Source organism: Alligator mississippiensis, chromosome 4, assembly GCF_030867095.1.
Source record: "Alligator mississippiensis isolate rAllMis1 chromosome 4, rAllMis1, whole genome shotgun sequence".
In the NCBI taxonomy this organism is placed as follows: Eukaryota; Metazoa; Chordata; order Crocodylia; family Alligatoridae; genus Alligator; species Alligator mississippiensis.
In genome coordinates this window covers 254,152,810-254,209,233 of record NC_081827.1, presented here as the reverse complement: position 1 = coordinate 254,209,233, position 56,424 = coordinate 254,152,810, and the positions used below count along the sequence as shown (strand labels likewise).

At 58.4% G+C, this 56,424-nt stretch overlaps 3 protein-coding genes across 8 annotated transcripts; all 3 read left to right on the top strand.

Moving 5' to 3' along the window:
- The first annotated feature begins 2,762 nt into the window (after positions 1 to 2,762).
- Positions 2,763 to 7,532, top strand: CNPPD1 (cyclin Pas1/PHO80 domain containing 1). Its single transcript, XM_019491423.2, has 8 exons — positions 2,763 to 2,925; positions 3,007 to 3,109; positions 4,757 to 4,838; positions 5,174 to 5,294; positions 5,380 to 5,508; positions 5,718 to 5,779; positions 6,112 to 6,229; positions 6,660 to 7,532. Exons 1-8 carry the CDS (start codon positions 2,857 to 2,859, stop codon positions 7,185 to 7,187), a joined length of 1,212 nt encoding a protein of 403 aa, XP_019346968.1. The 5' UTR covers positions 2,763 to 2,856; the 3' UTR covers positions 7,188 to 7,532.
- Positions 7,533 to 7,736: 204 nt separating this feature from the next.
- On the top strand, positions 7,737 to 11,885 carry SLC23A3 (solute carrier family 23 member 3). 4 transcript variants are annotated; one of them, XM_019491425.2, is made up of 12 exons: positions 7,737 to 7,950; positions 8,311 to 8,471; positions 8,566 to 8,651; positions 8,752 to 8,822; positions 9,056 to 9,237; positions 9,334 to 9,457; positions 9,602 to 9,734; positions 9,826 to 10,079; positions 10,397 to 10,502; positions 11,059 to 11,226; positions 11,306 to 11,401; positions 11,476 to 11,885. In XM_019491425.2, the coding sequence occupies exons 1-12, from the start codon at positions 7,852 to 7,854 to the stop codon at positions 11,772 to 11,774; spliced, it is 1,779 nt and encodes a 592-aa protein (XP_019346970.1). In that variant the 5' UTR covers positions 7,737 to 7,851; the 3' UTR covers positions 11,775 to 11,885. The 4 variants fall into 4 exon arrangements, with proteins under 4 accessions (XP_019346970.1, XP_019346969.1, XP_019346971.1 ...); XM_019491424.2 differs by having other exon boundaries at positions 7,738 to 7,950; positions 8,296 to 8,471; XM_019491426.2 differs by lacking the exon at positions 9,826 to 10,079 and having other exon boundaries at positions 7,738 to 7,950; positions 8,296 to 8,471.
- A 17,455-nt stretch (positions 11,886 to 29,340) lies between these two features.
- On the top strand, positions 29,341 to 51,613 carry LOC109282267 (uncharacterized). Of its 3 annotated transcripts, none has more exons than XR_009462156.1 (4): positions 29,341 to 29,636; positions 41,448 to 42,245; positions 43,011 to 45,401; positions 51,397 to 51,613. XR_009462156.1 is itself a non-coding variant. In XM_059727552.1 (4 exons), exons 3-4 carry the CDS (start codon positions 41,503 to 41,505, stop codon positions 43,753 to 43,755), a joined length of 1,488 nt encoding a protein of 495 aa, XP_059583535.1. In that variant the 5' UTR covers positions 29,552 to 29,636; positions 38,923 to 39,131; positions 41,448 to 41,502; the 3' UTR covers positions 43,756 to 45,710. The 3 variants fall into 3 exon arrangements, 2 of the variants coding, with proteins under 2 accessions (XP_059583534.1, XP_059583535.1); XM_059727552.1 differs by lacking the exon at positions 51,397 to 51,613 and adding an exon at positions 38,923 to 39,131 and having other exon boundaries at positions 29,552 to 29,636; positions 43,011 to 45,710; XM_059727551.1 differs by lacking the exon at positions 51,397 to 51,613 and having other exon boundaries at positions 43,011 to 45,710.
- The last annotated feature ends 4,811 nt before the right edge of the window (positions 51,614 to 56,424 follow it).

The window sequence follows — 56,424 nt, the reverse complement described above, 5'->3', positions numbered from 1 at the left end:
AGGTCCCGGGACTTGGTGGGGCTGCCATGGATGGGCAACAAAAGCCTCGTGACGGGAGAATGGGCTGGACAGACGTGCGGTCTGACCTAATAACTGCCAGTTCTTATGGTCTTAATTACCCATCAATCAGCCAATTCGGGTCCTAGGGGTAGGGTCTCTGCTAGCAAAGCCCCATGCACGGGCTCCTCAGAGCCCCTTTCCATCCCTCCGCCTTCCAGACCGGTTTGTCCTTGGCAAGACTTGGGCGTTTCCCTGCCATGTGTTGAGGTGCAACGTGGCGTTAGCGTGTGGAGTCCATTGCCGTGGTGGGGGGAGGCAGAGAGCAGAGCCGGGTTGAACACAGATGTGTCCTCACCGCTCCAGCCTGATGCGGGAGGCCACGGGGGGTGTTGGACGGGGCGGATCGCTCGAGCACGGCTATCTCGCTCTCCAGCCAGGTGGCCGAATCCGGCCGGCGGAGCCAGCCTGCGGGGTGGGAACTTTGTCAGCGGGCGGTAATTAATACTGACCGCCGCCCTCGCCTGCTGCAACTCCCAACCCCGCACAGCGGGTCGGAGCTGGGCCGAGCCAGGCCCCTTCCCCTCCACACGGCTGGATCGGGGCCTCCCCGCGGCCAGTGTGGGGCTGGGTCTTGCCCCCTTCCCACTAGACGGCTGGATCAGGGCTGGGGTCTGCCCCCTCCCGCATGGGACCAAGCCATTCCCACCCCTGCTCTCCCTCGACAGCTGCCAGTTCTGTGGCTGCTGGGCTGGACGGGCCACGGGCCTGACCCGACCCGACCCGACCCGACCCGGCCTGGCCCACCAAAGTGTCGACTTGATGCGGCCTCGAGCAGGGAGCAGAATCCGGCCGAAAGGAGAATTTGGGCGACACGGGACTACGGAGCGGCTGCTTTCCCCTCTCCCCCGTCCCTTCACGGGGCTCGGCCCAGGTCCGGGGCTGCAGGAAGAGGAGGGGCAGCGAGAGCGCTGGGTTTGTCTTGGCCACAATTCCCTTTGTTTACGGAGCGCCACGTCCCCGAGCGCGGCGGGAATCGGACAACGGGCGCCTTTGTTCCTGCTCCAGGCCCTTGGGTCCGCGCCTCTGCAGGCTTTTCTGGGGCCGCGCTGGCAGCACCTGCCTCCCCCAGCCTGCTTTGTACTGGTCCTGCCCCGGCACGGCCCTGCTCGCACAGCACGCTGCTGGCACCTCTGCCCGCGTGGCCTTGGGCTTGGGAGGCCGGATACAACAGCATCCGAGCTGCCACATCCTGGCTCAGCCCCAGGCCCGTCCTGCCCCATGCGCCTGGGGCCAAGCAGGGCTTTCCCCTGTTCCTCCAGCACGGAGGGTCCCGCAGGGCTGGTGCAGAGGCCGTGCCCCTCGCTCCCTGCCCCAGCGCTCCCCGTGCCCCTTTCCTCCCCGCACGTGTCCGGTCCCCGGTGGATCCGGCTGCGCTCTTGGCTCCGCCACGTCTGGGGCCACGAGTCCCCCTTGAACGCCCCGCGGGGGGACAGGACGGCATGGGCCTGGTTGGCAGCTGCCCGTGCTGGGATCCCCGCTCTGTCTGGGCAGAGACGGGCAGGAATAAACCCCGGGGACTTTCTCCTCCCTGTTCAGTGCGGTGCAAACCCTGCTCCTGTCCCCTCTGGCATCTCTCCTAGGTCTGGCCTCGGTCTCTGCTCCTAGCAAACCCCTCCGCAGCCCCCGGCCTCCTTGCTGCCCTGCTCCGCACCTTCTCCAGCTCTCCTCTCTCCTCCCGGGGCTGCGGGCACCCGAGCCGGGCACCGGGTTCAAGGTGTGGATGCTCCGAGGGTTTATAAAGGGGCCTCGTGATGCTTCCTGTTGTGTTCGCAGTTCCCTTCTTCACCGTCCCTAACGTGATGTTTGCTGGCTGCTGTTTTTAACAAGTGACACCCAGGTCAAACAGCTGACATAGAGCCCAGCACGGTGTAGGTCTAGCTCAGGTTATTTTTGGCCCCGTGCATCACTCAACCGTTGTCTCTGCGGAAGTGACACCCGCCTTCTGCCTCGGGGGGTCATGGCAGAGCCGAGGCCGTCCCGTTACCTGCACCGAGGCTTTCCCCGGCGCGCAGCGCTCCTGCAACGAGGGCAGCTGCTGCCACGCGTGTTTGCACTGCCGCCCGCTGCGCTGGCCTCGCTCCTCCCGGGGCGCTTGTGCACCTTACGAGTCGTCCATGTGCACCGTACGAAAAATCACCATCTCCGGCCTCCCCGTGCTGCAGCGTCCCCCGGCCCTGGCGTCTCCCTCGGCCACTTGCAAAACGACCCTGCGGCCACTGCTTTGCGAAGCGCCCAGGGAGTGCCAGGAGAGAGCGGCCCGCCGCGCGGCCAAGTGCGCGGCAACAACCACCCTCGTGCAACAATTACAGCCCTTGCACAAGCGCCACGGATCGGAGCACGCTGCTCGCCGGGCGCTGGAGGCGGGTGGGTCTGCACAGCCCACGTGCCCCGGGCCCCGGGGGGGCGGCCGCGCGCGTGCTGCGGTCACACCCGCCAGACAGCGCGGGCGCAGCACGCCTGTTTGCACACTCGGGTGTGCAGAGACTCTCCTTTCCCGGCGAATGCCGTCACGCTGAGCTTCCCACGCGATCATTTCTTATTTAACACGGGGGGGGGGCGGTGTCCCGCCGCGGGGGGGTGCCCGCTCGCGCGCCCGTGGGACGGGCCAGCCCGGTAAGGGCGGCGGCACCAGGCGTCCGGGGCGGAGCCGACCCGCCCCGCCCCGCCGGAAGAGGAGCGCCCGCGCCGGCCCGGCCTTCCCATCGCCGCCGCCCGCCCGCCCGCCCGCCCGCCGACCCCCCCCGCGCGACCGCGGGACTCCCGCACGTCCCGGCCCGCGTGGCGCCCCGCGCCGGCATGGAGCTGTCAGCGCTGCTGCGGGACGAGGAGGGCAGCTTCCCGCTCGGCGGCTTCCAGGAGTTCACGGTCAGTGCCGGGCTGGGGGGGGCACGATCCCGGGGGGGGGGGCACGATCCCGGGGCGCCCTGACCCGCCCTGCGCCCCCAGCTCCTGCCCGGGCACCAGCAGCTCAGCGCCCGCGTGCGCCGGCGCCTCTACTACGGCTGGGACGCGGACCGCGGCCTGGACACGCTCTCCAGCCCCGTGGCAGGTGCGTGGGACCCCCCCGGGACCCCCCCACAGCCTGGCGCTGCTGCAGGGCCCTGGTCCTGGCCCTGCCCTGGCGGCTCTTGCCCCCCACTCACGCTGCCTCGGGGGGCAGGCAGGGATTTGCCCCCTGCTCAGCCTGGCCCAGCTGGGGGGTTTCCCCTCCCTCTGCCAGGGGGGCCTGGGCTCTCCCCATCGCCCGCCACCCCCTTGGCAGCAGCAGGACGTTGTGTCACAGCCCCCTGCGTCCCGGGGCAGGTGTGGGGGTGATGCCGCGTCGGGGGCGGCCCCGAGGGCACCCGTGGATGGGGATCCTGCCACAGGCTGGATGCGACCCCCGCGGCGCCGGGCTCCTGCGAGTCGGTCCCAGCCCCCTTTGCCCGTGTGCCGTGCCAGGCCTGGTTCGGAGCCTGCACGACACCGCTCAGGACAAACAAGGGCACACCCTGCCCCGGGGCAGCGCACGGGGCTGCACGCGGCATCCGGGGCGGGTCGGGTCATGGGTCTCGCGCTCGGGCACATTCAGGCCGGGGCCAATGTAGGGGGGCCGGCCCGGCTCGGGCGCTGCGGGGCAGGGGCAGCGATTTGCAGCCGGGCACCCCTCACCTGGGAGGCCTGGAGGTGCCTCCCAGGCACCGTGCCGGGGTGGCCCCCCTGGGGTGCGCAGCCAGGCCACGGCACCCCGCACAGCTCCCGGCACCCGGCTTGAGACTCGCCAGGGTTTTTCTGGAGTCCAGATGCAATGGGAAGTCCAGGTCTGGCCTCTGCCGGGGGTCGATCCTGGGATGTAGAAAGGCCCCTGGGCTGGACGCGCGGGAGAGACCGGCAGGGCCCAAGGGGTTTGGGAGCTGCCGTGCTGCAGGGAGGGGGAGCAAGGCAGGGGCCCGGGCCCAGCTGGTCGTGGCCAGACCCGCGGCGGTCGGTGCCTTCCCGGCAGCGTGCGAGGAGCCCCCGGCGCCGGAGCTGCAGCGAGCTTGGTCCTGCCGGGGCTTGGCTAGATTCGTGTTCGTTGCTGCCCACGAGGAATACGCGCGGCTTCCCGAACTCGGAGCAGGGACGGCCAGGGAGGGGGCGCTGGGCAGGGGCCGGGGTGCAGCGGTGTCCCCGGGGTCTCCAGCCGCTCACCCAGGCGGGTGGTCCCTGCCCATTGGCCCTGGGGCTTGGCCTTGCTGTTCTCTTGGCTGGATTCTGGCTGGCCGTGGCCCCGATCCTGCTGGCTGCCCCGTGTGGGCATCCCCCCTGCCTGGAGACACTCCCCCGATCAGGGCCAGGTCAGGAAACGCCATGGGGGAGCAGCAGCTCCAGGGCCCCCCTCGCGCCCCTGGCCTGGCTCTCGGCAGGGAACACGCTTGGGCCTGGGTGGTCCCAGGCTCTGAGCCCGGCCCAGTGCGGGGATCGGGGCCCGGCGCGTCTCCTGCATCCCGGTCCCGGGCGAGCCTGAGGACACGCAGGGCAGGATTGGGGCCCCTTGTCACAGCCCTGTGACCCGGCCACACGTGGGGTCCTGCCTCGAGATGCCACCGGGGTGTCTGGCCCTGCCCAGTGTTATCCCCTGCTCCCCACGGGCTGGGGCTGGGGGGGTTGTGCTCTGAGCTCCTGCTCCGGGCGGGCGGGCTGAGCCCCGAGTGCCCAGTTTCCACCCCATGTGCAGATATCGCCGTGGAGCTGCTCCAGAAAGTGGCCCCCAGCCCCATCCGCCGGCTCCAGAAGAAATACGTCTCTCACGTGTCCCGGTGAGAGGGGCTGGGCAGCGGGAGGCTGGGACTGGGGGTGCTCTGGGGGGTGCCAGGGGCCGGCTGTGGGCACGGATGGAGATTCCCACCCACCGTGACCAGATGGACCTGCGGGTCGGGAGTGGGGGGGGCAGGGGGCTGCGGGTCGGGAGTGAGGGGCACTGGCGTGGCAGGGGGGGCAGGGGGCTGCGGGTCGGGAGTGAGGGGCACTGGCGTGGCAGGGGGGGCAGGGGGCTGCGGGTCGGGAGTGAGGGGCACTGGTGGGCTGGGATACAGCTGGGCTGTGTCACTGACCGGTCTGCGCCCCCCCCGCGGGACCGGCTGCCCCCTCCCAGGGAGGCCTGCATCTCGCCCTGCTCCATGATGCTGGCCCTGGTTTACATCGAGCGCCTGCGGCACCGCAACCCCGAGTACCTGCAGCAGATCTCATCCTCCGATCTCTTTCTCATCTCCATGGTGAGTCCTGGGCTGGGGCTGGGGTGGGGGGCTGCAGTTTGGGGCTGGGGGGCCCCCGAGAGCTGCTGATGTGTGCCCCCCCCAGATGGTGGCCAGCAAGTACCTGTACGACGAGGGCGAGGAGGAGGAGGTTTTCAACGACGAGTGGGGCGCGGCTGGGCACGTGGACGTGCGCACCATGAACACACTGGAGATGAACTTCCTGCGCGCCATCGTGAGTGGCCCCCGCCCCGGCCCAGCTCCTCGTCCCCCCAGCAGTCAGGGACGGGCTGGTGTCTGCCCCCCCAGAAGGACAAGGGGCTGGGTGCAAACGGGGCGCCCCTGCATGAGCCTCCCGCTGCCCTGGGTGCCCCAAGACCCTGCTGGGGGGGCAGGGGTTGGGTGTGACCTGCCCCCCAGGCCTGACACTGTCCCCCCCTCCAGGACTGGAGCCTTTACACAAACCCCAAGGAGCTGTTTGAGGTGCTGAGCTGGCTGGAAGGGCGGTAAGTCCCTCGCATGCAGATGGGGGGAGGTCTGCCAGGCCCAGCCCCCACGTCCTGGTCTTGCCCCCCTCTCCCCCCCGCCTTACAGCCAAGGCAGGGCTGATTCCAGGCACCTGCACGAGCCCCCAGCCAGGACCGTGCGGGGCTGCGTCCCGGGGGCGGGGGCAGGAGCACTGGCGCAGCCCCAGCCTGGGCTGCAGCAGCACCCAGTGCCTCTGCGGGGGCTTCAACACCCTGACCCTGGGGGGAGTGGGGGGGCAGCCCGCACAGCCCGTCAGACTGGGATGCCCCCCAACAGCGCAGCCTTGTGTGACCCCTCCTGTGCCCCCCAGGGTGGCGGAGAAGCAGGGCACGCAGCGCGGCTGGTTCACCTACACGGACCTGTGCGTGCTGCTGGAGCAGGACCTGTGGCAGCAGGCGCTGGGCCACGTCTCCCAGCACCTGGTGAAGGTATGGGGGGGCACAACTCTGCCAGGGGGGATCGGGGAGGATCCCAGGCCCTGACCCAGTGGGCTCTTGGGGGGGGGGGGCCCTGCTCTCAACCCCCCTCCCCCACCCCCCCAGATTTCCCACCCCAGGACGGGCGGGGGAGCACCCTCAGCCCCTGGGTTGTCCTTGGAAAAGGCTGCTCTTGTCAGCCTAGCTTCACTCAGTCCCCGGTGCCCCTCACTCCCGGCCCGCAGCCCCCTGCCCCCCCAGCCCAGTCCAGCCCAGCCCAGCTGGTGCTTGAGGCGCACACATCCTGCCCTCGAGGGCCGTTTCCAGCACCCATAGCCCCAGGGCTCGAGCAGCTGCCTCGTGCCCCCGGGATGCAAGCACCAGCCCCTAAGTGGGGTTGGCTGGGTCGAGGCCCCAGGTCACCTTGCCCTTGTCCCCGCAGGTGGCCTGCATGCTGGCTGTCGTCTATTTGACCGGCGTGGCCGCCGTCTTCGCTTCGGTGGCCGCCGTGCACCAGGCCGTGGCCCTGCGAGGCACCAGCCCTGCCGCCTTCCCTGTTCCTGGGCCCAGCCTTGCCTCCGCGCCCCGCGACCCCCTCCCGGCTTGCGCAGGGGAGAACGGGACGGCGGAGGAGGACCCGTGCCCGCCCGGCCCTGGCATCCCGGCCCCTGCCCCGTCCCTGTGGGGCAGCACTGTGCTCGCCCTGCCCGCTGACCTTGCCCCCGCGCCACCTCCCCTGCCGACCCATTGCTGCACCTGCGCCCGAGCCAACCGCACAGCCCCACCAGCCTGGCCCGACCCAGCCCCTGCGCCCCACTGCCACGCCTGCCCCCCCTGCCCCCCTTGGGCCTGGGCCTGGCCCCCCGCGCTCGCCCCGCCGGCCTGGCCGGGGCCCCTGGTGCTGCCCCAGTGCTCCCTGGAGGCCACCGCAGGGCTGGGCAGGATCAAGAGCTTCATCTTGCCCAGCTAGGGCTGCCAGCAGCCCCCCCACCAGCTCCTGGGGCTTGACTGCCTCCAGCCTGCCTGGGCTCCGGCCTCAGTTTCCCCCGTCTCCTTGGGGCTTCCCCTTTGCGGGGGATCTGGGGCTCCGGGCCTGCCAGGCTACGGCCTCTCGCTGCCCGGCCGCTGCCCCCCCCAGCACAGGGGTCTGGGCTCCCTGCCAGGCGGGGCAGTGGGGGGTGCTGGGGGCACCAGCCTGGGGGTGGGGGCAGGGCTGGCTTGGGGGGCAGCGGCTAGCTCCCCTCCCCCCCACAGTTTTTACTCTGGGTTTTGCACTGGGTTTTCGCCTGCTGGTGATTAAAGCAGCCCTGGCCAAGCCGTGGTCTCGTGTTGTCTGTATGGCCCCCCCGGGGGGGTCGAGCGAGGCTGGGCTGGGGGCACCAGGTGTCACGGGATGGCCCGCAGGGCTGTGGCTTGGCGGGGGGGGGGGTGACAGCAGGGGGGCTGGGGGTGCCGCAGTGAGTGCTGGGTCTGGGTGGGGGGGGGGGTTGCTGGGTTATGGGCCTGGGCGGTTAATGGGTAACGCGTGGCCAGGGCGAAGGTGGAAGTTCGGCCCCGCAGCCTCGGCCCAGCTGCTGCACAGGCTCTGGCCCGGCCCCGGCCCCGGCCCCGTGCGTGGCTGCAGGGAGCGCAGCATGCCGGGGGGCTGCTGCCAGGGCCCCCACGCCCCCCCTCTGCCTGCTGCCCCCACAGACCGGCCCCCCTGGGCCCTGAGCTGCGCCTTCGCCCTGCAGGTGAGCCGCTCCGGGGTTGGGGGTCCTGCCATCACCGGGGCCCCGTGCCCAGCGCCAGTCTGTGGGCCCTGCCTGGTCCCCCCCCCCCCCCAACCCTGGGGCATTGAGGCCCTGGCTCGATCCGCCTGGGCAAGACCCGGGTGTCCTGACCCCCGGCTGTCCCGTGGCACCCGGCCCAGTGGGCACCGGCATGACTCCCGTGATCCTTGCGGCAGATGCTGAGAGGCTGGATGTGCCGGGCAGGGTGCGGGCTGGTCCCATCGCACGGCTGTGTGGACGTGGGGCGGGGGTGAGGGGCACCAGCAGGGCTGGGGGGACATGCCTGGCTCAACCCCCCACCTTCAGCACGTGGCCGTTCAGGCCTCGCTCCTGTGCGTCTTCCACCTGCTCCTGCTCCCGACCTTTCCCCCTGCGGACCCGGACCTGCTCCTGGACCCGAGCCGGGACCGGGGGGCGCTGCTGGCCCAGAGTCTGTTTGCCTGCGGGGCCTCCTCAATGCTGCAGACTGTCCTGGGGACCAGGTGAGAGGGCCAGGGGTTCCCCGGTGCAGGCAGGTGCCCTCTGTGTCCCCCTGCTGTCCCCTGGCCCTTGACCTCTGACCTCCCCCCCCCCCAGGCTGCCACTGCTCCACGTCCCCACCTTCGAGTTCCTGATCCCTGCCGTGGTGCTGAGCACCCGCCTGCCCCACCCTGGCAGCAATGGTGAGCCCGGCCCCCCCCCTCTGGGGAGCCCCATGCCCCCCACCCCCCGCCCACTGCAGGGGCATGGGGTTCACGTCCACCTGTCTGTCCAACCGTGCAGGGACAGACACGCCTGCACCATGCACGGGGCCAAGCTGCAGCACGGGGGGCTGGGACCGCACAGCCAGAGAGGTTGGTATTGGGATGCCCCTTACTCCCTTCCCGCAGCCTCTGTCCCCCCACCCAAACAGTGCCCCTCACTCCTGACCCACAACCCTGCTGTCATGCGTGTGCATACGTGTGTTTGGGGTGATGGAGCCGGCTGTCCTCCAGACCTGGCACCCCTGGGCAGGAAGCCGTCCCTTGGTGGGGGTGCGGGCTGGGCCAGGCCTGGGGGCCACCACCACCCGTCTCTCGCTGCGCAGGTGTCGGGCGCAGTGGTCGTGGCCGGGCTGGTGCAGCTGGCGCTGGGGCTGAGCGGCGCGGGCGGGTGGGCCGCCCGGCACTGCGGGCCCCTGGTGCTGGCCCCCACGCTCTCCATCATGGGCCTCTCCGCCTACAAGCCAGCAGCTGCCTTCTGCTCGGCCAGCTGGAGCCTGGCGCTGCTGTACGTGAGCTGGGCGCTGGGCGGGGGTCTCCGGATACCGGGGTCCCCATGGGGGGAGGAGGGGGCTGGCAGTGACCCCCCTCATATCTCCCCCAGGCTGGTGCTCCTGGCTGTCCTGTGCTCCCAGCACCTGGGCTCCTGCCGCCTGCCCCGGTGCACCGAGACCCGGACCCCCGGCTTCCCCGTGGGCACTGCCATCCCGGCCCTGCGCCGGTTCTCGGTACCAGGGGGGTAACATGGCCGTGGCCCCGGTGCAAACCCCATGCAGTGCTGGGGGGCTGCTGGGTGTGTGGGGCTGGGAGGAGGGGTCCAAGGACCAGCCCCCCAGCCCGGAGTCTGAAGCCTCCCCTGTGCCGCCCCCCAGGTGCTGCTGCCCTTCGCCATCGCGTGGCTCGTCTGCGGGGTCCTGGCACAGCTCCACGTGCCCTGGGCCCAGCTCAGCCCGGTGCTGCCCAATGCCACCACGCCACCCCCCTGGCTCCAGCTGCCCTACCCAGGTGGGCCCCGCACCTGCGCTGCCCCCCCTTGACCTCGCGCCCCCTGACCCGCTTGTCCCTGTGCCCCCTGACGTCTTCTCTGCTCCCCCAGGTCAGCTGGGGTGGCCCCAGCTCAGCCCCCTGGCACTGGGCGCTGGCTTGGCCATGGGCCTCGCCGCCGGCCTGAGCTCACTGGGCTGCTACGCTCAGTGCGGGGGGGCGCTGGGGACTGCTCCCCCGCCCCCGTCTGCCTGCAGCCGGGGGCTCTGCACTGAGGCACTGGGCTCCCTGCTTGCTGGGCTACTGGGGGGACTGGGGGGCTCGGCCGCCAGCATCCCCCACGCCAGCCTTGCCAGCCTCACCCAGGTGCGTTGTCATTGTGGGGTTGGGGGGGTCCGGTGCTTGCCCCCCACTCAGGCTCAGCCCCATGCTGCCTTGGGGGGGCTGGCAGGGATTTGCCCCCTGCTCAGTCTGGCCCAGCCAGGGGGGTTTCCCCTCCCTCTGGGCAGGGGCTGAGCCTGGGTTCGGGCTCGGGTTTGGATGGGACTGATCCTGCCTTGGGCTGGATGTGACCTCACAGCTCCCTGCCCGCCCCATGGTACTGCGGTTTCTCAGGGCTGGGAGGGTTCTCCCCAGGGTGGGGTGAGGGTCAGGGCTCAGCCCCCCCGTGTCTCCATGCCCAGGCTGGCTCACGTTGCCCGGTGCAGCTGGCCGCGCTGGTCTGCCTGCTCCTGGGCCTGTCGCCCCGGCTGGCCGAGCTCCTCACCCACATCCCACTGCCCATCCACGGTGAGCGACCACCTTCCCCCCCACCCCGGCACCCCGAGACCTTCCCCCTGCCCCCCGGGCCTGGCTCAGATGGGATCCCAGTGCGAATTGTGTGTGGCAGTGACTCCCGCTGTGCCCGCCCCCCCCGGGGTGCGGTGTCCCCCGGACGGGAGCTGCTGGACGCGGGCATCAGGGGCTGGGGCACTGCCAGGCCTGGCGGGAACTTGGGGGGCATGTGAGAGACAGGTCCCTTGGGACTGGCACACGCACCTGCCCTGGGGTTTGCACACATGCACATGACCTGGTCCACATGGGGCTTGCACTCCACCCTGTCCTGCTCCCCCCACATTTGCATACCTTGTCTGTAATTGGCACACTTGCACCTGCACCCACACACCTCACCTCACCTGGGATGTGCATGTCTGCCCCCTTTGAGATTTGCACACAAGTGCACAAGCACATGTACGGCCCTTGCACATGCCCCACCTCTCCTGGAGCCTGCACGTGCCTGCACACACCCCTGCCTGGCCGTGGCTGGGATGATGATGCCCGGCGCCACGGCCTCCCGACTCTGCAGGCAGCGTGCTCTGCGTGACCTACGCAGTGGCGGTGGGCGCAGGGATCTCCTACTTCCAGCGCGCCGACATCGACTCAGGCCGCAACGTTTTCGTGGTGGGCTTCACCATGTTCATGGGGCTCTTGGTGCCGCGCTGGCTCGGCGCCGCCCCCACCGCACTGGCCACAGGTGGGTGAGAGCCGTGGGGTGGCTACACAGATGGGGTCACCCCCACACCTGTGCCCCCGTGACCCTGCCCTTGCCCCAGGCTGGGAGGTGTTGGACGTGCTCCTGCACTCGCTGCTGACGGTGCCGGTCGTCATCACGGGCATCCTCTCATTCGTCCTGGAGAACACTGTCTCGGGTGAGCCCCCGATGCCCCCGATCCTGCTGGGCTGTGGCTGGTGCGTGCCCCGGCTGAGCCTCTCCTGGTTGCAGGTTCACCCCAGGAGCGGGGCCTGCTCCCTCCCCGGGTGCAGGGGAGCGAACCTGCCCGGGTCTACGGGCTCCCGCCTGCTCTCCAGTGCCCGCTTGGCCCCACCGGCCTCCGCGTGTTTCCCCTCTGCTTCCTCTGCCCCCGGCCGGAGGAGGAGGAGGGTGGCTGTGCCGTGGAGGAAGGCTCTATATCTCCAGGGGAAGCCACGCGCCTCCTGGTGAAAGCTGGGGCGACGGCCGAAGCCAAGGCTGGCGGAAAAGACCGAGAGCCCGAGCGCTGCTGGTGGCCAGATGCCGTGTGAGTGCCACGGTCGAGACTGTCTCTCCATGGCAGGGCAGAGCCACGGCCCCGTGCCTTCCACACTCCTGCCACCACCAGTGTCCCCGTGCCGGGGGATAAAACAATGCACCCAGCTCTGCCGTCCGCGTGGCCTTTCTGCGTCGCCCGGGGCAGGGGATCACTGGGTTCCTGCCACCCTCCGCACCCTCTTCAATGGCTCCCCAACACCAGCTCCCAGGCTGCTGGCTGCAGGCTGCTCCTCATTTATTGCTTCCACCGTTTTGCAGCCTGGCAGCCTGGTGCTGACACTTCCAGTTCCTTTTGAACTGGAGAAAGCCATGTTGTGTCCCACGTGATGAGCTGTCACGCCGTTTGCACCTCCCTTGTCACGGTCCCAGATCTGCTGGGCAGCTGGCCGAGCTGGCAGGGCCTCTCGGACACCGGCTGGACGGAGGCTGTGTGGCTCCCCCGTCCCAGCTCCCTGCCCCGTGGCACCCCCAGACCGGCCCAGGCAGGCGCACCCCTACTCTGCCCGAAACGCTTCCTGCCAGGAAGCTCCAGCACGCCTCGGGCAATCGGTGCCGGTGCTTAGCTGCCCCCTGCTCCTCCTGATGCCTGAGGAGGCCCCGGGACAGCGGCTGACACCTGATATTAACCCCGGGCCCTGGCTGGGCTCCCGCCCCGTGCTGGCACCAGCTGCTCAGCGTCCATTCACTGAGGTTATGGGCCGGCTGTGACTCTCGCTCCCTCGAACGGGCCCCTGCTTGCAATTCCCCCTGTGTGGGGCCGGAGGGGCAGGTCCTTCCCTGCTCCATGGGCTGGACATGCACCCATATCACAGAGAGAATCACAGAGGCATCAGTGCTCAGGCTTTTATGGCCCCGGGCTGCATTTGTGGTTTTCACTAGAGTGAAAACCAGGCTGTGGGGCTGTGAGACAGGAGCTGGGCTCCTGGGGGGAGCTAAGAGATGGCAGACGCAGGAGGAAGGGCTGGGGGATTAGTGGGATGGCAAAAGGGAGGGTCGTTTACACTGGTGCAGTGAAGGGTTTAGCAGGAATCGAGGAGATGATACGGAGCCAGCGAGTCATTGAATCCCCGAGCCGTGGGGCTGGCAGGGAGCTCTGGAGGTTGCATTGGTCCCAGCTCCGAGGCAGGATCAGCCCTGTCCAAACCCGCCCAGACAAACCATCATCAAACTCTACACGAGACGACCCTCAACCGTGACGCAGCCCCCGGCATCGCCCCTGCCCCCGCCCCCGCCCCCAGAGCACAGCACCGTCGTGACCCGGCCCTAGCATGGGGAGGCTCCCAGGCAGCTCCTGCCCCCCCCCGGGTCTCCCGGTGTTGGGCCCCCATGAGCAGCATTACCCCCCCATCAACCCACCCCCAGTCCAGGGCCCACAGGAGCTGGCCACGGCCACGGCCACGCGCTTGGGGGGGAGCAGCAGATACAGGCTCCACGGGCGCAGCTGTGCCTCGTGCACCGCGCCAGGCCGTGCTCCAGGACATGGCCGTGTGCCCCCTACAGTCATGGCCCAGCCAGGCATGTGCTTTTTTTTATTTTTAAGGGAAAAAATGTTTGTTTCAATCCTGATCAGTCCCAAATCCATGAGTCATTCAAAAAACATTTACGGCCCTACGAAGGCCAACATCCTCCACCCCTGCCTGGGGCTTCACATGCTTCCAAACCCTTTGGTGGGCGTCCTGGGTCCGGATGCCCCCGCGGTTCCCTCGCCCTCAGCCGTGCGGCCGCAGGAGCGAGCCAGGGAGGGGTCTCCCAGGTCCGCGGCGTGGGAGAAACCCAAGATCTTCCCACCGGAAGGAAAGTGTGAGGGTAACTACATATTACCTCTGCCTGGGTACTACCCCAGGCCGGACCCGTCCCCAGCCCCAGGCGCTGACTAGCACCCACCAGGACCAGCGCTCCCACCTCGAGCTGGGCATTGTGCCCCCCAGCAAGCCCCTGCCCGGCAGCCTGCCCCCCCCCCCAGCATTTGCTTCTACGGCTGTGCTGGTCCCAGCCCCGCACCAGACATGTGATTGTGCGGAAAGCCTTGCTCTGGCAGGAATCAGAGAAGCCTTGCTCTGACACGAATCCTAAAGTGAAAACAGCAGAGAGCCCACATATCAGAGTTTCTTCGCAGGCAAAGGGACCGACTGTCTCCACACCGGTTCCAGCCCAGGAGCACAGCGATACCGGCCTCCGCCGGCCTCCGTGCAGCACCCCGTGCACTTATCCATCACCCCGTGGCCCCTGACACCGGGTCCAGGACCAGAGCACGGGGCTGCACCCACTGTGTTCCCCAAAGCAAGACCCGGGAGTGAGAACCGGCCTTGGGTGAGTCGGGCTGGGTGTGAGTCTGGCCCGGCTGTGGGGGTGCCTGTGCCAGGAGCTGCCCCCACACAGCAAGTGCCCGAGGGCGGGGAGAGGAGCCCAGGCACGGGCCCGTGGGAGACGCCTGCAGGGCCGAGCCCAGGGAGAGGGACCCCGGGGCCACAAGTGCGGGAAGGGCCGGGCATCGCCGCGCGTTGCCTGGGGGGTTGCTGCAGGAGCACGTTCATCACTTCAGTTATTCTGCTCCTGTGAGGTTTATTTGCGGGTGGATTCATTGTCACTGGAAGGCACCCGGGCTGCAAACGCTTCCTCAGCCTGACAGAGTTGTTTGTACCTGAAAGTTTGCAATGAAGACTTTTTCCAACTATTTTAGTTACTCTAATAAAAGATACTGGATTTACCCAAAGAGCCTTGTCTGCCTGTGTCCTTGGACCAACACGGCTGCAACCAGCACCTCTGGCCCCTCTCGGTGCTCCAGTCTCTGCCCCTCTCGGGTCCTGCTTTGAGATGTAAATGCAGCCCCTGCTTTCCTAGGTCGTGCCAGCCCACCCTCCCAGGCAGCTCCCGAATCAGTCCCAGGGCCCAAACTTGTGATGACTGCGCCAGACGTGGGCAGTGGAAGGCTGGGGCTAATGGGGCTTAGCCCCCCTGCCCCAAAGCGGGACAGCAGGTAGGGCCGTAAGGCAGCCCAGCCGTGGGGCAGGCGCAGCAGGAGTGGGGGGGTGTGCATGCAGCGCTGAGGGGGGCAGTGGGGCCGGGGCTGGGGCAGGTGCTGCACAGCCGGGGCAGGGTGCAGGACTGCGCCGTGGGCAGCTGGTCTGAGCGGCGCGGCTGGGGAGGGCGCAGGGCGTGTGTGGCCTGGATCGGCTCGCGGGCATGCTGGGCTGCTGCTGGGGGCTGAAGCCAACGCCAGCCTCTTCCCGGCGGGGTTTGGGGCCGGGCTGTGCTCAACGCAGGCAGTGGAGGTGCTGGGAGGTGCTTGTGGGTGAGTTACAGCCACCCAAAATTCACAATAGCGCCCCCAAACCCTCCCTCCCAGTCACCCCGAGCACAGCCCAGCCCAGCCCAGCCCACCGCCCTGCTGGGACCGGGCTGAGATTGGTTGTTTATTCCCACTTCCTTATTCCCGGTTCCTGGCTCCTTTTTCAAAACTAATCGAGATTAGATTTGAATCCCCCTCCCTCCCACTGTACGAAGTGTACAGGTTTGAATAAGGAACTGGTTTTTGGGCTGGGAGTATATCTAGAAATCCCTCTTGGATGGCATATCTCTATTGCACTGGGGGACTCTCTGACCAGAGTCCTGCCTGGCCCAAGAAATGGTTTGGCTGTGCCAGGCCATGAACCGACTGCTCCCCCAGACACTACTAAATATATGGGTCTGAATAAGGAACTGGGGTTTGGGCTGTGGTGACGACAGGGAATCCTCTTTGGGCCACCCCACGCCAACCCTGTGTGGCACCAAGGGAAGCTCCTGGACATCCCTGGTCAGGTTCTCGCCCAGTTTGTGCATGCCAGGCTGCCAACGGACCGTCCCCCCATACCCACTGTATTAAATATATGAGCTCAAACTGGAAATTTCTTTTGGGCTGGGATTAGAGATGGAAATCCTTCCTGGGCCACTCCACCCCACACCACGCCTGTGGCACTGGGGGTCTCTCCTGAACACCTCTGACCAGGGACTTGCCCGGCCCAGAGCGTGGTTTCTTCATGCCAGGCTGCCAACTGGAGCAGGGTGAAAAGGGGGGGGTACCCCCACCCGAGTGCAGCCTGGCCCAGCCCCTGCCCCAGCCCGCTGGGAAGAGCCTGGTGCAGCCTAGCCCAAGCCTGCCCTCGCCCTGCGCACATCCGGGGGCACATGCCCCCCCCCCCCCATGCCGCCTGGGGTGTGCATAGCAGCAGGAGCCATGTCTCCTGGATGAGCCACTTGTGAGCCGCTTGCGGACCCCAGGCAAGCCAGTCCCAGCCCCAGCCCCAGCCCCACTCCTTTAACTGCTGTGCATGCGCCCCCCGCCACCCCTGCTGCAGCCACCTGAAGCCCGTGGCCAGGTTGCCTTGTGGCCCTACCACTGCCCTGCATTTGGGGGGGCTAAGCCCTGTTAGCCTCCCCCTTGCACCACCTATGGCCCTGCACGTGCCCTGGGAGCAGCCAACACCATGTGCCTGCTGCTGCTGGGCTGCGCCTCGCGCCCTGCCCACCCATCGGTGGGATGCACGTGGCGTCACGTGGCTCTCGGGGCAGTGAGGCTCAAAGCACAGTGCACAGCGGCAGCCACCTCTACGTCGCACACGGATCTGAGGGCACGTGCCCCCTGGGCCTCGGCATTTCCCACCACCCGGCCCGGCCGGGGCCCCACTCACCCTAGTCCCTGATCCTGTCTGTAGCCTGCTCCTTCCCTCACCGCTGGGGCCTCCATCTGCCCCCACCACACCCCTTTCCCCTCCCCTCACCCCTTCTCCCATAGACTTTATAGTTTCATAGTCGGTCGGGTCGGAAGGGACCTGAGCAGATCAAGTCCGACCCCCTGCCCTGGACAGGAAAGAGCACTGGGTCAAACGACCCCGGCGAGGTGATTATCTAGTTTCCTTTTGAAGACCCTCAGGGTAGGAGCCAGCACCGCTTCCCTTGGAAGCTGGTTCCAGATCCTAGCCGCCCTGACTGTGCAGTAGCGCCTCCTGATGTCTAGTTTCATAGTTTCATAGTAGCTCGGGTCAGCAGGGACCTGAACAGATCACCTAGCCTGACCCCTGCCACAGGCAGGAATGAATGCTGGTTCACAAGACCCCAGACAGGTGATCGTCCAACCTCCTCTTGAATTTGCCCAAGGTAGGGGCGAGGACCACTTCCCTGGGAAGTTGGTTCCAGATTTTGGCCACCCGAACTGTAAAATATTGCCTTCTGATCTCCAACCTAAACCTATTCTCCGTCAGCTTATGACCATTGTTCCTCGTCACCCCAGGTGGTGCTGGGGAGAAAAGGGCTCTGCCTGTTTGCTCTTGATCCCCCTGATGAGGTTGTAGGCAGCCACCAGGTCCCCCTCAGCCTCCTCTTGCTGAGGCTGAACAGGTTCAGGTCCCTCCGTCTCTCCTCGTAGGGCCCGTCCTGCTGCCCTCTCACCAAGTGGGTGGCCTCTTCTGACCCCTCTCCAGGCTGTCCACATCCCTCCTGAAGTGCAGCACCCAGAACTGGACGCAGTACTCCACCTGCGGCCTGACCAGTGTCGCATAGAGGGGGAGGATCACCACTCCGGACTGGCTCGAGATGCACCTTTGGATGCATGACAAGGTGTGGCTGGCCTTGCTGGCTGCGGTCTGGCATTGGTGGCTCATGAGGGTAGTCTGAATCTACCCTCTGCCAGCTTGTTACCGTTATTTCTAGTCACTCCTGGGAGTGCTCGGGGGAACAGGGACTCCCCCAATGCCTGCTGGTCCCCCTGACTAGTTTGTAACAGGCCACCAGATCCGCCCTCAGCCTTTTCTTGTGGAGACTGAACAGGTTCAGGTCCCGTCGCCTCTCCTTGTAGGGCCTGACCTGCTGCCCCCGACCATGCGGGTGGCCTCCTCGGACCCTCTCCATGCTGTCCGCATCCCTCCTGAAGTGTGGCGCCCAGGACTGGAAGCAGTACTCCAACTGCGTCCTGACCAGTGTCGCATAGAGGGGGAGGATCACCTCCTTGGCCCTGCTCGAGATGCATCTGTGGATGCACGACAAGGTGCGGTCGGCCTTCCTGGCCGCGTCCCTGCACTGTCGGCCCATGTTCATTGTGGCATCAATAATGACTCCAAGATCCTTTTCTGCCTCTGTGCTGACGAGAAGGGAGTTCCCCAGCCTGTAGGTCTGCTGCTGGGTCCCCCCCCAGGTGCAGCACCTTGCACTTGTCAGTGTTGAAACCCATCCTGTTCTCATCCACCCACCCCTGTAACCTGTCCTGGTCCAATTGCAGCCTATTCCTCCCTTCTAGCGTGCCCACTTCCCCCCACATCTTAGTGTCATCTGTGAATTGGAACAAGGTGCTTTTTACCCCCTCGTCCAAGTCGCTGATGAAGATGTTAAACAGCGCGGGCCCGAGGACCAAGCCCTGGAGGACCCCACTGCCCACATCCCTCCAGGTCGAATAAGATTCATCCACCACTACCCTCAGGGTGCGCCCCTCCAGCCAGTTAGTGACCCATCTGACTGTGTAGGCATCAATGCCACAGTCGCCTAGTTTTTTAACGAGAATGGGGTGAGAGACGGTGTCGAAGGCCTTCCGGAAGTCCAGGAAGACTACATTCGCTGCCATCCCTGCGTCCAAGGATTTTGTGACCTGGTTGTAGAAGACCACCAGGTTGGTCTGATAGGACCTGCCCCTAATGAACCCGTGTTGGTTGCCCCTGAGCATAATCTTCCCTGCCAGCCCCTCGTGGACATGCGCCAGGATAATTCTCTCAAAAAACTTACCCAGGATTGAGGTAAGACTGACTGGCCTGTAGTTCCCTGGGTCCTCCTTCCTCCTTTACCTGCTGGGCGGGTGGCACATTGTTCAGATTCGCAGACAACACTAAGATGTGGGGGGATGTGGGCATGCTGGGAGGGAGGAATAGGCTGCAATCGGACCAGGACAGGTCACTGGGGTGGGCGGATGAGAACAGGATGGGTTCAACACTGACAAGTGCAAGGTGCTGCACCTGGGGAGGAAGGACCAGCAGCAGACCTACAGGCTGGGGACCTCCCTTCTTGTCAGTGCAGAGGCAGAAAAGGATCTGGGAGTCATTATTGATGCCAAAATGAACATGGGCCGGCAGTGCGGGGACGCTGTCAGGAAGGCCAACCGTACCTTGTCGTGCATCCACAGATGCATCTCAAGCAGGTCCAAGGAGGTGATCCTCCCCCTCTATGCGGCACTGGTCAGGCCACAGCTGGTGTACTGTGTCCAGTTCTGGGCGCCGCACTTCAGGAGGGATGTGGACAGCATGGAGAGGGTCCAGAGGAGGCCACCCACATGATCAGGGGGCAGCAGGGCAGGCCCTACGAGGAGAGGCTACGGGACCTGAACCTGTTCAGCCTTCACAAGAGAAGGCTGAGGGGGATCTCATGCCTGTTACAAACCAGTCAAGGGGGACCAGCAGGCACTGGGGGAGTCCCTGTTCCCCCGAGCAATCCTGGGAGTGACTAGAAATAATGGCCATAAGTTGACTAAGAGTCGGTTCAGACTAGACATCAGGAGGCGCGACTTCACAGTCAGGGCAGCTAGGATCTGGAACCAACTTCCAAGGGAAGTGGTGCTGGCTCCTGCCCTGGGGGGCTTTAAGAGGAGGCTGGATGAACACCTCGCCGGGGTCGTATGACCCCAGTACCCTTTCCTGCCCAGGGCAGGGGTCGGACTTGATGATCTGCTCAGGTCCCTTCCAACCCGACCGACTGTGAAACTATGAAACATGTGCAAATAACTTGTTCTCCCTCTGCGTATGGTGCCGGGTCTTTGCCAGCGAGGGAGAACACTAAAGGGAGACGTAACAGAGACTGGCAGGAGGCCTGAGACCCAACGCAGGAAAGGCAGCCGCATCCCAGCACCCCCAGCGGGGAGGAGGGCAGAGCATGTGGCCCGTGGGCATCCTCCACAGGCCATCCCAGTGCAACCAGGCCAGCCCATCACAGCCAGCTTAGCCCCCGCTGTGCCCTCTCCCAGCAGCACCCACCTCCTGTGGGCTGGCAAGAGGTGCCACGGCCCAAAGGAGCCCATCTCTCTGCCCTGTCCCCCCAGGCGCCTCCCAACCTCCTCCCCGGGAGCCCAGCCTGCCGAGGGGACCCGCTGCAAGATCTTACGGCATCTTGTTGCCCCCAAGACGGTGCCGCCATGCAGCCGGGGGAGGGCGCGGGGAGCTGCGGCGGGAAGCGGCAGTAATGCACGTCAAACGCTGCATGTGCCTCTGCAGGGCTGCGCTGGAAACCTGCTCGGGACCGAAGTGTGCAGATGGCATCCACGCAGGGATGAGCTCCCGGGAAGTCATCATTCGCAGCAAGAAAGAAAACCAAAGGAAATGCCACATTTCTGAAAGAGATGGCAAAAGTCACGTCCCCCTGACCAAAGACAAGATGAGAATCGCAGAAGCAGCGAGGCAGAGCGCACTGGAGATCCTGAGAGACGCCGTGAAGAAGAAGGACCGTGTGCTGGTGAAGAAATCCCAGTTCTTGATTACCCACAAATCTAAAGACCCCTCGTTCTGGATGAAACGGTTCGCGCTCTTGACGGACCAGCGGGTGAGCAACTTCATCTCGGTGCTGGAGGAAGCCAAGTTCATGGGGGATCCTTCCACGAAGGAGGTTTATGCATATATTTATACAGAATCTGGAGACAAAACCATTTATTTGTGTCCGCTCTTCTGGAAGGCTCCAAGTTCCCAGCTGGGGACTTTAATCCGTGAGGCCTCTCGCTTCCGGAGCGCGTGCGACATCACCAAGGAGGCAGTCAGCATCGACGTTGGCTACAAGGGGCTGATGGTGAAAAGCAGCTTGGCAGACCCAAAGAATCCAAAATTCAATCTTCTCTTGAATGCGGTGCTAAATGCCAAGAACATCCAGTACGAGTTTGAAGTGACCCTGCGGCACCGCGGAGACTACGCGCGGGGGAGATACTCCTGCTGCGGGGAGACGGCGAGGAGCTCTGTCTGCGAGAGCGCCGTGCCCGACGACTTCTTCACTTCTCCGAACTGGAGGTGAGTAACGTCCGTCTCGAGCGGCGCTTTCCCGGGGACACCCAGCGCCTGCAGGCACCATTGCAGACGTGCCCTCTTCTTGTCCATGTCAGGGACCTGTCAAAGGGGACGTGCCCGGCTAAAACATCAGCCAGCAGCCCCGGCCCACGGCCACCCCTTCCCCACCATCTCCTCTTGGCCTGACATGGTTCAAACACTGGTCTCAATGGTATCAGCCTCCAGGCTCGTCTCTCCCATGAACCAGTGACGCGACCCCGTGGCAGGCCAGTAGGGGGCGCTTCTGGGTTGAGCCGCCCACCTCCCTGCGCCTGCTCATCTAACCTCCTCTGGGGGTCTTCAAGAGGAGGTTAGACGAGTATCTAGCTGGGGTCATCTAGACCCAGCACTCTTTCCTGCCTATGCAGGGGGTCGGACTCGATGATCTATTGAGGTCCCTTCCGACCCTAACATCTATGACTCTATGAAATGCAACCCCACCCCCAGAAGGAGTACTTCTTGGGCAAGGGGAGAGACGTTTGGGGCAAATATCCGGGGTTAGGGGGCACGACTTCAGCCACATGTTGGTGACCAGAGGGCGGGGCGCCTGTCAAGTGTTGGGACTACACTTGTGGCCCACAGCGCCTCACCAAAACTCGTTAAGCAGCCCTCCAGCCAAAATAATTGCCCCCCGCCCTGATTAATGGCTCCAAGTTGTGTCATTGAAGAGTAGACTACATTAAGATGGAGTTTAGTTTGTGACAATGCAAAGTCGTGTGCATCTCCAAAAACAAATTTGTATTGTGTGTGGAGGGGTGGGGTGGGTGTGCGGGGTGTGGGAATGGTGCAGATTCATCGTGGGGTGCAGGAGGGGTGTAACAGCCAGAACCAGAGGAATTAATAAGCAAAAAATATGTGCTTCTTGGAGGCATCTGGTATTTTGCCTAAACAGGTAATATTAGTTAATATAAGCTTGTAAGTTTGTCAACTGCAAATGTAATTTGTCTGTCGTGAGTTTAACCAAACTGATAAATTAACTGTTCGTGGAGCAGACTGGGGCCCCAGAGGCAAAGCTGGAGCTGGGAGATTAGCTGGCCTAATGGTTTCTGCTCAGGGTTCGGCTTTAGCGATAACAAACGGGATCTAAGTGCCTGGCACACCCGACACGTTCCAAGGAAACATCTCCCAAGAAAGCATATTCAAATGAGCCTAAAGGGGTTGGGATTTAGGCGGAGCGATGTCAATTCCAAACCTAAAGGTGCTGCATCGTAATTTGCTTATTGGACAAACCCGAGTCTGGGTAGTAACCTTTATGATCATTTTTAACACCTTTCAGTCCCATAGGGTAAGAGCTATAGGGCAACACTGTGAATGGCTCTGTAGCCAACACATTAGCATAAGACTAGGTCTAAAAAGCAGGTGCATCAGGTCATCAGCAGGAAGGAGGGAACAGAACGGTCATTTCTGTTCCAATTTTGGACCCCAGACTCCCGGTGTGAGTGAGGATTGGATCCTGATCAAGGGAACTTCCCCGGTAACCCTCTGACAGCGTCGAACGGGGACGCCTGACTTCGCTGCAATCACTCGACGCGCACCTGGCATTGAGGGACTATCGATAAGTTGCCAACCCATGTCTGTCTACCTGTTGTTTTGAACAGCCCAGTGGCGATCACCCTCGCAGTGCCCAGTTGGCCTGCGACAGAAGTGATCTATCTGTTGTTATTATCTGCTATTATTATTTACTATTAGCTCTTTAATACTGCGTTATCTGCTTATCACATTTATCTTTCTGTTAGCTGGTGTGTGTGTGTAAGCTATAATAAACTTGCCTTTATTTCACTCCCAACTTTGCCTCCTTGATCCGAAACTGAATCAAACAGCCCAGTTGGCCTGTGATATAATTGATACACTCACGGTGCCCAGCTGGGCTGTGACAGAGGGCTGTGTGGGTGCAGTAGAGGTGTGGGGTGTGTGGGACTGCTGGGTGTGACATTGGAAGGTGGGTTTTTAAACCTAGTGCTCTGAGAAGTGACACAACACTGGTTGATGAAGAGCAGAAAGGTTTGTTTTAATAACTACCAACAAGCTGCAAACTGAATGACAGAAAAAGACTCTTTCCCAATATAAAATGAGCTATTAGTCCTTGTAATATCTCATCTGCAGGGATCTTTACCCGATGCAGCAGGAAACCGTTCTTGTCCAGCTCACAGCGTGGGTCCCTCGCGTATCGGCTGGGCGCAGGATGGGGCCTGGTCTTCCCTGGACCGCACACGCCTGGCTGGCACTTCAGTCTTGCTGTATACTGTTTCATTGTCTAGCTTAGAAGCATTCCTCCTTGACGGCTGGCTGATTACAGTCTGAACAAAGCAGGGAGGAAAAGAGTGACCATCGCATTACAACTGTTACTTGTCCTGGCTCCTGTTTGGATCTGTCCAGGTGTGAAGTCTTGTGCTTCTCGCAGCCCCAGCACTGCTAGGTGAGGTACAGGTGATGGGTCTGAGCGGTCAGACACGATGTGTAGAGGCTTTGGGCACCGACCTGTCTTTGGGGACTTGTTTATCAATGGGGCAAATTTGCAGTAGCTTGTACGGGTGATGGTCTCATTCCCAAAGTCCAGGCAGACACTGAACAGGTGAGACATTTGTAATGCCTTGGGCTGGATGCCTGCTTGGACAAATGTGAGCAAGATGCATTTGTCCCGTCCCGGGCATCCTTCCTGCACCCTTTACAGGTTTCTCTTGAGATGCAAATTTAGTCTTGTTTCCTTTAGCTGCTAGGTCAATTGAAACGCAGATGTAGTTTCCTTGCTTCACTGGCTCAGCCTTTCCCCTGGCTTTCTTCGCCTGGCAATACACATGCGATGAGCATGTCAGGTCTCTGCCAGCAATTTTATCCATCGCTTTTATTATTTTATGGCCTGCGCCTGGTGTGGGGTACCACAGGCACTCCACTGTCTCGACGCCTAATGGGTTGCAAGCCATTAGCGGAGTTGGATTTTCTCGTGGCAGTCTTGTCCCCACAACCCAGTCTTGCCCCAGCCATTTTTATGCAGGAGACACTGTCTGAGCTTTCACGGTTTTCATGTGGAGCAGGTGGGTGCCTGCCTGCAGGCTGCATCCAGTCAGCCGGCAGCCCGGATCCGGCCCACGGGCCGTATTTTGCCCACCCCTGCATGAATCTGTTATGTGTACAGGGCAATTCCCCAAATGACATGTGGTGCACCCCCTTGTCCACCACGTGTTGCTACAATTTGCAGGTAGTTGTGTGCGATGGGTGTTTGAGGACACCAGGTGTAGCTGCACAGCTCAACATGAGTCACTCTTCTGCTGACCTCTTACTATCATTTTATTAATTAAAGAAATCAAACAAACCCATCTGTGGTTGTGTCTCCTGCTTCACTCGGTGTGGTGCTGTCCCAAGGGCCCCCGGGTGTGTCGGGGGGTTGCAGAGCGGGGTGATCCCGAGCTGTTGTGGAGATCGATTGGTGCGTGCTGTCCGTGCCCCCTTCTCCGCTCGGGGGGATAATGCGGTGCGGTGCACCCTGACCCCTCAGCGCTACAGACTCCCGCACGGTGCCACATGCGGTTGAGCACTGGTCACCTCACTTGGGCTGAACGCTGCGAGTGGTGTCGCAAAACCACTCAATGGAATAAACACAACCTGCGCGGGTGGAAGGTGTGTCCTGGTCCCCTAGTTTGGGGTTCGGGGTTAATGCCTGAATTTAATAACTGACTCCCCACATCATGGGGCTGCCAAGCGCGGTTTTCTTTGCTGTTAAAAACAGGGCTTCCCCCACAACTGCGGTGCCAAGCCCAGTGGAGAAGCCAGTCCCTGCTGCCCAGTCGGGTGGGTTCTGCTCCGAGTGTTGGCTACAAATGTCCAGCTCAGGATCCTTAAAATTCTGGTTTATTAGGAGGATTGAAACACTGTAATGAAGTCAAATCATAAACCTTGGGGCTGGTCCCAACACACACACATGCACACACACACAATAGCAAGCTACAAGAGTCGGGTATACCTATCCCACAGGCGCTGGAGTCTGCCGTCGATGGCCAGTCGAGGCTTCTTCCAGCGTGGTGTTATCCTCCAGAAGGGGGTCGCCGGCTGGTCCTTCTGGCTGGACAGGTCGGGTGCTGGTCGAGTTGGAGATCAAGAGGGTGCTGCTGAGGGTCACTTTTCACTGCTTTTTGTCTGTCCTTGGCAGACTTTGGTGACTCCCCAGTTTTCAGGTTTGCCCAATCCAGGGGTCATTGACCCTCGTGGGACTTCCCCCCTCGGTGGCTACTGGACGGCATCTGTCAGCCCCCGGGGTCGTTTGCATGTATGTGCGGGTTTGGGAGTCCGTTGATGAATTTTAAATAGGGCTCTGGGAGCGGTCGATCTGGAGATATTCAGCCCCAAAGTTGGTCCTCGACGTTGATTAACTCAGGCCAGGGCTTCTAGCCCTTGATCGGTGAGGTTTAGAGATTTCCCGGTTGCTACATTGTCTTCTATTGAGTTCTTCCCTTGGTTGATCTGCAGCGTCCAGGTGATAATTGCTGCCTGCTGCTCCAGTGTTACACACTCAATCACTGATTCACTCCCTCTTTCAGGGGCCAGCCTGATACAGGGAAGGGCAGTTTGATTCCTGCCCTTGTTAACATTGTTACTAAACACATTTATAGTTGAAAGTTGAAAGGTGAGGAGTATAAAATATAAGCTACAAATGCCATGGCATACAAATAGATAAAAATACCAAAATACAAGGGGAGATACAAAATGCACACATACAAATTTTAAAACACAATTCCTTATCTTAAAGTGAAAGAAAGAGGAAGGAAGAAAAGGTAGAAGAGGAAAAACATATTTAAAGGGGGGAGAGCAAATGCGGGCAAGAGGAAAAGGAGGCTTTCTGCTACATGAGCACTTAACACCTTGCAGGAGTTCAATGGGTCCCCAAAGGTCAATGGGTTAATTTAACTTTGTCCTCTGAGGGACTCAGAGCAGCTGTGTTGGTCGAGCACCTGAAAAGCATCCAGGCCTGAGGGCCACAGAAGCCACAGTGTTCAGTTTTGTCACTTGGTTCAGGGAAGGCCTGGACTATGGCTAAAAAGCCTTAGCACGGCTCAGTTTGCCAACTGCAGCTGGCACCTCTGTCCTGCCAAGGACCGATGGCACCGTACAAAGCATTGCTGGAAACTTGAAGCCAGAGGCAAGAGAAGAGGGTCTAAAATGAGACCAAATATCCCCTTGGTAAGCCAGGGACAGGGCCCGGTGCATAGCAAGCTCGGCCGCCTAGATACGTCGGAGCATTCACCCCCAACACTGGGGTAAGACGAAGGCCGAGGCACGGAGCAGAAACACCTGCTCCTCTTCCGTGCGGAGCACCTCCAGCTCCACGAGCGCGCTGAGGAAGACCTCGTCCTTGATCTGCCAGCCCGCCGCGGCGCCCCTTGTTCTGCACGGACGTGTGTCCTGGGGACACAACGGAGACGAACGTGAGCCCGTGCGGGTGGCACCAGATGTAACATCACCCTTGAGGTCGCAGCTCTGAAGTCATAAAAGCTCGGAGAAGAACGGTCTGTTCTCTGGAGAGCGTGTATTGACTACAGCAGTTTGCAACCTCAAGCATAAGACAAAGACCCTCAGAAAATCTCGGCCTAAGCTCGGACGCCGCCTGGTAAGACCCGGCGACAGAGCAGACAACGGAGCCCAACCGAACATGCAATGTAAGCCAGGAAGAGATCGGCGCCTTGCATGGTCTGATGTGTCCTGAGGGCAGCGTGGCCTTGCAGCCCGGGGTTCAGACAGTCTTTCTGGGGGCCCGCAGGTCTTCCCGGGTGGCGAGGAGGGGACCCCACAGGCCTCAGCCCTGACCCGGCAGTCGTAGGTGAACCTGGGGCCCCTGCGCGTCCCTGGCTGCCTTGGGCATAACATACAAAAAACTCGAACTCTTGTTTCATGGGAACCAAGAACTCTGGGTCCATGAGAGTGTCACAAAGACACTCGCATGGACCCAGAGGGACAGACATTCGTCTTCAGCTCCCTTTCTGCAAAAATGAAGTTTATTTCCTACCTATGGGGACTTTTTACCATCTTGTACCATCTACACATGTCCCAGAACCTGACGAAGGGATTTTGATCTCAAAAGCTTGCAGAAGAGGACCATTTTTTTTGCCATTTTCCAGTTGGTCTAATAAAAGGTGTCATTTTGGAACCAAGAGTTCTAGTTTTTGTATGTCTTTTTGTCTCAGACAACACAGCTACCAGGTACACCCTTGGTCAGAACACGCTTTTCACGTCCGTCACCCATCACACTCCCCTCATGTGTTCAGCATCTCTGGCCATTCTCAGACAAGGCTCTTTGAGTAAAGCCGATATCTTTTATTAGACCAACTGAAATAGTTGGAAAAATTCTTCTTTGCAAGCTTTTGGGTACAAACACCCCTCTTCAGGTGGAGGACGAATCCGCAGGTCTGATAAAAGATACCAGATTTACCCAAAGAGCCTTGTCTGCCTGTGTCCTTGGACCAACACGGCTGCATCCAGCACCTCTGGCCCCTCTCGGTGCTCCAGTCTCGGCCCCTCTCAGGTCCTGCTTTGAGATGTAAATGCAGCCCCTGCTTTCCTAGCTCGCACCAGCCCACCCTCCCAGGCAGCTCCAGAATCAGTCCCAGGGCCCGCGCTTGTGATGACTGCGCCGGGTCTTTGCCAGCAAGGGGGAAGCTGAAGGGAGATGTAAGAGATGGGCAGGAGGCTGAGACCCAGCGCAGGAAAGGCAGCCACGGTGTAGCAGGAATTAGACTCATGTAGCTGATGCTAACAGAAGGTGTAATAGTAGTGAATTGTAACCGCGCTGGTCTTGTCCTGTAAGCAACTTGCAAACTCCGTTGTGTATCCTTCTGCTTGACATTAGTGAATGAACTCTGCATGGCCTTTATGGATGAGTGTGTGTAAAAGGGGGAAGGTGAGAGAAGGGCATGCAGACGGGAAAAGAAGATTTAGCTGTTTATGTAAGCAGCAAGGTGCCAAATGTAAGTCACCCGTCTGTTAACTAATTAGTGCCTGGCTGCAGAATCCCTTTCAGGCCTAGGGCACCACGAAGATAACGAGGAGAAGGAATGCGCCCGTCCTGCAGCAAGGACACTCCGCGGCTGAGATAAGCTGAGGACAAAAGAAGAACAACCGCAAAAACAGAAGCTGGGTATGGAAAACCCCAAAGCACTGAAACAAAGGATGGCAATCCCTATAAGAGAAGACTTTGAAAATGCCACGCTGGGTGAGTCTCTCTACTGCTGTTTCGTGGGAGCACAGATGCATGTGTTTTCACCCCGCTCCAAGACTGATATCTACGGGATCTTTCTCCCTCTCAGTAAGTCTGGGCTTGCCACCCGGTGCTGTTGTAGCACAACTGCTGCTGGTAAGTGTAATGTCTGAGCAGAATGGCTGCTTTGTGTTTGTGTGTGCCTGTGCGTAAGTTTGGTGTGTGATGATTTGTGTGTGTTTGTATAAATGGTGTGTCCCAACCTCTCTGTCTCACTCATGCAACCAATAAATGTGGCACCGTGCCTTTATAAAGGCACCCCTTTATAAAGTCTCACTTTTTGACTTGGCAATTGGTATTTAAAGGTAACATTTTTGGTAGACAATGCGTGTGGGGGTGAATCAGGTTATATGCTGCGGTTATGGATCAGCTCTATGCTCTGCCTCGTGGTTATTAGTGTGTCTTATGTCATGTCTTGTGTGAATGTTCGTTTGTCTGTCTGTCTAAAGGGGTGCACGCCGCCCCGTGGTAGAAGTGCCGGGTATAGTGGTCTCGGGTTAGACCAGGCACACTGCAGAAATAGAAAGACCATTTGTGGGTGGTGGATAATTAGAAGATCGCTTTGTGGGTCATGGACTGCCTATGCAGGCGGCGTCCAGACTGCCTGTAGCGGGGTCCATGGCTTTGGTTTGAATCTTGTCTTGAGACTTGGTTATATTGAAAAAATGGAGTTTTGGCACATCTTACAGACTAGGATACTGGCTTTGAGAAATAATAAATGGTAACTGTAATAAGTAAACACAGTCCGGGGAACTTGAGTTAAGATGTTTAAAAGGAAAACAGGAAAAAGTGAGGCAGATGTAAAAGATGTAAAACAAACAAACAAAAATCCCCTGCCATCATAGATACAAGATGTGAGCCTTTTAAAGCCAGTGCTGCTTGCCAGCAGTCTGGCATAGCCCATGGACTGAGCAGGCAGTATCAGATGCAGGCACCATTGCAGACTTAGAAGATAAATTCAAAAACTATATGCAGATATATAATATACCACCACACTCCATGAAAAAGGAGGCTGCAGCAATGTGGCTTTTACAGGAAGCTACTAAAAATCTGTTCCTCCATCTGACTAGCTGCTAGGAAGCGTTTTAAAGGGGTTAGCTAAACGCTGTAGTAACGTGGAGTTGTATAGTATTTGTGACTAGGGTTGTAAGTTTTGGGCAGGAGAGGTGGCTTGTTACTGCTGGCCAGGAGGCTGTGTTTGTCTGGGTCAGGCAGAGGAGTGGACGTGAATGTGGACATGTGGTCCGCTTGGGATTAAGTAAGAACTTCCGGTTGCGTTTGCAATAGGAAGTGAGGAGAGAGCAGAGGAAGTCATCTCTCTGCTGGAAAGGCTGTGTGGATGACAGTGTCCTGGGGAAGGCTTACAGCCTTTTCTGGATGGTTACAGGAGCAGTTGTGCACTTTCCGTGGAGTTTGCGAGGTGTACGTGACAAGTGCAGGTTATGGCAAGGCAGAGCGTTATGCAGGCAGTGCAGCTTCGAGGAGATCAAAGACACTAGGAGAAATGTGAGACAGATACTCGGATCCTGTGTGCCCAAGAAATCGAGGCAGCCGGTGGCACAGAAAGAAACAAGGTATGTTACTGGACATCTGCTCAGGCAGTGGCAGAGAATTTGTGATTAGAAGTGCGGGGGAAACTTGGTTCTCCCCCCTCCCCTCCCACCTCTCCAGGAACAGTGAAGGGCCTAGAGGAGTTAGAGAGTGTCGCTTGTCTGGCAGACATCAGGGCACAGCTGCGTAAACAGAGATCAGTGCCCAGAATGACTCCGAGTTCCTCCGGGCAGGAGAAAAGGTGCAATCTTATCAGAGGCATGTTTTGTTTCTTCTCTGCAAACACCTAGGTTAAAGGTTTCCCTTTTGAAGTAGTAAAAGCTTTTCTAAAAAAATGGTGTGTGGTGTCAATTTGTCACCCGTGGTCTTTCCTGGTCCTAAAATGGAACTTGCTGGGCTGTGCAGCGGTAAAGGAAAGGGAGAGAGAGTTAATGGCTGGATTAGTTTGCAAAGAGCAAGGTAAGAAGGGGTCACTGATAAGAACAGATTGTGAAGCTTGTAGCCCAGAAAAGGTTATGGTTAAGATCTGTTAAAGAAAGGAAAAGTGGAAGTTAGGTAAGACCTAGAAGAGAGCGGTAGGATTCTAGAGTTGCTAAAGAGAGAGATCTGCTAAAGGAAGTATTGCCATCAAAGCTAAGAGAAAATTGCTAGACCCAGAGAGAGTCCTGCTAGTAAGTAAGAGATCTCCAAGGGTTTAAGAACAGACTCACGGAGCCCAGAGAGGAATTGCGAGTGGGTGTTAAAGACCGGAGCCCAGCCAGAGTTAGTGAAAGCACGAGAAGCCAGGGACTCAGTCTGGAAGCTGTGCGAGGCAGAGTCAGTGACTCGGAGTCCAGAAGGGGTCGGATCAGGAGAAGACAGAACTAGAAGCAGTCCAGAGGCTCTGAGGAGAGCCACGTGAGGAAAAAAGGTGCTTATAACAACTTGGTAACAACTATTACATCTTGCTGTAATTAGTAGGGTTAATCAAAACAAGTAAAGGAAGGCATTTCCCAAGGTGCAGGCAGAAAGAGTTAAATGTGACAAAATACATGCATGTGTTTTAAATGAGGAATCAAACTTTCTCCCATAAAGGCAGTGTAAATATTTATTAAAGGCTCAAATAAAATTATACCTTATAGTAAATAATTTAAGTTAGAAATTAATAGTATAAATGTTTAACATGTATAGTTCCCTGATTTTAGTTTGTTTTAAGGGCAAATTAAAAAAAAAAAACCCAAACTTGAAAACTGACAATGAACTTCAGAGCTTTAAATACAGTAACAACTGTTGTAGCTGCTGGTGTGAGAAAATACTCTGACGTTCCAGCAGCTTTGCAGGAGGGCTAAAATGATTTTTAATCTTGAATTTGGCTAATATAATATTTTGGTTATTTCCTTGGCACAAGGGTACTAGTATAATTTAAAATTGATATCCATGGGAACAATAGTACTGTGTTTTGTAAAGGTCCCAATTCCAGTTTCCAAAATGGTGCAATAAACCATTGAAAATAGTAAAGTAAATGTAATGAATCCTTGTCACTTAATATATAGGTATGCACACAAAAAAACACCCCAAGAATTATAATTATATGTGCATTGTTACTGCACGTCAGCATTGTAAACACTAAGGGAGAGGCTGCTGCCGGCCCGGGACACACTGAAGCAGCACGTAGCGGTGCTTCGGGCAATGGCCAACGCGGTGGACGAGGCTCACAGAAAAGCCAGAATAGCAAACGTTGCCAGAGGGACATTGGGCATCGTGGGTTGCGTCTCTACCTTTGGAGCATCGCTGGCTGTCTCCCTCATAGGGCTCAGTATCTCCACGGCACGTGGCCTGACTAGCACAGCAGCGACCACCACCAACATGGTGAAGAGTCAAGTCAACAAGGAGGAGATCAATGAGCTGCTGGGCCAGTGCCAGGCTGAGGTTCAGGTAATCCAGCAGTACACGGAGGACATCTCAGTCCGGGTACAAAAGGCTGCAGAAGATGCCATCAACAGTGATCCGATGCCTGAGATCCCACAGATCAGGGCAGGAGCAGGGCATGCTGTTCTCAACACCATGAAGATGGTCAAAGCTGAAGAGCTGTTGGCTAACAGCGGCTGTCCTGCAAGTTCCAGAAAGGGATCTTGGAGTCATCGTTGACTCCAAGATGAACATGGGCCGACAATGCGAGGTTGCGGTCGGCAGAGCTAACCGGACCCTATCGTGCATCCACAGATGCATCTCAAGCAGGTCCAAGGAGGTGATCCTCCCCCTCTACGCGACACTGGTCAGGCCGCAGCTGGAGTCCAGCGAGTGAGACCCACAGCCAGACGCGGAGACGGGGTGCTCTCTGCAACACCCTGGAGCACAGCTTATCTGCTGCCCAGCCTGCTCCAGCCCCGGTGGGTCTCTGGTGGGGCAGGGAAAAGTCACAGGTCTCCCCCGGCAGAGGACGACTCCTTCATTCATTCCCTTCACTTCTCCCAGCAAGACTCAGCTCTGCCTCATGCCCAAGCAGAGCCCCATGCTCTGGGAAAACAGATGCTGGTGAGAGCTGGGACTGAGCTCCCTGGGGAGATGAGTCTGCTCTGTGCAGGACTGACCCCATGACTGGTCCATGCCACTGGTGAGTGCTCTTTTATTGGAAGAGTTTCCAATATGAAGAGTATAATAAGCAGGCTAGGACTTAGAAAATCTTAGAAAAGAGTTGCTAGAGAGGAGAATTGAGAGAGGTCTACAAAATACTAAAGAGTGCAGAGAAAGTGAGGAGTGCAGCCTCTAAACCAATTCAGGGTGCTTGTAGACATGACACCCAAATAATGTGCACATGATGAAAATGTCCCTTTATGTGGCTTAACTGTGTCACACTTTCCACATACATGACTTTTTGGTGATTTGAAAGAGTTTGCACTGTTGAAACTAAACCCCATCCCGATGTAGTTTATGTGATGGCTAGCTGGTGGTGATTTGGCCCAGGTGTAGCACAAAGCCCCCTTTTCCTCTTGCCTGAATTTGCTCTGGCCTCTTTAAATATGTTGCTCCTCTTCTACCTTTTCTTCCTTCCTCTTTCTTTCACTTTAAGATAAGGAATTGTGTTTTGAAATCTGTGTGTGCGCACTTTGTATCTCCCCCTGTATTTTGGTATTTTTATCTATTTGTGTGCCATGGCATTACTTCTGTAGTTTATATTTTATACTCCTCACCTTTCAACTAAATGTGTTTAGTTTCATAAGTAAGTTATACATTGTAACAATGTTAACAAGGGCAGGAATCAAACTGCTCTTCCCTGTATCAGGCTGGCCCCTGAAAGAGGGAGTGAATCAGTGATTGAATGTGTAACACTGGAGCAGCAGGCAGCAATTATCACCTGGAAGCTGCAGATCAGCCACCGGAAGAACTCAATAGAAGACAATGTATTCATAGTATATTCATAGATGTTAGGGTCGGAAGGGACCTCAATAGATCATTAAGTCCAACCCCCTGCATAAGCAGGAAAGAGTGCTGGGTCTAGATGACCCCAGCTAGATACTCATCTAACCTCCTCTTGAAGACCCCCAGGGTAGGGGAGAGCACCACCTCCCTTGGGAGCCCGTTCCAGACCTTGGCCACTCGAACTGTGAAGAAGTTCTTCCTAATGTCCAGTCTGAATCTGCTCTCTGCTAGCTTGTGGCCATTGTTTCTTGTAACCCCCGGGGGCGCCTTGGTGAATAAATCCTCACCAATTCCCTTCTGTGCCCCCGTGATGAACTTATAGGCAGCCACAAGGTCGCCTCTCAACCTTCTCTTGCGGAGGCTGAAAAGGTCCAGTTTCTCTAGTCTCTCCTCGTAGGGCTTGGTCTGCAAGCCCTTAACCATACGAGGGACCCTTCTCTGGACTCTCTCCAGGTTATCCGCATCCTTCTTGAAGTGTGGCGCCCAGAATTGCACGCAGTACTCCAACTGCGGTCTGACCAACGCCCTATAGAGGGGAAGTATCACCTCCTTGGACCTATTCGTCATGCATCTGCTGATGCACGATAAAGTGCCATTAGCTTTTCTGATGGCTTCGTCACACTGCCGGCTCATGTTCAACTTGGAGTCCACTAGGACTCCAAGATCCCTTTCCACCTCTGTGCCACCCAGCAGGTCATTCCCTAGGCTGTAGGTGTGCTGGACATTTTTCCTCCCTAGGTGCAGCACTTTGCATTTCTCCTTGTTGAACTGCATCCTGTTGTTTTCTGCCCACTTGTCCAACCTGTCCAGGTCTGCCTGCAGCTGTTCCCTGCCCTCCGGCGTGTCCACTTCTCCCCATAGCTTTGTGTCATCTGCAAACTTGGACAGAGTACACTTCACTCCCTCGTCCAAGTCGCTGATGAAGACATTAAAGAGTATCGGTCCAAGGACCGAGCCCTGCGGGACCCCACTGCCCACACCCTTCCAGGTCGAAACCGACCCATCCACCACGACTCTTTGGGTGCGACCCTCTAGCCAATTCGCCACCCGCCGGACTGTGTAGTCATCCACGTCACAGCCTCTTAACTTGTTCACCAGTATGGGGTGGGATACCGTATCGAAGGCCTTCCTGAAGTCCAAGTATACGACATCCACCCCTCCTCCTGTGTCCAGGCGTTTCGTAACCTGGTCATAGAAAGAGACTAGGTTGGTCAGGCACGATCTGCCCGCCACGAACCCATGCTGGTTTCCCCTCAGCATAATTTGTCCTGCCGGGCTCTCACAAATGTGAGCCTTGATAATTTTTTCAAAGACTTTACCAAGGATGGAGGTGAGACTGACCGGCCTATAGTTGCCCGGGTCCTCCTTCCTCCCCTTTTTGAAAATGGGGACCACTTTAGCCCTTTTCCAGTCTTCTGGGATTTGGCCCGTGCGCCACGAGCATTCGAATATTCCCGCCAGTGGCTCTGCAATGACGTCGGCCAGTGCCTTCAGCACCCTCGGGTGGAGCCCATCCGGGCCTGCCGACTTAAAGGCATCCAGTTCTTCCAAGTGACTCTGCACCATCTCAGGGTCTACGCATGGCAGTCTGGCGCCTTGCTGCTGCCTCTCTACAACCCCAGTGAGAGACTTGTCGTGCCCCTCGCTTAGGAACACTGAGGCAAAGAACTCGTTGAGGAGTTCAGCCTTGTCCCCCCTGTCCATCACCAATTGCTTCTGCCCATTTAGCAGGGGTCCTATTCCTCCCTGGGCCTTCCTTTTACTCCCAATATATCTAAAAAACAATTTCTTGTTGTCTTTTACTTGGGATGCCATCCTCAGCTCCATGGTAGCTTTGGCCCGCCTAACTGCCTCCCTACAAGCACGAGCAGAGGAGGTATATTCATCTTTAGTGATCTCACCTTGTTTCCACTTTTTATGTGCTCCCCTTTTGGCCCTTAGGCTGCCCTGGATTTCTCTGGTCAGCCATGGAAGCCTCCTGGCCCCTTTCCCTTTTTTGCCTCGCTCGGGGATCGTCTTGCTTTGTGCCCAAAGGATCATTTCCTTTAGGCACAGCCACCCTTCTTGGGCTCCCATCCCTTCAAAACTCCTACTCTGCAGTGCTTCCTTGACTAATCGCCTGAGTGCATTGAGATCAGCTTTCCTAAAGTCTAGCACTTTCACCCTACTAGTTACCTTACCCACTCGACGTCTTATGTTGAATTCTATTATTAGGTGATCACTGTCTCCCAAATGGCTACCGATCTGGAGGTCCCCTACCATGTCATCCCCTGTTGCCAATACCAGATCCAGTATGGCATTCCCCCTAGTGGGACCATACACCTCCTGTGTCAGGTGGAGGTCCTGTACACAGGTTAGAAACCTGCGTGAGCGATGGGACCTTGCTGTCTGCGTCTCCCAGCAGATGTCCGGGTAGTTTAGGTCCCCCATGACTACCGCCTCTATAGCTTTTATGGTCTCCGAGAGTTGCCTCAGGAGCCCCGCATCTATTTCTTCCCCTTGGTGTGGGGGTCTGTAGCAGCCCCCTACCACCAAATCCCTTTCTCCTTGCCCCCCATGTAGCCTAACCCACAATCCTTCTACTTCCTCAACCTCGGATTCTGTCTTGATGAGGGTTGATGTGTATTGCTCACTGACATAAAGTGCAACCCCCCCCCCCCCCTTTCTTCCCCGACCTGTCCTTTCTGTACAATCTATAGCCCTCAATATGTACTGCCCAGTCATGGGATGAATCCCACCAGGTCTCTGTTAGCCCCACTAAGTCATAGGTGTTTAGTGCAAGCAGGAGCGCTAGTTCATCCTGCTTGTTCCCCATGCTCCTCGCATTAGTATATAGGCACTTGAGCCCTGCGACTGGCGCCTTTGCTGCCGCCCCGCTCCCAGTCCCATGGGGCCCATTGTTTCTGACCTTCTTGTTTCTTACCTGTGCTGTAGTGCTGGTCTCCCCATGGCTTTCAGGTCTCCAATGTTCTCCTTCTTCAGGCTGGGCTGTCCTTGTGGGTGCCACATGGTTTGGTGGTCCACAGCTTCCCCTGCCCTCGTACTCCCCTCCCCCCGACGAGCCTAGTTTAAAGCCCGCCGGAGGAGATCCGCCAACCTAGAAGAAAACACACGCTTACCTTTGGGGGACAGGTTACCATGTAGCAACTGGGAAATCTCTAAACCTCACTGATCAAGGGCTAGAAGCCCTGGCCTGAGTTAATCATCGCCGGGGACCAACTTTTGGGCTGAGTATCTCCAGATCAACCGCTCCCAGAGCCCTATTCAAAATTCATCAACGGACTCCCAAACCCGCATGTACATGCGGATGACCCCTGGGGCTGACAGATGCCGTCCAGTAGCCACTGAGGGGGGAAGTGCCACGAGGGTCAACGACCCCTGGATTGGGCAAACCAGAAAGCTGGGGAGTCACCCAAGTCTGCCAAGGACAGATAAAAGGCAGTGAAAAGTGACTCTCAGGGGTGCCCTCTTGATCTCCAACTCGACCAGACCTGTCCAGCCAGAAGGACCAGCCGGCGACCCCCTTCTGGAAGATAACCCCACGCTGAAAGAAGCCTCAACTGCAGACTCCAGCACCTGTGGGATAGGTATACCTGACTCTTGTAGCTTGCTGCTGTGTGTGTGTGCATGTGTGTGCATGTGTGGGGGGGGGACCAGCCCCAAGGTTTATGATTTAACTTCATTACAGTGTTTCAATCTGCATAATAAACCAGAATTTTAAGGATCCCGAGTTGGACATATGTAGCCAACACAGGGGTTTTGAAAGGGGTAAAAGATGATTGGAGGACTTGGGATTCCCTTGCCTCACCAATCAGGCCCCCGAGACTCACCCTCCATGACCCTTGGATCACCTGGAGGGGGTAAAAGGGGCCGTGCAGCTGACTCAGGAGAGACCAGCGAGGGACCACAAGGAAGGAGTTTCAAAGAGCTGAGCCAGCGGGGCGGAGCAGTTGCCCCAGAAGAGCCTGAAGGAGCGGGACCTGCGGGCAGCAGTTGGACCCTCAGCAGCGCGGCGTGTGGCCGGCAGAAGAGGCTCCCGCTGGGCTCCAGGATCCCCGACGAGAGGCTGTGGCCAGCAGGAGAGGCTTCCCTACTCCAGCAAGATCTGAGCAGTGACCCAAGAGGTTCCCAGCTTGGCTTCCAGCTCCTCCAGCAAGAGGCCGGGCAGCTTGCCCTGAGGCTGGGGCTCCAGGAAGGTCAAACACCTTGTGAGCTTGTTGGGTGAACTTAGCATTGTCTCTCCTCCATACTCACCTGCCATGACTTAGATTCAAAGAAAATGGGGGGAGATCAGTGATTTTCTTAAGGGGTGATCACCCAGGTGGAACATGCTTGCTGTGGTTTTATTTTCTCAAAACAAAGTAGCTCCAACCCAATAGCCTCACTAATTACTCTTTTAGCGAAGCTCTTCAGGGTTGCAGGACAGATAATCCAGTGTCAAACACCTTACAGATTCAACCTAGCACTGAACTTTCCAAGCGCTGACTGTCTTGTTCACGAGACACGTTCCCTGCGTCTCTCACATCTGCAGCTTGTCAGTAGCGGTACTGGTGTTTCCCCCACCACCTCTCTCTGCAACGCCATCAGTCCGAGGGGCTGGGTCTGGCACGGACTCCTCCTGCCAGTCCAGTCTCAGGGCCCCTTCTCACTACTCTGGGTTTCCCCTCCGTGCTGCTGCACCCAGCCCCTGCTCTTTCTTCACTCACCGGAGCTGCTGGAGATGTCAAGTGTGACGCTAGCTGGCAGTGACTTAGCCCAGGGGTTTTGAAAGGGCAAAAGATGATTGGAGGACTTGGGAGTCCCTTTCCTCACCAATCAGGCCCCCGAGACTCACCCTCTGTGTCCCGATTGGCCCCGTGGGTCACCTGGAGGGGGTAAAAGGGGCAGCGCAGTAGACTCAGGGGAGACCAGCGAGGGACCACGAGGAAGGAGCTTTAGAGAGCTGAGCCAGCGGGGCAGGAGCAGTTGCCCCAGAAGAGCCTGAAGGAGCGGGACCTGCAAGCAGCAGTGGGGTCCTCAGCAGCGCGGCGTGTGGCCGGCAGGAGAGGCTCCCGCTGGGCTCCAGGATCCCCTACGAGAGGCCATGGGCAGCAGGAGAGGCTCTCCGGCTCCATCAGGATCTGAGCAGAGACCTGAGAGGTTCCCAGCTCTGCTTCCAGCTCCTCCAATAATAGACCAGGCAGCTCGACATGAGGCTGGGGCTGCAGGAAGGTCAAGCCCCCTCACAGCGTGGAGCAGTGCCAGCGCTGGTGGCTGTGGTAGACTTTCTGCGTACCACCTGGGAGATCTGAGTTCAAGCCTGAGCTGGGGTGGCTTGGGGGGAGCGAGCTACCAAGGAGAAATTCTTCTTGCAGTGGGAAGGGGTCCTTGTGTGTTCCCCTTTTCTCCCCCTCCAGCTACCTAGGCCCTGTACTCCTTGTCATTTGACATTTTCTATTTTGTGCTTTTTATATTTCCCCAACCAGTATGGTTTGTTCTGCTGTTTGTGTTTTCTATTGTGGTTAACCCTGTCTTTTGTCAATTGGATGAATATGTCTGGGTCCGGATGCCCCCGTGTTTCACTTCTCTCAGCTGTGCGGCTGCAGGAGCCAGGGAGGGGTCTCCCAGGTCCGCGGCGTGGGAGAAAACCCAAGATCTTCCCACCGGAAGGAAAGTGGGAGGGTAACTACATATTACCTCCACCCGGGTACTACCCCAGGCCGGCCCCGGCCCCAGGCGCTGACTAGCACCCACCAGGACCAGCGCTCCCACCTCCAGCTGGGCATCGTGTCCCTCCAGTGAGCCCCTGCCTGCCCCTGCTCCCCCCAGCACCGGCTGCTACGGCTGTGCTGATCCTACCCCCAGCACTGGGCATGTGACTGAGCTCAAACCCCTGCTCTTACAAGAATCAGAAAAGCCTTGCTCTTACAGGAATCAGAAAGTGAAAGCAGTAGAAAAGCTTCTACACAGGCAAAGGGACTGACTGTCTTCACACCAGTCTGGGCCCAGGACCACAGCAATCCTGGCCTCCGTGCAGCACCCCGTGCACTTAGCCTTCACCCTGTGGCCCCGGACCAGAGCACAGAGCTGCTCCCGCCACGTTTCCCAAAGCAAGACCCGGGAGTGAGAACCGGCCTTGGGTGAGTCGGGCTGGGTGTGGGTCTGGCCCGGCCGCGGGGGCGCCTGTGCCAGGAGCTGCCCCCACACAGCAAGTGCCCGAGGGCGGGGAGAGGAGCCCAGGCACGGGCCCGTGGGAGACGCCTGCAGGGCCGAGCCCAGGGAGAGGGACCCCGAGTCACAAGTGCGGGAAGGGCCGGGCATCGCCGCGCGTTGCCTGGGGGGTTTGGTGCAGGAGCACGTTCATCACTTCAGTAATTCTGCTCCTGTGAGGTTTATTTGCGGGTTGATTCATTTTCACTTGAGCAGATCATCAAGTCCATGCCCCTGCCCTGGGCAGGAAAGCGCTGGGGTCAGACAGCCCCGGCCAGGTCTCTATCTAGCCTCCTCTTGAGGACCCCCAGGGTAGGGGACAGCACCATGTGTGAACAGGTCCAGCTGCACCAGCGGTGTGAGGCCACAGGTGAGCATGGCCGGGCCATGGTGCAGTGCCGTCCTGCCAGCAGGCACAGCCCCAAGACTGCCAGCTGAGGGAGGGAGCAAGCAGCACTGCGAGCGCCCACCTGGTCCCCCTGGACTCTCCCAAGCCCCAGGGCTGCTCAGGCCTTCCGGGCCAGGAAGTGCTTGGGGGTGTTCACACCCCTGCCTCTTCATCGGCCAAATCACCACCACGGGGACTTCGGACAGGTGCTGGGGTCTGTCTGGGCCTTCGGTCCCACGGGTCTTGTGAGCCCGTCTTCATGGCCATGGTGGTGCAGGCAGCGGGCATGCGGGAGCCGGGGGGGGACCGCGCCCAGTACATTCCCCAGCCGCCCCAGGCCCCTCCCCAGGCGCTTTTTGGCACCTATCACTGGACCAGCGCCCCCACCCCCTTGTCTCCCCCCTGCCAGCCCCTGCCCGGCAGCCTGCCCCCCCCAGCACCTGCTGCCACGGCGGGGTGGGCGCTCCCCGCACCGCACGGCGGCCTTGCCCCCTCGGCCCAGCTGCTTGGGCTCAGGACGTTCTTGCTTTTCCGGGAATCAGAAAGCGAAAGGGAAAACCGCAGCCAAGCACCGGGGCCGGGCAGGGCAGGGGGAGCCCCCCGGGCACAGGCGCCGTCTCCACGCCCAGCACCACGGCAATCCCGGGCTCCGCGCAGCACCTCCGTGCGCCTCTGGCTCGCGCCCCGGTGCTGCGCTGCGGAGCAGGGCGCTGAGCGCCGAGCTGCAGCGGTCCTGCTTGCAAAGGCGAGACACGGCGGTGAGAACGGGGCTTGGGTGGGTCGGGGGGCTGCGGGGAGGGGAGACAAGCTCAGGCACGGGGCATGGAAGTCTGATCTCATTTATGAGACCAAATGAAATGAATAAACCCGCTGAAGACCGATTCAGGCTCAGCATTAGGAAAAACTCCTTCACAGTCAGCGTGTCCCAACTGCAATAAGCTCGCTGCACAGCTGGTGCAGTCACCCACACGGAGATCTCCGAGAGGAGACGGGACGGTCGCCTCGCTGGGGTCAGCGGAGCCCATTCTCTTTCCTGCCTGGTGCAGGGGCTGGACCCCATGATCTTCCCAGGTCGCTTCCAGCCCCTGACAACCTACCAATCCATGAAAATAGCTGGAACAATTCTTCTTTGCAAGCTTTCAGCTACACACACCCCTCTTCAGGCAGAGGGAGCATCTGCAGGTCTAATAAAAGATATCAGATTTACCCAAAGAGCCTTGTCTGCCTGTGTCCTTGGACCAACACGGCTGCATCCAGCACCTCTGGCCCCTCTGGGTGCTCCAGTCTCTGCCCCTCTCAGGTCCTGCTTTGAGATGTAAATGCAGCCCCTGCTTTCCTAGCTCGCACCAGCCCACCCTCCCAGGCATCCCCAGAATCAGTCCCAGGGCCCGCACTTGTGATGACTGCACCGGGTCTTTGCCAGCAAGGGGGAAGCTAAAGGGAGTTGTAAGAGACGGCCAGGACCCTGAGACCCAGCGCAGGAAAGGCAGCCACGTCCCAGCACCCTCAGAGGAGAGGAGCATAGAGCATGTGGCCCCTGGGTGTCCTCCACAGGTCACCCCAGCGAGACCAGGGAGACAAGGCACATCATATTCAGCTTGGACCCTGTCGTGCCATCTCCCAGTGGCATCCACGTCCTGTGGGCTGGCAAGAGGTGCCTCAGCCCAAAGGACACCATCTCTGCCATGTTCCCTCAGCCACTCCTGCAACCTCCTCCCCCGGGAGCCCGGCCTACAGAGGGGACCCGTTACTAGACCTTAAGGCATTTTAGGTGCCGCCGTGCAGCCGGGGGAGGGCGCGGGGAGCTGCGGCGGGAAGGGGCAGTAATGCACGTCAAACGCTGCGTGTGCTTCTGCAGGGCTGCGCTGGAAAGCTGCTCGGGGCTGAAGCGTGCAGAAGACGTCCACGCAGAGATGAGCTCCCGGGAAGTCATCATGTGTGGCAAGGAAGAAAACCAAAGGAAATGCCACATTTCTGAACAAGATTGGAAAAGTCACGTCCCCCTGACTGAGGACAAGGCGAGAATCGCAGAAGCAGCAAGGCAGAGCGCGCTGGAGATCCTGAGAGACGCCCTGAAGAAGAAGGACCGTGTGCTCATGGAGACGCCCCAGGACCTGATTTCCTGCGACTCCGAACAGCCCTCATTCTGGATGGAGCGCTACGCGGTCGTGACGGAGCAGCGGGTGAGAGACCTCATCTCCGTGCTGGAGGAAGCCAAGTTCATGGAGGATCCTTCCAGGGAGAAGACTTATGCATATGTTTATTCAAAATCTGTAGACAAAACCATTTATTTGTGCCCGCTCTTCTGGGAGGCTCCGAGGCACCTTGCCAGAGGTTCCCAGCCAGGGCTTTTAATCCGCGAGGCCTCGCACTTCCTGGGCGCTCGTTACATTGCTGAGGAGCCAGACAGCATCGATGTTGCCTGCAAGGGGCTGCTGGTGAAAAACAACTCAAGAGACCCAAATAGTCTAAAATTTCATAATTTGGTGACTGCAGTGTTAAATGCCAACAGCATTCAGTATGAGTTTGAAGTGACCCTGTGCCACCGGGGAGACTACGAGGAGGGGAGATACTCCTGCTGCGGGGAGACGGCGAGGAGCTCCGTCTGCGAGAGCGGGGTGCCCGACGAGTTCTTCACTTCTCTGAACAACCAGAGGTGAGTAACATCTGGCCCCAGGGAATGCACTCGAGCAGGGGTTTCCTTGGGAGACCCAGCGCCTGCAGGCCCCAGCGCCCTTGCAGGATGTGCCCTCTTCTTTCCATGTCAGGGACCTGTCTAAGAGGGGATGCGCTCAGCTCAAACCCCAGGCAGCACCAGCCCCAGGCCACGGCCGCCCCTTCCCCACCACTATCACATCTGGGCCAGACGCAGTTCAGATATTGGCACCAGGCTCCAGGCACGTCTCTCCCATGACGTCTCTGATTCTATGAGCCAGTGACGTGCACCCCAGCCCTGGCCCCGGCCCAGCGTAGTTTTCCCCTGGCGTGAGGAGGACGGGCATGTCCACACACTTGGGTACGGGAGATGGACACAGTATTGTAGAGGGAAACCCCCCTCCCCAGGTTCAGGACAGGGCAGGACTCATGGCCTGGGAGGGGGAAGGACTCCCGCACTGTGGGGCACGCAGCCGCTATCTCCTCGGGGGACTTTCCCCATCCTGCCGCATGTGTCCCCGGCCCTTAGAAGAGGCAGGCTGCCCGGGCCCATCGTCCCACCACCGCTCCGCTCCAGCCTGGCCGTGCCCGTGGGCCTAAGCTGAGCTTAGGGTGGTGACCCAAGGACACCCTCGGGCAACGAGGACACAGCTCCTGTGCAAGGCGCTGGGTGCACGGTGGGATCAGAGGAACATTATGGGACCATACAGGAATCAACACTTTAGACCTATGAAATAATGACCTCTCTTTCTCTCTTCTCATTTAGCATCTCAGCAAGAACGAGCATTCCTGAAATACTGAGGGGAAAGCTGCTGCCGGCCCGGGACAGACTGCAGCGGCACGTAGCAGCGCTTCGGACAATTGCTGACACCGTGGATGCGGCGCACAGAGGAATGAAGAAAGCAAAGATTATTGGAGGCATTTTCGGCATTGTGGGTGGGATCACCACCATCATGGGGCTCTCCCTCGCCTCCATGACCTTCGAGACATCGCTGGTTTTCTGTTTCACGGGGCTCGGTGTCTCCTTGGCAGGTGGCCTGACCAGTGCTGTAGCGATCAGCAGCAACATATCGCAGAGCCAAGACAAGAAGGAAGAGTTCAACGGGCTCCTGGACCGATGCGAGGCTGAGGTGCAGCGAATCAAGCAGTACATGGAGTACCTCTCAGTCCGGGTGCAAAGGGCCAAAGAAGCTGTCAACAAGACTGATCGGCTGTTTGCAATCCCACAGATCGGGGCAGCAGCAGGGCGTGCTGCTTTCAATGCTGCAAAGATGGTCAGAGCTGGAGAGCTGCTGGGTAAAGCCGGCCACATCACACAATTAGCAGGAACTCCCACGCGCACCATGACAAACTTCATGCTGTGCCTGGACATCTTCTTTGTAGCCAAGGACTCCGTAGAGCTCCTCAAAGGCACCAAATCGGACCTGGCAGCCAAGATCCGAAAGGCAGACGCTGAACTTGAGCAAGTGATTGAGCAAGTCGACAACATGAACAAGATACTGACTGAATGAAGCCAAGAGACACTGAAAATCACAGACAAATAATGGGCCCAGGTCCATGGGGACAGAGCATCAACACTCAACCTCAGCCCGTGTCACCGGGACCCAAGACCTTCCGTAATTCTGTGCTCATGGCTAGAAAGGCTAATTTACCAGGCCTCAAGTTAAGCCTTAGATTGCTTAGTTACTGCTAGTGTCTGACGAACTTTTCTGCTGTGCAAGTTACAGCAGGTGCCAACAGCGCACTCGCTAAACTTCTAACTTTGCTTTTGACATCGGTCTTCTTGTCCCAGTTACTCGCTTTTCTGATCCATTGAGCCCTTTTATGATTCTGGGCTCAACTCAGGGCAGTATTTTATGAGTGCTGAGAAGTTTGGTTTGGCATCTGGCTTCTGCGCTTGTTGAGAAAACCAGCAAGCACCTGGATACTCCTCCAGCCCCCTGGGGAGACACCAGATGTGCAAACCTCAGAAACAGCTGCACCAAGCTCGCTGAAATCTTGGTTGTTTTGTTGAGCCCATCAGGAGCCAGGGACGCCGGCATCACCCACTCAATTCTCTCCTGCATCGCACACCATGAAGGGCCACCGAAGCCTCTCCAAAAGTGCAGAGTCCAGAAGTCGCAGGTGTACAGAATATTTCAGCCCTCAAAACTGGAAGCACTGGCCGGGGCAGAGAATGGAGAGACCACGGTGCCACAAACACCCATGTTCCTTGCAACAGCAGAGCAGGAAACTGGTCCGGGGGGACACAACCCAGCAAGCCCAGCAGATGAGCAGCACTCCACACTGCAGAGAAGGGCGAGAAACTGCCGAGATCCCTGGTAGCCCATCCTGGGGGAGTCTCCATCCCCACGGGGCAGTCAGAATGACTCAGAGCTCCTATGGCAATTTGCCTGGGGCACACAAGACCGGGGGGATCTGAACTGCAAGGCCTCTGGGCTTGAGGATTGCACATAAGAAGCCGGCCGTGGGCTTGGGAGTATCTGCAATGCAAGAGTGATGAGTCTGGGAGGGAGGAGACGTGCCGGTGGTAGCACCACGCAGACCTGAACGACTGAGCTCCGCTCTGAGCTTTGCCCAGACGCACGCACGGGCAGGGGCAGCTCTGCTCCGTGGATGGAACTGATTTGGCTAACTTGACCTGAGACATGAAATTAAAGGAAAAATAGCCAGTGCATGAGGCCCGCAGGGTTACCTGCCTGCTCTGCGTTCCCGAGGGAACCCTGGCACCCAGCTTGCTGGACTTACAAAGGACTTCTTTTATCTCCCCCCCTCCACCCCCCGACACGCCCCTCATTTAACCAGGGCTAAGCAGAAAAACGGTTAATAGGCATCTCGGGCCGTACAGTCCCTGGTCCCGCGATGGGAGGCTTATTTAACTTGATTGGCTAAAACCCGGTTGCCTGGTTCGGGAATGCTGAGGCAAGAGACCAAGTCCGAGGGGGGACGGGCAACATTTAACAATGGTTCAGGGTTCATCACGGCGTCCAGCCCGTTGGAGCCCTGACGACGAATACTGTCATACTTTTCCCGGGATGACTGGTGGAAGTCCTCCCGCAGCGTTTATGAACACCCCAAGTCATCAATCCCCTTAAGTCTGTTAAAAGACTGCAGTAAGATCCGAAAGTCATGCTGAGCTGAGGCTTATTCACAAGAGGTAAAATACAAAACCCTGATGCTGACTTCCCAGTGCAAGCATAGCTAGGCCACCTGAGAAGCCCTTCCAGTATATCTTCTGTCGTCATAATAATTTCCGGCTGGCTCCTCGGTGTCTGGTTACTCCCTAAAACTTTATGTTTTTCCTGGTTGTTCATCAGTTTCTTGAGATGATCCAAACTAGTTAACCCCTTGTCACTGAAGAAGGTAATTCATTCAAATTGAAACTGTTTCTATAACAGGATCTTCCCTGTCAATGATGGCCTGAGTTCCTCTTAATTGACACAATTAAAAAAAATGCTTTAAAGAGGCTGGACTAAGGGTATAAGAAAGCTCTAAAGCAGCAAACAGTGTGCGAAAGACTGGGACATGCCGAGTTTGGGACACAGAAGCGGATCAGCTTGTACAGGCTCATGGACCCAGCTTAACTCAGACGTGCCCTAATAAACTGAATGCTGGCCCATGAGGGTGTCAGCTGGACTCTAGGGCTGTGCGAGGCTTTGGACCGTGCTTCGGATCCAGAGAAGCTTTGGACGCTTCGGCATCCGAAGCAGTAGGTCTGCATCAATGCGCTGGTTTCGTTAGGCTTTCCAAAGCGGTTCAGAGCTCCCGATGCACTTGGGAAAAGCTGCGGAGCCGCTTCAGGGATCCGGCCATAGGCTATAATGGGGAAACAATGAAATATCTATAATTTTGTTGGGTTTTGATTTAGATGAAACTTGCAGGGCTGGTGGCCTCTTCTGAGTGCATGAAGCCTGCCAAGTTTCAAGAAGATCGATGCAAGGGATTGGGGGGAACTGCCCCTCAAGCTGCAAAGAGGCAGAACTGGTGCCACGGGTGACACCGCGTGTGTGAAGGCGCAGCGGGGTGACAGCTGCAGGGGTGGTGGCACCTGCTGCGGCCACGACGCCTGCCAGCTGTGGAGGAGATCGGTGCAGGGGGGTCTGGGTTCTGGGGCCTGCACCCCTCGCTGCTGACGGACAAATCTTGTGCCTTGGGTGCTTGTGGGATGACGGCAGCTGATTGTCTGTATTGATTATTTCCTCTCATACAATTGTAGACTCATAGTAGTCGGATCAGAAGGGACCTTGCAGATCTTCAGGTCCGACCCTTGCCTGGGCAGGAGGGAAACTGGGCTCAAGTGACCCCAGCCAGGTAGGCATCGAGCCGCTTCTTAAAGACCCCCGGGGTAGGAGCCAGCACCACTTCCCTTGGAAGTCGGTTCCAGATCATATCCGTCCTGGCTATGAAGTAGTTCCTACGGATGTCTAATCTGAACCTGCTCTCCAACAACTTGTGGCCGTTATTCCTTGTTACCCCGGGGGTGCTAGGGGAAACAAGGTCTCCCCCAAACCCTTCTGGTCCCCCCTAGTGAGTTTATAGACAGTCACCAGGTCCCCCCTCAGCCTTCTCTTATGAAGGCTGAACAGGTTCAGGTCCCGTCGCCTCTCCTCGTAGGGCCTGTCCTGCTGCCCCGACCATGCGGATGGCCTCCTCTGGTCTCTCTCAATGTTGTCCACATCCCTCTGGAAGTGCGGTGCCCAGAACTGGACACAGTACTCCAGCTGTGGCCTGACCAGTGTCGCGTAGAGGGGGAGGATCACCTCCTTGGCCCTACCTGAGACTCACCTGTGGATGCACGATCGGGTCCGGTTAGCCCTGCCGACCGTGACCTCGCATTGTCGGCCCATGTTCATCTTGGAGTCAGTGATGACTCCAAGATCCCTTTCTGCTTCAAGAAGGGAGTTTCCCATCTTATAAGTGTGCTGCCGGTTACTACTGCCCACGTGCAGCACCCTGCACTTGTCCGTATTGAAACGCATCCTGTTTTTGTTAGCCCACCCCTGCAACCTATCCAGGTCTTGCTGCAGTCTTTCCCTCCCTGCTAATGTGCCCACCTCGCCCCAAATCTTGGTATCATCAGCAAATTTGAACAGGTTGCTTTTCACCCCATCGTCCAAATCGCTGATAAAGAAATTGAACAGCGCGGGCCCAAGGACCGAGCCCTGGGGGACTCCGCTGCCCACTTCCCCCCAGGCCGAATATGACCCGTCCGCCACCACCCTCTGAGTACGACCCTTCAGCCAATTAGCAATCCATCTGACCGTGTAGGCATCGATGCCACAGTCGCCTAGTTTTTTAATGAGGATGGGGTGGGAGACAGTGTCAAAGGCCTCGCTGAAGTCCAGAAAGACTACATCCACGGCGACACTGCATCCAATGCTTTTGTGACCTGATCGTAAAAGGCAATCAGGTTGGTCTGACATGACCTGCCCCTAACGAAACTGTGCTGGTTGCCCCGGAGCATCATCCCCGATGCCAGTCCATCACAGATGTGCTCCTTGATGATCTTCTCAAAGTTTCCCACGGATTGAGGTAAGGCTGACGGGCCTATAGTTGCCCGGATCCTCTTTCCTCTCTTTCTTAAAGGTGGGGACGACATCGGCTATCTTCCAATCATCTGGCACCTGGCCCGAGCACCACGAGCACTCGTAAAGCCATGCCAAGGGCCCTGCAATAACCCCTGCTAGCTCCCTCAGCACCCTGGGGTGGAGAGCATCTGGACCTGCTGACTTGAACACATCCAGCCCCTCCAGAAGCACTGAACCCAGTCCTCCTCAACCTTAGGTCTTGGGGCGTTCCCCTCGAGTCCGCCTTGAATCACGGTGGGGGAATCCCGGTCCCTGCACAAGAAAACGGAGGTGAAGAATTTGTTAAAGAGGTCTGCCTTCTCCTCTGACGCAACCACCAGATTGCCCAGCGCGTCTTGTAGGGACCACATGTTTCCCAGCACCTTCTTCATCCTCCCTATATATTTGAAAAAGGACTTTTTATTATCCTTGATCTTGGACGCTAGTCCTAGCTCTATGTCTGCCTTAGCTTTCCTAATGGAAAGGAGGCCCAAGCAGTGGAGGTATACTCCTCTTTGGAGATCGCCCCCCCTTTTCACCGGGTGTTCACCACCTTTTTGGCAAACAGGCATTCCCGGATGTCCTTGGTGAGCCAGGGAGGCTTTCGGGCACTCTTGCCCTCCTTGCTTCTTGTTGGGATCATCACCCCTTGGGCCCTGAGTATCGTCTCCTTAAGGAACGACCACTCATCTTGGGCACTGAGTTCCCCTGCCCTCGAGAACCCCAGCGCCTCTCCCACCAATCTCCTCAACTTGTTGAAGTTGGCCCTCTTGAAGTCTAGGGCAACCGCCTTGCTGCAGGCCTGTGACACCCTGCACTGGATGATGAATTCCAGCAAGCGATGATCGCTGTCACCCAGGTGGTCCAGGACCTGGAGCCCCCTTACCAGATCATCGCCTGTGGCCAGGACCAGGTCCAACAGGGCATTTCCTCTGGAGGGACTGTGCACCTCCTGGGCTAAGTGGAGGTCCTGTATCTCGGCCAGGAACCTCCTGGATCGGTCCGTCCTGGCTGACTGCTCCTCCCAGCAGATGTCTGGGTAATTTAGATCACCTATGACAACTACATCCCTTGCCTTAAGTGCCTCTGCAAGCTGGCCCGAAAACTCCTGGTCCAGCTTCTCCCCTTGGTTGGGGGGTCTGTAGTAGACCCCCAGTGTTAAATCCCTCTCCCCACGACCCCCTTGTATCCTGACCCAGAGCACTTCAGCTTGCCCTGCTCAGGCCCCCTTTTGCTGGCAGAGGATGTGTATTGCTCTTTGACACAGAGCACCACACCTCCTCCCTTCCTTCCTTCTCTACCCCGCCTGTAGAGCCGATAGCCCCTAATGCTCACTGCCCAGTCGCGGGATGAATCCCACCACGTTTCTGTGATCCCCACTATGTCTGGGTCTGAACTGGCTATTCTGAGGGCGAGTTCCTCCTGTTTGTTCCCATACTCCCAGCATTAGTGCAGAGGCACCTGAGGCCTCCTGAGGGTGCTCGTGCCTTCCTCCCACTCCCAGGACAGTTGTGGCCTCCTGCTCCTCGGACGTTTATACTTACCTGTGCTTCCCTTCCTCTTGTCACCCTGCTTCCTGCTTGTCACCTTCCTTAGTCTGTGGGTTTGGAGGTGTCAGTTGTTGCTAATTGGCTGGTTACATTAGCTACCAGCTGTGTATTGAGCAGGTCCCTGAGGGAATCCTGACTGATTGATTGATTGATTGATTGGGAACTGGTAACACAGTAGCCTAGCAGCGGGCCTGCAGTAGTTCCTGTCCCCACCCCACCCCACCCCAACACAGACACAGTTGCACAAGCACCCATGTCACGAGTTTTGCCTGCCAGCAGCTAGAGGTGCAAGGCCCAAACCCAGAACAGTCATCCAAATCAGACAAAAAACAGCCAAGTTATGGATATTTCATTGTTTCCCCATTATACCCTATGGCCGGATCTCCAAAGCTTTTCCAAAGTGCTTGAGAAGCTCCGAACCACTTTGGAAAGCCTAACGAAGCCAGCACTTGAATCCAGGCATGCTGCTCTGAAGCACAGACCGAAGCCTCGCACAGCCCTAGTGCCCATCACAGATGCCCTGCGGCCCCTGCCTCGCCAGCCCAAACAGTGCCCCTCCCTTCTTACCCGCAACCCCCAGCCATGCTGGCATGCGTGTGCATACATGCGTTTGGGGCGATGGAGCCGGCTGCCCTCCAGACCTGGCACCCCTGGGCAGGAAGCTGCCCCTTGTTGGGGGCGCGGGCTGGGCCAGGCCTGGGGGCCGCCACCACCCGTCTCTTGCTGCGCAGGTGTCGGGCGCGGTGGTCGTGGCCGGGCTGGTGCAGCTGGTGCTGGGGCTGAGCGGCGCGGGCGGGTGGGCCGCCCGGCACTGCAGACCCCTGGTGCTGGCCCCCACGCTCTCCATCATGGGCCTCTCCACCTACAAGCTGGCGGCTGCCTTCTGCTCGGCCAGCTGGAGCCTGGTGCTGCTATACGTGAGCTGGGCGCTGGGCAGGGGTCTCCAGGTCCCGGGGTCTCCACGGGGGGGGCTGGCAGTGACCCCCCCCATATCTCCCCCAGGCGGTGCTCCTGGCTGTCCTGTGCTCCCAGCACCTGAGTGCCTGCCCCCTGTCCCCAAGCACTGAGACCCGGACCCTCAGCTTCCCTGCAGGCAGGGAGGATAAGGGCTCAGCCCCCTGTGTCTCCATGCCCAGGCTGGCTCATGTTGACTGGTGAAGCTGGCTGCACTGGTCTGCCTGCTCCTGGGTCTATCCCACTAGCTGGGTGAGCTGCTCACCCGCATCCCACTGCCCATCCACAGTGAGTGAGCATCCCACCGCCGCCCCGAGACCTTCCCTCTGCCCTGTGGGGCCTGGCTCAGACGGGCTCCCAGTGTGAGTTGCGGATGGCAGTGACTCCCACTGTGCCCGACCCAGTCCCGGGGAGTGGTGCCCCCTGGCCGGGAGCTCCTGGACATGGGCGTCAGGGGCTGGAGCAGCACCAGGCCCAGTGCGGACTGACACACGCACCTGCCCTGCCGTTTGCACACATGAACACGCCCTGGTCCACATGGGGCTTGCACGCCATGCTTTACTGCTCCCCCCACATTTGCACAACTTTTCAGCAATTGGCACACCTACACATGCACACACACCTCATCTCACTTCACCTCACCTTGGAATTGCATGCCTGCCCACTTTGAGATTTACACACAAGTGCGCGCGCACACACACACACACACACACACACACACAGTCCTTGCACGTGCCCAACCCCCCCAGGATCAGCACATGTGTGCACATGCCTGCAAACACCCCCATGGCTGTGCCCACCTGACCCTACGCTTGCCCCAGGCTTGGGCATGCTCCTGCGCATATTACCTGCACCCGGGTACTACCCCAGGCCGGACCCGTCCTCAGCCCCAGGCGCTGACTAGCACCCACCAGGACCAGCGCCCCCACCCCCAGCTGGGCATTGTACCCCCACAGTGAGCCCCTGCCCCCCACCCCCAGCACCTGCTGCTACAGCTGTGCTGGTCCCACCCCAGCCACAGACACGTGATTGTGCAGAAAGCCTTGCTCTTATGGGAATCAGAAAAACCTTGCTCTTACAGGAATCAGAAAGTGAAAGCAGCAGAAAAGTGACTACCCAGGCAAAGGGATGGACCGTCTCCACTCCAGTCCAGGCTCAGGACCACAGCAATCCCAGCCTCCACGCAACACCCTGTGCACTTATTAATCTTCCCGTGGCCCCCGACACCGGGTCCAGGACCAGAGCACGGGGCTGCACCGGTCGCGTTTCCCAAAGCAAGACCCAGGAGTGAGAACCGGCTTTGGGTGAGTTGGGCTGGGTCTGGGTGTGGGTCTGGCCCGGCCGTGGGGGCGCCTGTGCCAGGAGCTGCCCCCACAGAGGAACTGCCGGTGGGCAGGGAGAGGAGCCCAGGCATGGGACACATTTGAGACGCTTGCAGGGCTGAGCCCATGGAGAGGGACATGGCCAGAAGTGCTGGAAGAGCCGGGTTTCACCGGGCACTGCCTGGGGCAGGGGGGGTTGCTGCTGGAGCACGTTTATCATTTCAGGGTTATTCTGCTCCTATGAGGTTTATTTGCGGGTGGATTCATTTTTGCTGGAAGGCACCCAGGCTGCAAACGTTTCCTCAGCCTGACGAAAGCTGTTTGTACCTGAAAGCTTGCAACAAAGAATTTTTTCAAGTACTTTAGTTGCTCTACTAAAACATATTGCATTTACCCAAAGAGCCATGTCTGCCCATGTCCTTAGACCAACACGGCTGCAACCAGCACCTTTGGCTCCTCTTGGGTGCTCCAGTCTCTGCCCCTCTTGGCTCCTTCTTCAACTGCAAATACAGCTCCTGCTTTCCTAACTCGCACCAGCCCACCCTCCCCAGGCAGCTCCCGAATCAGTCCCAGGGCCCGCACTTGTCATGACTGCGCCGGGTCTTTGCCACCAAGGGAGAAGCTAAAGGGAGATGTAAGAGACCAGCAGGAGGCTGAGACCCACCACAGTGGGTGCGCTCGAGCGGGGGTTTCCCTGGCACACTCAGTGCCTGCAGGCCCTAGCACCATTGCAGGATGTGCCCACTTCTTTCCATGTCAGGGACCTGTCTAAGATGGGATGCACCCAGCTAAAGCATCAGGAAGCAGCCCCATCCCACAGCTATCCCTTCTTGGCTTGACACAGTTCAAACACTGGTCCCAACACTATCCAGTCTCCTGGTATGTCTGACCCATGAACCAGTGACGTGGGCCCCAGCCCTGGCCCTGACCCACTGTAGTTTTCCCCTGGGTGTGAGGAGGACGGGCATGTCCACACACTCAGGTACAGGAGATGGACACAGTATTGTAGGGGAAACCCCCCTCCCCGGGTTCAGGACAAGGCAGGGCTCACGGCCTGGGAGGGGGCAGGACCCCCCCACTGTGGGGCACGCGGCCGCTATCTCCTCGGGGACTTTCCCCATCCTGCCACGTGTGTCCCCGGCCCCTAGAAGAGGCAGGCTGCCCGGGCCCATCGTCCCACCACCGCTCCGCTCCAGCCTGGCCGTGCCCACGGGCCTAAGCCGAGCTCGGGGTGGGGACCCAAGGACACCCTCGGGCAACGAGGACGCAGCTCCTGTGCAAGGCGCGGGGTGCACGGTGGGAACACTGTGGAAAGTGATAGGAGCATTAAAGTATCACACAGGGGCCAACACTTTAGACTTATGAAATAATAACCCCCTGGTTCTCTTCTTCCTTAGCAAATTAGAAAGGATGAGCAGTCGTAAAATACTGAGGGAGAAGCTGCTGCAGGCCCGGGACAGACTGCAGCAGCACATAAAGGCGCTTCTGGCAATTGCTGACGGTGTGGACAAAGCACACGAAGAAGCTACAAAAACAAAACTTGTCGGAGGGACATTAGGTATCGCGGGTGGGATCACAACCTTCATAGGGCTTGGCTTCCTCTGCCCGGCATCGCTGCCTGTCTCCGCCATAGGGTTTGGTGTCTCCTTGTTTGGCGGCCTGACCAGAGTCGCAGCCACCCGCAGTGACCGCGTGCAAAGCCAAGACAAGGAGAAGGAGTTCAACAAGCTTCTGGGCCAGTGCGAGGATGAGATAAATCGAATCAAGCAGTACATGGAGCACATCTCAGCCAGCATGCAAAGGGCCAAAGAAGGTGATCGGCTGTTTGAAACGGCACGGACTATGGCAGCAGCAGGGCGTGTTATTTTCAATGGTACGAAGATGGTCAAAGCTGGAGAGCTGCTGGGTAAAGCCGGCCACATCACACAATTAGCGGGAACTGCCACACGCACCATGACAGGCGTCACACTGGGCCTGGATGTCCTCTTTGTAGCCAAAGACTCCATAGAGCTCCTGAAAGGTGCCAAAACAGACCTGGCAGCCAAGATCCGAGAGGCCGTCACTAAACTTGAGCAAGTGATTGAGCAAGTCAACAACAAGTTGCAGAAGATGCTGACCGAATGAAGACAATAGACACGGAAAATCACAATGAAATAATGGGCCCAAGACTGTGAGGGGCAGAGCATCGGCCCTTAACCTCAGCCCATCTCAACGGGGCCAAGACCTTCTGTGATCCTGTGCTCATGGCTAGAAAGGCTCATGTATCAGGCCTCTAATTAAGCCTTAGATTTCTTAGTTACTGCTAGTGTCTGATGAACTTTTCTGCTGTGCAAGTTACAGCAGGTGCCAACAGCGCACTCGCTAAACTTCTAACTTTGCTTTTGACATCGGTCTTCTTGTCCCAGTTACTCGCTTTTCTGATCCATTGAGCCCTTTTATGATTCTGGGCTCAACTCAGAGCAGTATTTTATGAGTGTTGAGAAGTTTGGTTTGGCATTTGGCTTCTGCGCTTGTAGATAAAACCAGCAAGCACCTGGATGCTCCTCCAGGCCCCTGGGGAGACACCAGATGTGCAAACCTCAGAAACAGCTGCACCAAGCTCGCTGAAATCTTGGTTGTTTTGTTGAGCCCATCAGGAGCCAGGGACGCCGGCATCACCCACTCAATTCTCTCCTGCATCGCACACCATGAAGGGCCACCGAAGCCTCTCCAAAAGTGCAGAGTCCAGAGGTCGCAGTTGTACAGAATATTTCAGCCCTCAAAACTGGAAGCACTGGCCAGGGCAGAGAACGGAGAGACCACGGTGCCACAAACACCCATGTTCCTTGCAACAGCAGAGCAGGAAACTGGTCCGGGGGGACACAACCCAGCAAGCCCAGCAGATGAGCAGCACTCCACACTGCAGAGAAGGGCGAGAAACTGCCGAGATCCCTGGTAGCCCATCCTGGGGGAGTCTCCATCCCCACGGGGCAGTCAGAATGACTCAGAGCTCCTATGGCAATTTGCCTGGGGCACACAAGACCGGGGGGATCTGAACTGCAAGGCCTCTGGGCTTGAGGATTGCACATAAGAAGCCGGCCGTGGGCTTGGGAGTATCTGCAATGCAAGAGTGATGAGTCTGGGAGGGAGGAGACGTGCCGGTGGTAGCACCACGCAGACCTGAACGACTGAGCTCCGCTCTGAGCTTTGCCCAGACGCACGCACGGGCAGGGGCAGCTCTGCTCCGTGGATGGAACTGATTTGGCTAACTTGACCTGAGACATGAAATTAAAGGAAAAATAGCCAGTGCATGAGGCCCGCAGGGTTACCTGCCTGCTCTGCGTTCCCGAGGGAACCCTGGCACCCAGCTTGCTGGACTTAAAAGGACTTCTTTTATCTCCCCCCCTCCACCCCCCGACACGCCCCTCATTTAACCAGGGCTAAGCAGAAAAACGGTTAATAGGCATCTCGGGCCGTACAGTCCCTGGTCCCGCGATGGGAGGCTTATTTAACTTGATTGGCTAAAACCCGGTTGCCTGGTTCGGGAATGCTGAGGCAAGAGACCAAGTCCGAGGGGGGACGGGCAACATTTAACAATGGTTCAGGGTTCATCACGGCGTCCAGCCCGTTGGAGCCCTGACGACGAATACTGTCATACTTTTCCCGGGATGACTGGTGGAAGTCCTCCCGCAGCGTTTATGAACACCCCAAGTCATCAATCCCCTTAAGTCTGTTAAAAGACTGCAGTAAGATCCGAAAGTCATGCTGAGCTGAGGCTTATTCACAAGAGGTAAAATACAAAACCCTGATGCTGACTTCCCAGTGCAAGCATAGCTAGGCCACCTGAGAAGCCCTTCCAGTATATCTTCTGTCGTCATAATAATTTCCGGCTGGCTCCTCGGTGTCTGGTTACTCCCTAAAACTTTATGTTTTTCCTGGTTGTTCATCAGTTTCTTGAGATGATCCAAACTAGTTAACCCCTTGTCACTGAAGAAGGTAATTCATTCAAATTGAAACTGTTTCTATAACAGGATCTTCCCTGTCAATGATGGCCTGAGTTCCTCTTAATTGACACAATTAAAAAAAATGCTTTAAAGAGGCTGGACTAAGGGTATAAGAAAGCTGTAAAGCTACAGTGTGCTTGAAGAGGGAGAAATCACTCTGACACCACTGCTGTTGCTCTCGAGAGGCTGGGAGAAACAGACCATCTCTTTCCGTCGCCTGTTTGACCTTCAAGGATTGTGCTGGCAACTTTGCCGGTCAACAAAACACCCGCGTGCCTTGGGACAGGGAGATCCCAGCTCTCGCTCTCACTCTCGCTGTTACGCTCTCTCTCTCGGCATAGCTTTCTAAACCTGAAATGTATTAGTTAAGCTTAAGTAGGATTCCCCAAATACTCAATTAAACCAAGGTAATCTGGTAATTGTCTTTGTTTGTTTTTCAGTAAATAACTTTTATAGTCAAACTGGTGATAACTAGGTGTATTTTACCTTCCCTACTTCCCCTTCCCCACTTGCTCTGCAGCACCGCTCCTTTTACCTAAGCCAAAGATCCCTGTGAAGAACCAAAAGATTGTAGGGTCTGCTCATCCAGAGGCTACCACCACTAGGACAGTTAGAGCAAAAGACTGGGACGTGCCGAGTTTGGGACACAGAAGCGGATCAGCTTGTACAGGCTCATGGACCCAGCTTAACTCAGACGTGCCCTAATAAACTGAATGCTGGCCCATGAGGGTGTCAGCTGGACTCTAGGGCTGTGCGAGGCTTTGGACCGTGCTTCGGATCCAGAGAAGCTTTGGACGCTTCGGC

What these genes read in the sequence shown, in the direction of transcription:
- CNPPD1 (XM_019491423.2), top strand. Translation starts at nt 2,857, where the DNA reads ATGGAGCTGTCAGCGCTGCTGCGGGACGAGGAGGGCAGCTTCCCGCTC. An exon ending in GCGGCTTCCAGGAGTTCACG is followed by an intron (nt 2,926 to 3,006) that starts GTCAGTGCCGGG and finishes CTGCGCCCCCAG; the next exon opens with CTCCTGCCCGGGCACCAGCA. An exon ending in TACGTCTCTCACGTGTCCCG is followed by an intron (nt 4,839 to 5,173) that starts GTGAGAGGGGCT and finishes GCCCCCTCCCAG; the next exon opens with GGAGGCCTGCATCTCGCCCT.
- SLC23A3 (XM_019491424.2), top strand. Translation starts at nt 7,852, where the DNA reads ATGCCGGGGGGCTGCTGCCAGGGCCCCCACGCCCCCCCTCTGCCTGCT. An exon ending in GCCTTGCCAGCCTCACCCAG is followed by an intron (nt 10,080 to 10,396) that starts GTGCGTTGTCAT and finishes CTCCATGCCCAG; the next exon opens with GCTGGCTCACGTTGCCCGGT. An exon ending in CCTGGAGAACACTGTCTCGG is followed by an intron (nt 11,402 to 11,475) that starts GTGAGCCCCCGA and finishes TCCTGGTTGCAG; the next exon opens with GTTCACCCCAGGAGCGGGGC.
- LOC109282267 (XM_059727551.1), top strand. Translation starts at nt 29,440, where the DNA reads ATGGTTACAGGAGCAGTTGTGCACTTTCCGTGGAGTTTGCGAGGTGTA. An exon ending in GTGGCACAGAAAGAAACAAG is followed by an intron (nt 29,637 to 41,447) that starts GTATGTTACTGG and finishes GTGCTTCTGCAG; the next exon opens with GGCTGCGCTGGAAAGCTGCT. An exon ending in ACTTCTCTGAACAACCAGAG is followed by an intron (nt 42,246 to 43,010) that starts GTGAGTAACATC and finishes CTTCTCATTTAG; the next exon opens with CATCTCAGCAAGAACGAGCA.